The 72,089-nt window shown below is 39.7% G+C and overlaps 4 protein-coding genes across 11 annotated transcripts; 1 reads left to right on the forward strand and 3 right to left on the reverse strand.

Moving 5' to 3' along the window:
- Positions 1-9,369: 9,369 nt before the first annotated feature.
- Positions 9,370-12,496, reverse strand: LOC105053518 (benzyl alcohol O-benzoyltransferase). Its single transcript, XM_073246063.1, has 2 exons — positions 11,928-12,496; positions 9,370-10,524 (listed from the first exon to the last, which is right to left on the reverse strand). Exons 1-2 carry the CDS (start codon positions 12,363-12,365, stop codon positions 9,583-9,585), a joined length of 1,380 nt encoding a protein of 459 aa, XP_073102164.1. The 5' UTR covers positions 12,366-12,496; the 3' UTR covers positions 9,370-9,582.
- Positions 12,497-30,174: 17,678 nt separating this feature from the next.
- LOC105053519 (uncharacterized) lies at positions 30,175-45,893 on the reverse strand. 6 transcript variants are annotated; one of them, XR_002165706.3, is made up of 5 exons: positions 45,661-45,881; positions 32,492-32,612; positions 31,031-31,091; positions 30,611-30,886; positions 30,175-30,533 (listed from the first exon to the last, which is right to left on the reverse strand). XR_002165706.3 is itself a non-coding variant. In XM_010934718.4 (3 exons), the coding sequence occupies exons 1-3, from the start codon at positions 45,763-45,765 to the stop codon at positions 30,499-30,501; spliced, it is 252 nt and encodes an 83-aa protein (XP_010933020.1). In that variant the 5' UTR covers positions 45,766-45,889; the 3' UTR covers positions 30,175-30,498. The 6 variants fall into 6 exon arrangements, 4 of the variants coding, with proteins under 4 accessions (XP_010933020.1, XP_010933019.1, XP_073102113.1 ...); XR_012135480.1 differs by having other exon boundaries at positions 30,611-31,091; XM_010934718.4 differs by lacking the exons at positions 30,611-30,886; positions 31,031-31,091 and having other exon boundaries at positions 45,670-45,889.
- On the reverse strand, positions 32,621-44,944 carry LOC140852596 (uncharacterized). The gene is made up of 2 exons (XM_073246011.1): positions 33,034-44,944; positions 32,621-32,933 (listed from the first exon to the last, which is right to left on the reverse strand). The coding sequence occupies exon 1, from the start codon at positions 41,665-41,667 to the stop codon at positions 40,993-40,995; it is 675 nt and encodes a 224-aa protein (XP_073102112.1). The 5' UTR covers positions 41,668-44,944; the 3' UTR covers positions 32,621-32,933; positions 33,034-40,992.
- Positions 45,894-58,869: 12,976 nt separating the features above from the next.
- LOC105053520 (rop guanine nucleotide exchange factor 14) lies at positions 58,870-65,909 on the forward strand. Of its 3 annotated transcripts, XM_010934721.4 has the most exons (8): positions 58,870-59,211; positions 59,829-59,942; positions 62,696-63,112; positions 63,794-63,948; positions 64,043-64,117; positions 64,285-64,560; positions 64,718-65,065; positions 65,381-65,909. In XM_010934721.4, exons 2-8 carry the CDS (start codon positions 59,876-59,878, stop codon positions 65,708-65,710), a joined length of 1,668 nt encoding a protein of 555 aa, XP_010933023.1. In that variant the 5' UTR covers positions 58,870-59,211; positions 59,829-59,875; the 3' UTR covers positions 65,711-65,909. The 3 variants fall into 3 exon arrangements, with proteins under 3 accessions (XP_010933023.1, XP_073102224.1, XP_073102223.1); XM_073246123.1 differs by lacking the exon at positions 58,870-59,211 and having other exon boundaries at positions 62,660-63,112; XM_073246122.1 differs by lacking the exons at positions 58,870-59,211; positions 59,829-59,942 and adding an exon at positions 59,968-61,949.
- The last annotated feature ends 6,180 nt before the right edge of the window (positions 65,910-72,089 follow it).

A 72,089-nucleotide genomic window follows, 5' to 3' on the forward strand; every position in this document is an offset into this window, starting at 1 on the left:
GATTGAAACTTCACCCTGAATGCCAAAATTATGTGGTTGGATGGTACAATGATTGTAAAGACTGTTATAATCAGATAAATTCCTTGATTATGGGGACCAAAATAACATCTACCATGAGGGGATATGCACGTAGAACAACTGCTTACAGAAAAGAAGTATTTGCCAAGCAATTTTTTCACATAGATCTCAGGCTTGCTTTCCACACCCCTATCGTTAAGGTTCCCTGTACGTTTCTGTTTTATTATTCTCTCTCTTTGCATTTTGTTCTGCATGCCTTTGTATGTGCTTCTTAAAGGAAATCAGGAACTAGTTTAAAGCGAAGCATCCAAAGCTGAAGCACAAACCCATAACTTTGATACCTTGTTAGTCACACAGATCAGGCTCTCCCCATTTCGTCGTTGGAGTAGTAGTTGTTGTGGGCCTCCACCCCGGCCTTGATTGCTCTGATCCTTGGTTATAGTTGAGTTGAGATGAGCAAGGGCCGAATACGGCCGATCTAACGAAATCCAAGAAGTATGGTTTCAGTTCAATAGGTCGTCTCAATTTGACTAGTGCGACCGTGCGTATTTTCCATAAACGGCCAATACCCCGATGAATGTGACTCTTATTCGTCCTCTGTAAATAAATGGAAAGGGGATCCCTGATAAGTTTTCAAGAGCCATAAGAAGCTCCACCGGTTCTCTCTCTTTCTCACTGTTCTTCAATTTTCTGCTAATTTGAGCATTAGAAGATCTCTATTAGAACACCCTCCGATCAGGAATCTTTTGCAGATTCAGCTCCAATAATCAGGACAAATCTTCTCCGGCATCTCATATCCAGCCAAGGATCCTTCCACGGCGTCTTGGTCCAAGGACTCTTTCACCTCGTTTCCTTCCCGAAAGATCAAGTCCAACCTGATCGGCATGGAATTTGACAGCAGCAACTGTCACGCCCCCGACTCGAGATTGTGAATCGAGGGTCATGGCAACCGCCGCATACTCATAGAAAACTCTTCCCATAAGCATGCAAGGCATCTTATCATGCTATCCTAAAACAACAGCGGAATAATTAGATAATAATTTAAATCCAAAATATAACGACCTAAATTTTTTTTCTTTAATGTCTCAATAAATTCAACAATGATTCATAGTCCTTACATCAAATTCAATAAGACTTTCAACCGAAAATAAATATATAGAGATTCTGCTTCTGATCACTCTTCCATTCATATCTTGTATCATCTTAATTCCTCAATATCTGTAAAAATAGTAAAATAGGAGGTAATGAGCTAGACAGCCCAGTAAGCAATGATCACTTCTCAACAGATTTCATCAGGCATTTAAGTAAATAATCATTTATAGAAAATAAGCATATAGAGTTTATCAATTCGAAATCAATTTCAATTATGCAACATAATTCATGCTAAATTCATTTCTTTTTCGAAAATTCAAGTTTCTTTCGAGATTTCAATTTCTTTCATTCTTAAATTCTTTTCGTCAACCATGAGCTATGACCACATTTTTCCTGTGGCAGGGTCATAACACCGCGTATCTTCTTACGGTGAGCTGCGAATCATCTGGCAGCAAAGTCCTTCGGAACCGCTGGTCTCTCTGGGGGTTTGTCGCTGGTCTCTCTGGCGACATGAATCCTCAAGACAAATCAATTGCCAACGTATATGCCCCCATTGGCGGGGTCCTTTACATAGTCAGGTTGTCAATTCATAATGTTTCTTATATCATAATTCTTCATAAATCATATTTCATATTTTAATTTCGATAATGAAACATATAATCATGTAGTATCGAAATCAATCAATATAATGCATCATGAAATCAATATGTTCAATCATGCTTCATCATAACATTTCAAATAAGATATTTTCATAACAAAATACCATTCATCCAATTCATGCATCGTTTCACAAATCATGTCAGAAAAATATATTATAATTTACCGATAAATCTAGAAAAAGTAAAATATTACTTACCTCGAACGTATTCCAATAAATCCACATAATTCTATAAATTTTCTTTCAAAAATTCTGTTCGTAGATCATATCGCGATATCCCATGATGAAACATCCACAATCCTATATAGAATCAATTTTAATAATTAGAAAGAATACGAATACCATATTTCAACGGTTTAGATTGGGTCCGATCATCTAATTTCATCTAATCAAAATCTAATTAGAACCTAAACGATCCAAAGTTTGACTATCAGATCAAATCAGATAAGAAGTGATAGGACCGAGGTTTCTTCATCGATTTCATAAAATCAAGTGGAGAGAGAAAATCAGAGGAGAGAATTCATGAGGTACAATTCAAATTGATCAGGTGACACAATCCAACATTACGATTGGTCCAATATCTCGATTGGTGAAATCAACATGATCAAATCAAGTCATGGTTAGGTCGAAATCATGGATGATCAAATCTAAAGATTCATGGTCTGATTAAGGTGGGTGCCAGTACGCTGTCTGACAACCATGGATCAGGATTCTTCATTAGAATCAGATCAGGACTATTAAAAGAAATTTCTTCATTCACTAACCTTTTTAGAGAGAGAATCAATCAAGAGAGAGAATATTTTAGAGAGAGAAAATTCATCTTGAATTCTTCAAACAATATGATTCAACAAATCCGATCGATCAGATCAAATCATGCTGAAATTATCATGTAGATAATTCAATAAAATCATGAGAAATAAAATCTAAAAATACCTGATCTGATCAAAGTAGATGTCGGTGTACCATCCGACGATCACAGATCAAAAATTCATCACGAGAATCATTTAAATTCATCATCATTCTTCTCAAAATTTTAAAAATCTTAGGAGAGAGAAATAATCTAGAGATAAAATTTTAGAGAAGAAAGTAGAGAGAGAAAGTTCAATTCTAGAGAGAGAAAATACTAGTTCAGGCTGAAAAAAGAGAGGGAAGAAAGAGAAACTCTCTTTCTCATATTTTATTATTTATATCATTATTTATTAATTTATTTTATTTTTCTTTCTTCTTTTCTTTCTTTTTTTTTCTCTTTTTCTTCACGGAAGAGAGAGGAGAGAAAATCCTATTTATTATTATTATATTATTATTATTTTTTTTTTTCTTTTTTTTTTTTTTTTCTTTTCTTTTTCTTCTTTTTTTCTTTTCTTTTCTTTTCTTTTCCTTCTTTTTCTTTTCTTTTTCTTTTCTTTTCCTTCTTCTTCTTTTCTTTTTCTTTTTCTTTTCCTTCTTCTTCTTCTTCTTTTCTTCTTCTCGTGGGTTCCTTTGGGCCGAAACAGGGGACCGTGAGGTCCCCTCGTTGGAGTTCCGACCGATGGCACGGCCGGCATGGGGCGGCCGTCGGCAGGAGGAAGGCCAAACCGGTGGTCGGCGGTGACCACCGACGTCGAAAAAATCAAAGAAAAATGGGCAAAAACAGAGGTTCTTCCGCAACAAAATCCAACGACTCCGGTCGCCGGCGATCGTGCACACCGGCACGGGAAGGAAAGGGGAGAAGAGAGGAAGGGGAGGAGGCTTACCTCCGACGCCGACGAGGTTTTTCTGACGAGCAATTGGACGGACACAGTGATGGGTCTCTGTGAGGATTTTTCGACGATTGCCGCCGTTTTGCCCCGGGATTTCTCGATGAGAGGGAGAGAGGAGGGTTCTCCTCCTTAAATAGGGCCGGAAGGAGCTCTTTCCGACTCCGATTGGGAGCCGGCGAGAGGAGGAAGAAGACTCCCTTTGGGAGTCTTTCCCCTGTTTTTCTTTCTTCTTCTTTTTTTTTTTTTTTGGACTTTGGTGGGCTGGGATTCTCACTTGGGTTGGGCCATCACATTCTTCCCCTCTAAAAGAATTTCATCCTCAAAATTTTTCTTGCTTGAGTCTTCATAGTTTCTTACTTGAATCTCATCCATAAATATTTCAATATTCTAATTCTTGATATAAATTTATTCTTAAATTATTTCATAAGAAAAAGTCGGTACATCAATATCTATCTGAAACGGATCCATTCATTTTCTTATTTATCAAGACCAACATCTCAAAGATTTTTAATGTTTCAAGATTTCAAAATTATGATCTCATTTTCTGTAAAAATTAATGTTCAATATCTCATGACTCAAATTAAAATCAAATCTATCTCTTGTGAATAGAAAAAGATCAATGTCTCTATTCTTGCATAAGAACTTCATTCATCATCATCATTCATTTTTTTTTTCAAAATATTATCCACTCTTAATTTCAACCCATCATAAGATAGGAAAACATACTTCTATGAATCATTTGATGACATCCTAATCAATCAAAATTCAAAAATATTTTTCTTATTCATACTTTCAAAGGTTGAAGATTTATCATTTCAATCTCATTCTCGAACTTTTGATATTTTAATTCTTGATACAACTTCATCATTAAGTCATTTCATAAAGATCAATATCACCATTGTTGATTGAATCAATATCACTATTTCTAGTCATCGAAATTTTCTTACTCAAACCCTCAAACTCTTATATATTCTATTTTCTTGAAACAAATTTTATCATTAAGTCATTTCATAATAAAAATCAATAACTCAAAAATTGATCTAAATCAAAACTATATTTTTCTTATAATCAAAATCAATGTCTCTATTCTAAGTAAGTATATCAATTTTCTTTATCTAAACATTAACAACTCTTAATTAATCGATTCATTTTCAACTTAAATTATAAATAACTCCAATCCATCTTTTGTAGAATAATTGTCAATATCAATAGATAAACCTCAATCTTTTCTATTCAGTGAGAGAAATAATAATGATCAAAAGAGTCCAAACTTAAATTTTATTATACTTTGGAGATAAATATTTGAGTATAATAATCTAAGATCGAAATTATTATTCGATAAATAATCTCAAATTCTTTCTAATAAATAGAGAATTATAAAATTCAATTTTAGGATATTCTAAATCTAAAATCAAAAATCAAAGGTCACTCATCCTAGAATTAGGATGCTAAATATTTTTATAGCATAGTAGGTGGAAGCACTACTTTAAAAAATACATTAGAATATCTAAAATAATTCAAATTTTAAAATATTATTCTTTCTAATATCAATAAATTTTTTTATATCAAACTATATCATCTATCATAATTCTTTAACTCAAAGGATCAACATTCCTGACTTACTCAAAGTAATCCAGATTACCATGCTTCCGCTGCGCACTCTGATCTAACAATCAAAATTTCTTAGGTTCACCAAAAAATTTTGATCAAATTATTTTTTTATCTTATCAATAGAAAAAAATTTAAATTTTAAATTTTAATTAAAGTCAAATATTAACTTTCGATTCTCATTCATACCTTTACTGGTGTACAATAATCTTGATTAACCCTTGAGTCCAATATCATATTTAAACCATCATATAGATTTACTATAATCAATATGAATCAAATCTTAATTCTCATATTAATTCAATTCGATAATTTTCAAATCAAAAATCCTTATAAGTCAAATCAATAAAAAATCCTTCGATGCTCCACCAAATTTGAACATAATCAGAATATATAAAAATTTTAAATCATTATTTTTTTTTTTTAAAATTTCTATCATCAGAATTTCAATATCTATCAAATATCCTTTCATAACAATCATACAAGCTTCAAAAAAAAATCAAATCTCTATTTAATAGTAGATTCAATTAGGGATCTCATTAACAAAAGCAAAGGAACTCCATATTAATTCCTAAATTCTAAATTTCTAAATTATAAATTCACATGGATCCCTTAATCTGAAATAAATATAAATCAGATTTTTATCTTAATCTAAAGATATCAATTTTTCATTAACAACCTCAACAATGATATCAGAAAATTTCTTGATCAACTTAGATACGAAATCTTTAAATTGAAATTTCATACACATCATGTAGTCTCCAAGAGACATAATAAGATCCATTATCTAGATCTAAGGATGATGATTAAAGATTCCAGTACGATGAATATTCTACAACCTCATAATCGATTTCATCAATAAGAAATAGGTTTCTTTGCAATATCCTCAAATATGCATTCATCCTATTATGCCACTTTATATATAATCCACATACCAAATTCAATTTCGATAAATATTCCAATCAAGCATCATAAAAATTTTTCTTAGTCCATCCTGGAACAATATTTTATCGTCAAATCTTTATCTTGCCAATAATAGTCAACTTCTCAACTAGAAGTAATATCATAGTATTATTCTCACATCGAATTTGAACTTACGATTCACTTGAATAATCAATGATCAAATTAATAACCATAACGCATAATAAAATTTTATGTCAATCCTTTTGTGATTACTTTCGATCAAGATCTAACTAATCATATCATGATCAATAGATCATCCATCATATTTCAAATTCTATATGTCATAATCTCTTGTGATCCTTTATACATAATCCCAATGTTTAATCAAAATTTATAAATATTTCCCCACTACAATCATCAAAGATCTACACCATAATGTCCTTAGTGTCTATCCACTAACACTCCTTCTATACACATCTTAGTTCATCTACTAACACTCTGATACCACTTTAATTGTCACGCCCCCGACCCGAGATTGTGAATCGAGGGTCATGGCAACCGCCGCATACTCATAGAAAACTCTTTCCATAAGCATGCAAGGCATCTTATCATACTATCCTAAAACAACAGCAAATAATTAGACAATAATTTAAATCAAAATATAATGACCTAAATTTTTTTTCTTTAATGTCTCAATAAATTCAACAATGATTCATAGTCCTTACATCAAATTCAATAAGACTTTCAACCGAAAATAAAAGTATAGAGATTCTGCTTCTGATCACTCTTCCATTCATATCTTGTATCATCTTAATTCCTCAACATCTGTAAAAATAGTAAAATAGGAGGTAATGAGCTAGACAGCCCAGTAAGCAATGATCACTTCTCAACAGATTTCATCAGGCATTTAAGTAAATAATCATTTATAGAAAATAAGCATATAGAGTTTATCAATTCGAAATCAATTTCAATTATGCAACATAATTCATGCCAAATTCATTTCTTTTTCGAAAATTAAGTTTCTTTCGAAATTTTAATTTCTTTCATTCTTAAATTCTTTTCGTCAATCATGAGCTATGACCATATTTTTCCTGTGGCAGGGTCATAACACCGCGTATCTTCTTACGGTGAGCTGCAAATCATCTGGCAGCAAAGTCCTTCGGAACCGCTGGTCTCTCTGGGGGTTTGTCGCTGGTCTCTCTGGCGACATGAATCCTCAGGACAAATCAATTGCCAACGTATATGCCCCCATTGGCGGGTCCTTTACATAGTCAGGTTTCAATTCATAATGTTTCTTATATCATAATTCTTCATAAATCATATTTCATATTTTAATTTCGATAATGAAATATATAATCATGCAGTATCGAAATCAATCAATATAATGCATCATGAATCAATATGTTCAATCATGCTTCATCATAACATTTCAAATAAGATATTTTCATAACAAAATACGATTCATCCAATTCATGCATCGTTTCACAAATCATGTCAGAAAAATATATTATAATTTATCGATAAATCTAAAAAAAATAAAATATTACTTACCTCGAACGTATTCCAATAAATCCACATAATTCTATAAATTTTCTTTCAAAAATTCTGTTCGTAGATCATATCGCGATATCCCATGATCAAACATCCACAATCCTATACAGAATCAATTTTAATAATTAGAAAGAATACGAATATCATATTTCAACGGTTTAGATTGGGTCTGATCATCTAATTTCATCTAATCAAAATCTAATTAGGACCTAAACGATCCAAAGTTTGACTATCAGATTAAATCGGATAAGAAGTGATAGGACCGAAGTTTCTTCATCAATTTCATAAAATCAAGTGGAGAGAGAAAATCAAAGAAGAGAGAATTCATGAGGTACAATTCAAATTGATCAGATGACACAATCCAACATTACGATTGGTCCAATATCTCGATTGGTGAAATTAACATGATCAAATCAAGTCATGGCTAGGTTGAAATCATGGATGATCAAATCTAAAGATTCATAGTCTGATTAAGGTAGATGCCAGTACGCTGTCTGACAACCATGGATCAGGGTTCTTCATTAGAATCAGATCAGGACTATTAAAAGAAATTTCTTCATTCACTAACCTTTTTAGAGAGAGAATCAATCAAGAGAGAGAAAATTTTAGAGAGAGAAAATTCTAGAGAGAGAAAACTCATCTTGAATTCTTCAGACAATATGATTCAACAAATCCGATCGATCAGATCAAATCATGCTGAAATTATCATGTGGACAATTCAATAAAATCATGAGAAATAAAATCTAAAAATACCTGATCTGATCAAAGTGGATGTCGGTGTACCATCCGACGATCACAGATCAAAAATCCATCACGAGAATCATTTAAATTCATCATCATTCTTCTCAAAATTTTAGAAATCTTAGGAGAGAGAAATAATCTAGAGAGAAGATTTTAGAGAGAGAAAGTAGAGAGAGAAAGTCTAATTCTAGAGAGAGAAAATACTAGTTCAGGCTAAAGAAAGAGAAACTCTCTTTCTCATATTTTATTATTTATATCATTATTTATTAATTTATTTTATTTTTTTTCTTCTTTTCTTTCTTTTTTTTCTCTTTTTCTTCACGAAAGAGAGAGGAGAAAAAATCCTATTTATTATTATTATTTTATTATTATTTTATTTTCTTCTTTTTTTTTCCTTTTCTTTTTCTTTTTTTTTCCTTCTTCTTCTTTTCTTTTTCTTTTTCTTTTCCTTCTTCTTCTTCTTTTCTTCTTCCCATGGGTTCCTTTGGGCCGAAACAGGGACCGTGAGGTCCCCTCGTTGGAGTTCCGACTGACGGCGCAGCCGGCGTGGGGCGGCCGTCGGCAGGAGGAGGGCCAAACCGGTGGTCGGCGGTGACCACCGGCGTCGGAAAAATTGAAGAAAAACGGACAAAAATAGAGGTTCTTCCGCAATAAAATCCGGCGACTCCGGTCGCCGGCGAGCGTGCACACCGGCACGGGAAGGAAAGGGGAGAAGAGAGGAAGGGGAGGAGGCTTACCTCCGACGCCGGCGAGGCTTTTCCGGCGAGCAATTGGACGGACATAGTGACGGATCTCCGTGAGGATTTTCCGGCGATTGCCGCCGTTTTGCCCCGGGATTTCTCGATGAGAGGGAGAGAGGAGGGTTCTCCTCCTTAAATAGGGCCGGAAGGAGCTCTTTCCGACTCCGATTGGGAGCCGCGAGAGGAGGAAGAAGACTCTGTTTTTCTTTTTTTTTTTTTTTTTTTTTTTTTTTTTTTTTGAGCTTTGGTGGGTTGGGATTCTCACTCGGGTTGGGCCATCGCAGCAACCATAGTAGTTGCCAAGAAATCCTCCACTATATGAGATTCTATAAGAAATCGAGCACCATAAATTCACATTGCTAGTTACAACATTGGCATGAACCATGGAGAAGTCCATGACTGGAACTAAATTAACAAAAACGATACATGTATCCAAGATAGACAAGCAAACAAGAACATGGATGGGTGCAATCCAGCAACCGGGAGGAGGATGCTGTTGCTACTCTTGGTCCCATGCAAACCAATGTGTTTCTCAGAGTGCAGACATAATGTGGGGTGAGGTGGTTCTTTCCATGTTCTCCTCTGCGGCAGGCTCCTTCATCAGCCCCTCGATCTCGGCCACAAACCTCTCCATGGCCGGAGCAGGCAGGCAAATGGGAACCACGATCCCATCCTCCCCCTTGGCGTTCTTGAAAGGGATGTAGAAGCTGGCCACCCCTGGGATGGCCCCCACCCCTCCCTTGGCTGGCCCACCGTACACCGCCTTCCCCCACCCGAAGTCCACGTCTCCGAACCCGGCCTTGGTCACGTCCGACACCAAATACGACCGCACCACCGTGAAGTGCGGACGCCCTCTCAGCACCATCAGGTCCGCCACCGACTTCACGTACTCCTCGTTCACCTCGCCTTTCGCCTTCTTCACCCGCTCCAGCGCGTACCCCAGCGGATTCCCGCATAGTTTCCCCGCCGCGGACACCGCCACGGGAAACGCGAACGCGTTCCCGTAGTAGCCCTTCGGGATCTGGCTCGCGTGCTTGCCGCGGGCGTTCACGATGCAGATTATGCGGACCTCCTCTTCGGGATCGGGGGAGAGAGCCACGGTGCGGCACTTCCAGAGGCACGCCGTGAGGACCTCGAAGGTGGAGCTCCTGCGGAGATGAGGGGGGACGCGTTCCCGGAGGGCAGCTATCTCGGCGGGGCCGAAGAAGAACGATCTGTGAGCCATGTCGTCCAACGGGATGATCGTGCCCTTGGTGTCCGGGACCTCGTCGTACTCGCGGTGGGCAAAGGTGGGCTGCGGTGGGAAACGTGCATCCAGGATCTCACGTTTCCAGACGGGGGAAACGGTGGGGGCAGGCAGGCCGCGGGCGAACTCGGCCACCGTGTTCATGAACTGGACCAGACCCTGCGCATCGGACATGGTGTGGTTGAGCCGGATGGCAAAGATGAACCCACCGCACTGCAACCGAGTCACCTGCAAAAAAAAAATAATTAATTGCAACCTTGTTAGGGATCCGAGAGTTTTGATCATGTGAGAAGATATCTTTAATCATGTGTGATGGAGTTAAGAAATTTATTACGGCCTAAGATATTCTAACTCTTTTATTTATTTAAAAAAATAAATATAAAATCTATTATTTATTTTACTATATCTTTCATCCATTTTTTGTATCAAAAATATAGTAATATGGCATGACATTTATTTTTTCATCTTGGATTATCTCCAATTAAATGGGTCCTAAGATATTTTATAACCCAAAGACCTTATAGCAAGGGTAAGAATAATTTGCTTTCTGCACCAAAAAATTGTGATATGATGATAAGAGAATATATAATTTATTGGTCCTACGTACGATGTGCAAAGACGATGAAAGCTGCCACCTGCCAGACTTACGATCATTCATGTGTGGTTGTAGATTTTGTGCCTCACGCGAAACGTTTTCCATGCTTATGCAAAATAGCTTGGCTTTTGGCAGAGAGTTATTCCATTCAGATCTGTGCGCCCATCAATAGGGAAATTACATGCTGAACTGTGCACCATGTGATGGTTGTGACCCCTATGTGTATCATGCACTCCTATCGGATTGCCATCTTGTTCTTCCTATTTTGGTTTATTCATACCACTGCTGTGATGCATGTAGTGTAAAGTATATTTTTTTAAAAAAAATTAAATTTTTTATCATATATTAATTATATTATCAAAAATTAAAGATATATCTCCGATGACATCATATTAACCGACAATTATCAATCAAGATGGATATTATGTATCATATATTTTATCAGTTATACATCATATTTTGTTGGTAATTAACTATCCATCTCTACAATCCGATGATACGATGACCATCTAAAAATCACACAGATCTTATGCTATACATCGCACTATGCGATGCACGACGCATTCTGTCCATCGCACGATAAACAGCCGCACACAACAGACGTATATCCATATGTGATTGTCCATCGCATGATGAACGATGCATTGTGCACTGCATCATGTGGTGCACAGTAGAGAACCGGAACGTATTTAAAAATATATAACTCCTGCAGTATGCATCGTAAACGATGCAGGAATACATGCACAGGGAATTTTTTTTCCTTTTCCGAAGAGAGAGAGAGAGAGAGAGAGCTTCTTCACTCGGTTACGTAGATTCCAAAGGTTTTCTTGGAACAATTTAGCCAAATCAAGCAACAGAATTTTCCTTGCAACTCTTCTAGACTTTTAATCTAAATTTTCACTTTAGTTTAAATTATTGGTAATCTACAAGGCTTTTGCTATTACTGTTAAGAATATATATAGCAGAGCTAATCACCTGTAACCTTTTTCTGTCACCAAAAAAAAAATAAATGAGGAATCATTTGTAGAATAATTACCTGAATCAACAAGAGGGGGGCGTTAAGCACCTCTCCGGAGCCCTCAACGTTGTAGAGGAGCTCCTCGAGGCACGGGAACGGCGGCTGCAGAGCATCGCCAAACTGCTCGAGACGGACGTCGGCATCCGCCTCGATGAACAGCACCCCCTCGCCGGTGCACTCCACCACGAGCTTCCGGCGGGCCCCCTCCCTGAGCCGGCCGGCGAAGGGGTAGTAGTGGACGAGGGTCTTGGCGAGGGCCTCGCGGATGACCCTCGCAGGGTCTCGCCCTGCCATGGAGGGATCGTTGCGGTAGAATTGGATCACTGGGATTTGGAAGCGGAGGCCTTCTTGGTCGTCGATGTCGGAGAGCCGCTTGAACTCGTGTGGGGTGGGCTCCGCCGGAGCAACGAGCACGGGCTCGTGCCGGCGAACCTTGAAGGTTAGCGACGACGCCATTACTACCGGAGTCCAAGAAGGAGGGAGGGAATTACAGTAGAAAGGGAAGGAAGGAGGCGGAGAGGACTTGAGCTCTGCGTGGGTGGCGGGCTCAGAGATGGAGGAGCTCCAATTTATAGATGGGTGACCGAGTGGAAGGTCGTTGGCTGCAGTGGTTTACTAATACGTTGTTGGAAGCTCATTGTAAATTGCCAAGAACGCCTATGGGAACTACTGGGCTGTTCGGTCAAGGTCTCTGGTGTTCACATCCTTATGCTTGGACGGTTGATGACTCGTTTTTGTGCTGGAAGGAATAAAAAGATGGTTTTCTCTTTTAATTTTTTTTTTATATTTAAATTATCTATATTGGATTATGAAGATCCCGTATCGGCGTTTCGAATGTTGGATGTGATCTATCATTTTTAAATTATTTATATATCAAAAATTATTTGATTTGAAGATTTTTAACTGTTACATCAAATGATCAAATAAATATTTACAATTTAATATTATTTAAATTATTTATTTTTGAACCCTTAATGCAAGAGATAGACAGAGCCGGCTTAAGGGTAAGGCCATTAAAGTGCTTGCTTTAGGCCTCTACTTATTTTAGGCCCCCAGACTCCTCTGCCATCTATCTCCACCGCATCAGCCATCCAATCACGAGAAGATAAATGGTGCCGGAGATGGGAGACAATGAGATGAGAATCGCAAGATGGAGAGATGGGAGCTGGGAGACGCAAGACGGGAGCCGCCACTCCTAATATCTATCAGGGCCATCTTCTCGCTGGAGACGGCGAGACGGGAGTCACGGCCTCACGGGATTTGGGAGTGGTTCTTGGTGAGGAGGCGGAGGGCGGCGGCGGCAGAGAAGAATGGGTGCCCGTCGGAGCTGTGGGTGAAGAAGTCGGCAATTCGAGCAGTGAGATTGCCGAAGAGCTTGCAGAGAGAGGCTTCAAGGTGGCGAGAGTGACACTAATGAGGAGGCCATCGGAGGCACTGATAACACTACCGTCTAATCCATTATTGGACCATCGACTAGGACCAATCTCAGCCACAATAAATGTCGAAAGAGCTTCCTATTCGCTCGCCAAACAAGGTCGTTCACGAGATTAAGAGTGGCCGGAGAAAACTGAGCCACTCATCTTTTATTCTCAAATTCTAGTACATTGGACCATAACCTAACAGACATTTTAATTAATTTTGCTGCATAGTAACCCTAGATGATACCTAATTTAAAAGGTTTTAGGTTAGGAGTGAAAGTGGTATGGATCTAGATCTATTTTTGTATTCGAATTAATTTAGATATAGATATAAATTTGAAGATTAAACTAATATCTGTATCCGTATCCGTATCCATATTCGTCAGAGAACAATGAACATGGATATAGATAGACAACTATTCAATCCGTATCCGAATATCCAAATTTATATATAATCCTATATGATTTTATATAGTATTTATTAAATTATAATAAAAATATATAATCATGTAAACATATTATTAACTTGATTTATCATTTATTCAGTAATATCTTTGATTCTGTAATTATGTAAGTTATACTTCTTATTGTATCTATATTTTTAGTATCTGAATTGTTTCCATATCTGTTTAAAATAAATATGCATACGAATTTTTGCATCCGAATAATATCCATATCCGTATTTGTATTCGTCAGATAAAATAAATATGAATATGGATATGCTGGTATCTGATCTGTATCCAGTTCGGTTTCAGTCCTAATTTAGGTTGCAAAATACTATTCTTCTTGTGCTACGTGACAAGCCAACACTGGAGAGAATTTAGGTAACAGATTAGGACTCCTTGGCATTTTTCATCTAGCAAACAGCTCTAAAAGGACATGTCAAATATAATTTGGATCTGGTCTAATACATACAAAAATGATTAGGGCTCTGGTTACACAAAAAATTCCTCAAACCTACACCGGTGCTAAATCTCCATGTATTGCACCAATTCTTTTAACAAGTCACACTGATCCACTGTACCACCCATAAGAGAAATTTGTTGTATGACTGCCTGGATGCCCCTAGCATCATTCATTTCATGTAACCTCTCTAACTTGCTCCAATTGCCAAATTAGAACACTATATGGCTACTCACATGAACATCGTGCCTGAGGAAGATGATTGTCTGCTGATTGGTATGCCAATATGGGTAATGGATTATCGTCCCATGATCCGATCAATCATAAAGACCTTCTGTCGCGATATTACATGTGCAAAATTAAACGGATATAGATTTTAACTATTGAAATTATTATAAAATTAGTATAGCTAGTAAGTAGAAATCCTATAGTCAAGCATCCAATTAACCCGCACTTCAACATAAAACCATGTGGGTTACATTTAAATGGTTCAAATTGAGGCTCCAACTTCTTCTCTCTTTTTTTTTTTTTTTCTTCCTTCTTTTTCTCTTTTTTTTCCTTTCTTCTTTTTTTCTTTTTCTTTCTTTTTCTTTTCATTTTTTTTCTCTCCCTTCTTCTTCGTTCGATTAGAGAGAACAGGGGATCATGGATCCTCTGTCTTCTTCTTCCCCCGACTCTAGGATTTTTGTCTAGAGTAGATGATTGGAGTTGTGGCCCACGGTGGCGCAGCCGTGGCAACATCCAACCACATGTAACATATTTTTATTTTTATTTTTATTTTTTTAAATTGAGTGTGAACTTAAGTAGCATACATGGTCTTGCATGGGATGTAACCTATATTTTGGTTTTCATAGTTTAAAACAGGTGCAGAGACAAGGATGTTTCTAGCCAATTTCAGGCAAGATGCGCATTGTGCCATGACTTGGAGGAATAGCAGGTGAGCAGTCAAGAATGTGATTCTAAACACCTTCGTGAATTAAATGGTACCAAGAACCATGCTTCCTTCTGGTTGGCTGAACTTGAATCAGTTGTGACCCATGTGGTATGGTAATACGTGGTCCCCGCTTTAGAATTCAAGTTTGCTTCTTTCCAATGAATCTAACATTCAGAGCAAACGTGTTCCACACAACCTTGGGTCAACATTTCCCTCTCTCTCTCTCTCTCATTCTTTATCTAGATTTTTGAATTAAGACCACCACGCCATGTGTTTGTGTTCCATGAAATTTCCAGCAGAGAACCCCAACCACCTCTCATTGGAAAATTAAATTATGGTGCTTTCTTTTTTCCATGTCTCCCATCACAACCGTCTGATTGGATCTCAATCCAACCTATATTTGTATCAAAACAGATTGCAGACCGTCAAATTATATTTTTCTATTTCTTTATATTTTTTCCAATTTTTATCTCAGTGAAGAAGGTGCACGCTCTGTGGATCAATGTAGGAAGGTCTTTACTGTAAAATTTCATATTTTTTATGATCGTTTTGATTTATTTTTGTTGCTATTTTGCTGAAAGTATCTGCTGCAAAACCCTGCGGTTGCTGGCTGAGACTTTTTTATACAGTCTTCATCTTATAAAATAAAATGGTAATCGAAATAGACTTAAGTGGTCAAAGTCTTCTCAAGTCAAGTAGCCAGGCGTTCTGCTCCAAGTGCCGTGCTTTCCCATATGTTCTCTCACGGACACCCGGTCATGGTCCAACTCGCACCAACCCATGAAGCTGACTCGTGGAGCCATGGACTTGTATATCCTTTAGTTATTTGGAAAAGATGATGAGTGTTCCTTTTCTTGATATGCTGGTGAACGCCCCACTTGCTCTCCTACTTTGCACAATTTTTTTTTATGGTTATCTCACGTACATCTCGAAGCTCAGAATGGAAGACCATCTGCTTTGCAGCCAGGGTGCTTCACAAAGGAGAGTCAAAAATATTTAATTGGATCACTTTCCACCAAGAAAGTGGCCTAGTCTGGTTTAGTTTACTGTGGGATCCACTGTGGACGGTCCAAATAAAGAAGACTTTGAAAAGTAGTCTCTGGTCATTTTCTGAGGACAGCTTCGATGATACGATCTGAACTCCCAAATTATTTGATTTCTGAAAAAAAATTTTATGCACCGCAGATGCAAAAAAAATCTAACATGGAGCGCACTGTCTTGTTCGATTAATCTACATAGTCATTATTTTTTAATACATATTTAATATCGACTGATCGTTTTTTTGTTTAAAAATTTTATATGATGAAAATACTTCTGATTTTTTATTATGACACTCCTTTACAAAAATTATGATATTTTTTTAAAAAAATTATGATACTTTTATTTTTTGAAAAAAATTATGACATCTCTTCTTAAAAATTATGACATCCTTCACAAAACTTATGACATCCGGTACTAAACGAAAAACTGAAGACATGTGTTATAATTTTTTTGAAGGAATATCATAATTTTTAAGAAGAAATATTATAATTTTTTTTCAAATGACAGAGGTATCATAATTTTTTGAAGGATGTCATAATTTTTAGAAAAGATACTGTCATAGCTAAAGGATAAGAATATTTTCATCATACAAAATTTGTAAATGAAAAATACGATCTGCAGGTATTAAATATACATTAGAAAGTGATGACTATGTAAACTAATCGGACAAGACGGTGTGCTCTACGTTGAATTTTTTATACCACCCATGATGCGCTCCACGTGAATTTTCTATGCCACTCATGGTGCACAAAAATTTTCTGTTGTTTCCTGATCAATGACTGGCTTTTAAAATCCTACACGTCTCTTTTGATCCAAATACTTACACTTCATGTCCAGTATTTTGCAACAGAAACTAACAATAAGGCCACTTTCCACTTATAAGAATCGCCAATGACTGAAACATCAAAACTTTTCCCTACCTCATTTACCTAGTCTTAATACAATTTTCCTCGTTCAACACTAGCATAGATTTTTTTTTTTTTTCTATTGTTGGTGTGTGTGGGGGGGGGGGGCGGGAGGATTGAGTGAGGATGTGGCAATTTAATCAACAACCTTGGCAAATCAAGCAATTTAACAAAAAGATTTGATAAATCATCTCAGACTTGGAAATCATATTGATGGATCAATGCCTTTTGCGTTTTAGTATCACATGATCACATGTAATTTTTTAATTTACTAACATAGCATCTTAAGGATTAAATGATTTTTAAATTTACCTTTAAAGAGGTTTAATTTATTTTAAATGATGTCATATCACTGAACTTACTTTTATTCTTAAGTTGTATCACCCAATACCTTTCAAGATAGAGATGGAAAGCAGCTCTCAAAGCAGATGATAGAGCCGTGGTAACCACCATCGCATCCGTCATCATCCTCCTTCCTATGGGGAATGGTGGGTGGTGGAGCACAGAGCCCTGTGAGCCGATGCTCTAATGAAGAGGGTGGTTTATGGCAACGATGTGATCCTTCATCAGGTTGGCCGATATTGATGTCAATCGGATGTCTGATAAAAAGCTCGTGTCAGTGGAGCACCTCCTTCGTGGAGACCAAACACCCGATGCGGCAGATCTCTTCCTTGATGGCCTCATCATACACAGACCCACTGTACCACTTGCGCACCCACATGATGTATGCTAACATGCACTCCATCAATCCACAGCACTCGTACTTTATGAACTCCTCGATCTAACCCCTCATCTTTACCCTTCGATGCTGCTATGATCACCATCACATCACCACCGCTCCGTACCATTTCTAGCATGTCCTCGAATTCAAAAGAAACCTGAAGGCCCCAAATTAAAACTAATTCTTATCTAACAGCCCATAAATCCCAATTCATCTAAGAAATGGATATTGACACCAACGAAATGGCTATTTAGTATCCTAAATATCGAGGATTCGAGTAACTCATGATTGGACTATCACTCTTCCCCCCAAAAGATGAAAAAAAAAAAAAATCAATCACAACCACTATCACCATTTAAAATTCAAAATTATTTAAATTTAAATAGATTTAAAAATTATATAATTTTTAGGATAAATTACACAAACACCCCCTCAAATTTAGCTCAATTACACTTACACCCTTAGTACTTTAAAAAATATCAAATAGGTCCCTGAAGTTTTTGAAACATTTCGACGAGGCCTCAACGGTTACTTAACCACCGACGGCGTCCATTTGCCATAGCAATAGACAAAAATACCCCTCTATTATGGAGACTGTTTGAAATAGATTTCGACCACACCCCTCCCAATTTCAAGAGTTTTGCAGTTAAGCTTCCGTCCTCCTATCGTCCTTTCTTCGATGACTGTTAGGTGACCGAGTCATGCAAACCCATCCTTCCATCATCCTTTCGTCATCCTTTCATCGTCCTCTCTCTGATGAGGTTTCCAATCACTCATCCATTCTCTTTTTCATAGATCAGTAATTATTTTTCTTTCTTTCTTAATTTTTGAGTTGATGAATGATGATTTAGTCTACAATGATACCTTTTTTTTCATGCAAAGAGGCTTTTTAAAATGCTGTTGATGGTTGGCCATGAAATCCAAATTTGGTATGCCTTTGATTGTTGGCTTTATTCCAATTGTTAAATGGGTATAGAATAGAGATTGCGGCCTTATGCAATTGTGATCCCATTTGTGTTGTTTTAAAACCTCTTTGGACTATTATTGTGGTCCCTTGTAACTATATTTTTTATTTTCTGAACATCTGCCTCTTTATCATAATCCTACTATGGATTTTCTAAACATGTAGCCTTTTATCATGAGCATCTCTGTTTTAGTTTAATGTGCCATTTTTGTGAAAGCATTTAAAAATTTTTGACTCCACTCATATCAATGTTCAATTGAATATGGATATTTCTTTAAGACTTCTTAAATATATGCTACATAGTGAAGCTAATTTTTTTAGTTTATTATGTCGGTGTTTGGATTTTTTTAGTTTATTATGTGAAGCCAATGTATGCTCCATTCTTGGGTCCACTCATACTGAAAACCTTTTAAATATGGCCATAGGGATTTAAATATGGCATATGTTTAGATTTTCATGTATCACTTCCTTCTTATTATTGGGATAAAGAAAGATTTTTTCGCAGTACAAATTCACTATGGTCGGTCCATCAAGTAACATCCTAATTATCACTATAGTGGAGCTACTCTAGATTTTTTGATAACTATGATCCAGATAAATTTAGCATCGTAGAGCTACAAGACATGCTGGATCAATTAGGATATACCGATATAACTGGGATCCACTTTTACTACCTTATGCTAGGTCATACTTTTGAAAATGGCTTGAAGAAACTTAAAGCCGATGTTGATATTTTGGATATGCTTGCTTACACGAGAGGAACTGACATAGTCCAAGTATACGTGGATCATCTACAGATTCAAGCTAGTACTGTTGCCACTCAGAAAGAAATTTAACAGATATCCCATTCTATGATCACAATGCCTACTTAAGAAGCAACTGCTTCCACTCGAAAAATCAAAATTAAAAGACTAGCTGTAAAAAATATTGACCGAAGAAGACCACCAACATTTGAGAAGTCTAAAGTTGATGATAAACAAAAAGAGGTTGTAGATATATAGGAAAAGGTTGCCCCTTTGAAAAAGTCTTCACTTGGTAGTTTCAGTAATACTAGTGGATCACTCAATCAGTTAAGTAATTCAAAGGATGATCTATTTGATGAGTATGTAGACAGAAATGTTATTGATGAAGAATTGAGATCGTGGACACAGCACTCTTCTCTACATGAAGATGTAGATTTATATGGAAACAAGCAACCTACTGGGGTGAAAATAGAGAGTAGTGATAGCTCTTATCTCTACAATTTGGGTAGTGACACAGATTCAGATGATGGGATCTCTAGTCCACACTATACCGAGTTTAATGATCCTATAGATATGAAACGGACCATCAAACTTGAAGTTTGAATGAAATTTAACAATACCGCACAATTTAGGAAGGTACTGCGGCATTATAGTATACAGCAGGGCTTTGATTTTATCTATAAAAAGAATGAGACAAATCGGGTTATGACTGTTTGCAAGTAAGGTCGTAGGTGGAGGATTCATACTTTATCGATATAGAGGGAGGATACCTTTCAAATCAAGATCTTCCAATCAAAACATCAATGTGGAAGGTAATTCGAAAATCACAACATCACATCCAAGTTTCTAATGGAGAAGTATCTTGAGGAGATCAGATCATATGCAAAATAGAGTATCAAGGCTTCAGAGAGCACGTAAAGAGAGATATGAAGGTCTCTATTTCGAAGTTATAATGCTACAGAGCCAAGAAGAAAGCACTAGAGATAGTACAGAAGAGCCACAGGATCCAGTATACCCATCTATGGGAGTATTGCCAGATAATTAGGCAAACTAATCCTGGAAGCATAATGTTGATGGAGGTCTGTAGATCAGATGAGTCCAATCAGTCTATCTTCAGGAGACTATATTGTTGTCTTGTGGCATGCAAGCATGGCTATGTCAATGGTTATAATAGACATATCATTGGACTGGATGGATGCCATTTGAAAGGCTCATTTGGGGGACTACTTTTAGCTGTAGTCGAAAAAGATGGTAATAACAATATATTCTCTATCGCATGGGTCATGGTCGAGGCAGAGATAAAGGATAGTTGGACCTGATTTTTGACATATTTATTGGGTGACATTGGACCCTTAGAAGAGCATGGTTGGACATTTATATCAGATTGACAGAAGGTCAGTTTTTATTCAAAAATACTTAACTTCAGTTCGAATTATTTTAGTATTGTACTTGGGTAATCTTAATGATATTCACTTTTTAAACAATTGTGTAGGTTCTTGTTGAGATATTTCAAACCATGCTTCCTATCATCGATTCTGTATGCAGCATTTGCATGCTAATTTTAAAAGTACTGGATTTAAGAATAAGAATTATAGAGATGCTCCTTGAAAATATGCCATGGGTGACTATACATTATGACTTTCAGTCTGCCATGGATGACTGCATCAGTTGGATAAAATGACATGACAGTGGCTGACACAGCATCTACCTGAGTTGTGATCAAGACACACATTCTCTTCAAGAAGCAAATCTAGTATATTGTTGAACAATATTTGCGAGTCATTTAATAAGTACATAGGTGATGCTCGAGATAAATCTATTATCACTTTGTTTAAGACTATTAGAAGGCTCTTGATGCAGCGATTTCAAGCAAAAAGAGAAGAATTGGACAAAATTATAGGTTCTATTTGTCCAAAGATTGAGAAGAAGTTGGAGAGAAATAAGTTAGAAACTTTGGGTTGCAATTGCATATGAAGAGGTGGATATAGATTTGAAGTGGAATATCATAGTGACAGAGTTATTGTCAACTTGGAGGAGAGTATATGTGGCTGTAAGATGTGGGATTTAACTGGCATCATATGCTATCATGCTGTGGCAGCTATTATGTATGCTAGAAAGGATGTACATCATTTTTTCAAAGCATGGTACATCAAAGAAGCATTTTTTAAGGCTTATGAGAAGATCATTGAGCCGGTCCCTAGCATGAAATCCTGGCCAAGGATAGAGTACCCCACTGTGTATCCCTCTCTTCTAAGGATCCCTCCAAATAGACCCAAAAAGATAAGAAGAAAAGAAGGGATGAGCCAAAAGATTCTTCTAGAATTAGAAGAAGGGGTGGTTCTCTAAGATGCAAAAATTACAAAAAATAGGGTCATAATTCAAAGACTTGCAGGAGACCTAGAAAGGTAAAGTCAAGGCAGAAAGATCAGAGTATTGGTTGCTCATTTATAAGGCAAAAAGGCAGAATTAGTAGGAAAAGAGATAGATCATAGGTTTTAAATGTTCATTTATAAGTCTTAATATATATTTAACTAGGTTTTTATTATGTTTCAATGTTTACTAACCATACTTATTTTTATGAAGATGATTACTCCATCATAAATATTAGCAGGCTCCTAGGCTACATCCTCCCACCTAACTGCTACCCTACCTATCTCCTCCCAGCTAGCACAAGCCTTCCAGCCATCCTCCCAGCTAGCACAAGCCTCCCAACCAGTAGCTTCCTCTTCCTCCCAACCAATAGCTTCCTCTAAGCCAGCCTCCCAGCCGACACAAACCTTCCAGCCACCCTCCCAGCCACCACAAGCCTCCTAGCCAGTAGCTTCCTTCCAGCTAGCCTCTCAGCTAGCAGCTTCCTCCCAGCCAGTCTCCCAACCAGCCTCCTAATGGCAACTTCCTCCTAGTTGCGATGTGATTTGTTTTGGAGGGCAGTTGGAAATTCTATGTTTTGAATTTACATGTATGGAAATGATTTTTGGGCAATGTAGCACTTTCTATTTATCTCATTTTATGGCAATGTATCATATTACATATTGTGAAACAGGATAGATTGTAATTGGTTTGTGATTCTTTTGGCATTTAGATAAATTTTGGATGACTATCTGGATTTCATTTGGTTTGTTAAGATGAATTTTGGATGAATTTATAGATGCATGAAAAATATTTGATTTGGATGAACTTTCTGTGATTTTTTGGGTTTGTGATATAGAATCTATAGACATATAGATAAATTTATAGATGTATGAAAAATATCTTGTACCAATTCTACAACCCCATCAAAAATGGGGTGTCTATGCCATATGATAATAATATAGGGGGTGTAACTGTCAGATATATAAACTACAGGGGGTGTATGTGTTATGCTTCTAAACTACATGGGGTGTAAATGTTGCAATTGAAAAGTTTAAGGAATATCTGTGCAATGTCATAATTTTTGGCAAAAAAATGGCTGCATGCTATTCTTGTTTCAGGAAACGACTCATAGCAACCTTTTACAAGCCTTCCATCCTGTTCTTACTTCAACAAATGCATTCCTCATAAAAAATTTATGCTATTACTTAGTCGACAACATGCATTCCACTTTGATCATTTTACAGTGACACCATTTTGGTCATCTCATTATTTTATAATGACATCATAATTAACAGTTTAAAATTATAAAGAATGCATATCTATTTCAAATGGAATAGGTTCTCATGATATAACATTCTTAAACATTACAACTTCACCTTGAAATACCCCACAGGATAACATTAATTTATGGGATGAAGCTCAAACATGAAAATCTATAAAAAACCAGCTTTGTATTTTTAAAACATAGATACGTTAACATACAAACACACATAAACAAAGCATGCTAGCATCAAGAAAATGGCCCATTTTGTCTTTCTTCTATAACTTGAAATTTCGATCTCAAGCTTCTTGTTCCGCTACAACAAGCGATTAATAACATTTTTATTTCTTAGATTTGAAGGCGGATCATGCCAATGAAAGTAACCATAGCCCCCATTTTTCTGGAACATAAAAGGTAGTTTAGAAATTAAAGCTACAAACAGAATAAGCCATCAAAAATAAGCAAATATGAACATACTGTTAGGATTTGATGTCTGAGATTCAGTCCACATTGAGCCCACAGCGAGGTTCGCGGTGAAAAATGGAGTCCAACGAGACCAAGATCACCTGAAACGGAGCTCGGATGGAGGAGATACGAGCTTTTGAAGTCGGAACGAGATTCGAGGTGGCGGAGGACCGCCGATGGCCGCAGGCGGCGGCGTGCGGGACGCGCGACCCACGCGGGTGGGTGGCCCAGTCGGGCGCACGGCCCAGGCGGGTGTGCGGCCCAGCCAGGCGCGCGGCCCAGTCTGCACGCAGGCCCGAGCGCGGGCGCGGCCCAGGCCCAGCGGCCTGCTGGCCCTTTGCCCCGATCCACCATGGACTGGGTGGTCCACGGCTGGGCCTGTGGATGGCGCGGGCATTTTCCACGCGTTTCGCGTGGTCCACGGTACTATTTCATGGACCGGTCGCGATCGGAGGGCATGGGTTGATCTGTTTTTTGATCCGACGGTTCAGAACCTGATTTGGGTTGATTAAAGACTCTTAAACCTAATCTAATTGGGTTTTAACCCTTTAAAAGGACCTGTGCGTGAAACAGAGAGGAGGTGGTTCGGGTTTTCTCGCCGTACAGAGCCGTACGAACCCGAGAGGAGAGAGAGAGGTGAAAGCACTGAGAGAGAAGGAGTAGGAGGCTTCTGGACAGCGGTCGTCAGGCACTTCAGGGGTTCAGGGGGTCTTCCAAGAGAGAGAGAGCTTTTGTGAGGAAAACTTCTAGTGAGAGAGAATTAGGTGTACAAGGGTTGAGGGTGAGGTCTCCTCTTGTAAATTTTTTTTTTCATAGTGAAGTTTGCATGCCCCATGGAGGCGAGTCCTTTTATGGCTGATCCACGTATTTTGATTATTTTTCTTTTATTCTGTTTCTTCTTTCTTCCTGCTGCATCGCGTGGTACTGAAAGGATCTTGGGAGGTGGTGTTCTGGCCAGACATCCACCCAACACATACCGTATACATCCCGCATCCAAAGAAATGTCAGTCAAGGTTTGCAGTGGTCCACGAGATCTTCAACGGTGATCTGTTTCCACAATAGCAAAAATCAACTGCATCGAAGGACATATTACTTGAAGAACATGATTCGAAAGTCTCCATGATGTCTTTCTCCCTACACACCACCCCCTTTCCTCTCCATTCGAATGGGATTTCTTCTTTCCTCTCCGCTCGAATGGGATTCTTCTCTTCCTCCTCTGCTTGATTAGGGTTATTTTGATGCAAGTGATGGACTTTAAAAATAAGAAGTCACGTATTTAACTCACGTGATTTGAGATTATTGGTGCCAAAAGTTACATCCCATCGATAACTGATCTTAAGAGCACTTTTATCATTTGCTCATAGTAAGGTATCGTATAATAGTCACGTGATATCTTTCCGTTAACGGAGATGGACGATAAGACCTCGTCGGAATATTTTGAAAATTTTAAGGACCTGTTTAATAGTTTTTAAAGTACAATTGGTGTAAGTGCAACTAGCCTAAACTTGAGGGGATATTTGTATAATTTATCCTAATTTTTAAGATACCGTGTCAATAATTTTGAAAATCATATCCAGTCATATGATGCTAAAGTGCAAATGATTTTGAACTCTATCAATATAATTTTTTTGATTTGACATGATTTATCAAACTTATTGACTAAATTGTATAATTTATTAACTAAATTGTATAATTTATTAAGGTTGTTGACTTAATTGCTACATCATGAAGTTCACTAACTCGATTGCTAGTAGCATAAAACTTGATGCTATAAAAATATTTTTTTATTTTTTTTTAATCATGACAGCATCATTTAAGCCTCCCAAATGATTAGGGCTGGAACTGGGATGGGTTGGATCGGGTCATACCCCTGCCCGAGCCCGATCGAAAAATATTTTTTAGGCTTCGGGCAAACTTAGGCTCGATTTTTTAAAAAAAATACCGGCCCGAGCCCAATTGGGCTTAGGCCCGATTTCTCTCCCGCTAGCCCGCTCAGCTCCCCCATCTTCCTCGACTTCCCAACCATCCCCAGCACCAAGTTGCCCCACCTCCAGGAAAGCAGCCCTCCGTTCAAATTCTTCTCCCACCCCGACGCCCCTCTCCGCCTCTAATGTCAATGCCTTCGTTGCCCATCATCGGGTTCGAAATATCCTCCCGATCATTCCTGTTGTGCCCCCCACCGTCGGAAGTCGACGATAGTGCCAGCGATGGAGGCTGCTGCTGCTGCTGTGCAGCCGTCGTTGCCATGTGGTGGTACGGGTGCCCTAATTCTAACCTTAGAAATTCCTTGTAGAGACAGAATAGGTTAAAGATGCTACTCGCCTATAACTACTGGTATAAGAAAAAAAAAATCGCTGAAAGATTGGTGCTCCGCCTCCGCTTCCCTCGAGACTGGTGATCCTTGTGAACCCTGACAGCATCTCTACCCTCACAATGATCGCGGTGGCAACGGCGGCGATCACGGATGGAAGAGGAGTTGGATGAGTAGGAGGAGGAATACGAAGAATCCAAAGACGAGGAGGAAGCGACCATGGTGGAGGGGTGAAGAGCCTCTTACTCGACCCTGCCGTTGCCCCGACTGAATTTTGGCTGATACCATCCCCCCTTCCCCTTATCCACCTTCAGTGTTTCGGTTTATTTATATTTGGGCTCGGGCCCGAGCCAGACCAAAGGTCTGCCCGAGCCCAACTCGAAAGCAAAACGGATGCTATTTTTCGACCCAAACTCGGTCTAAATGATTTCAGACCGAGCCCAAAGCCCGACTTGAAGCCAACCCGACCCGATCCGGCCCGATGGGCCTTGGGTGGCTGAGCTCATCGAGCCCACTTCCAGCCCTACAAATGATGACCACCAAGGTAGGATGCAGCTAGCAAATATTCAAGTTTATTGCTAGTTAGACCTTACAGGTAATTGTGACACACTGAAATCTGGTAAGCAGGCAGTCTGAACATGTAAACAGAAGGGAAGAATTGCTCATGCCTGTAAAGCTATGATTTTATTTATTTTTTTAAAAAATAACTTTGCTACAACAGTCGGTCAAAAAAAACTCCATGTTTTCAGCTTGTCAATCCCATAGCATCAGCGGTTGATGGGAGCATGCATCCGTCGATAATCCTATTAACAGCATCTCAGGTCATCATAAGAGTATCATGCTGCAGGATGCTGTAAACATTAGACCCTGCAAGAACAAAATTGATATCAATACTAGTGGATCACTTAGTCAATTAAATAATTCAAAGGATGATAATGATGATGATGATCTATTTGATGAGTATGTGGACAGGAATATTATTGATGAAGAATTAAGATCATGGACACAGCACTCTTCTCTACATGAAGATGTAGATTTATGTGAAAACAAGCAACCTACTGGGGTGGAAATAGAGAGTAGTGATAGCTCTCATCTCTATAGTTTGGATAGTGATACAGATTCAGATGATGGGATCTCTAGTCCACACTATACCGAGTTTAATGATCTTACAGATATGAAACGGACCATCAAACTTGAAGTTGGAATGAGTTTAGCAATGTCACACAGTTGAGGAAGGTACTGCAGTTTTATAGTATACAACAAGACTTTGATTTTATCTATAAAAAGAATGAGACAAGTCGGATTATAACTGTTTGCAAGCAAGGTTGTGGGTGGAAGATTCATACTTTGTCGATATAGAGGGAGGACATCTTTCAAATCAAGATCTTCCAATCAGAGCATCAATGTGGGAGGTAGTTCGAAAATCACAACATCACATCCAAGTTTCTAACGAAGAAGTATCTTAAGGAGATCAGATGCAAAATGAAGTATCAAGGGCTTCAGAGAGCACGTAAGGAGAGATGTTAAGATTTCTATTTCGAAGTCACAATGCTACAGGGCCAAGAAGAAAGCACTAGAGATAGTGCAGGGGAGCCACAGGATCCAGTATGCCCATCAATGGGAGTATTGCCAGATAATTAGGCAAACTAATCCTGGAAGCATAATGTTGCTGGAGGTCTGTAGACAAGATGAGTCCAGTCAGTCTATCTTCAGGAGACTATATTGTTGTCTTACGGCATGCAAACATGGCTTGGTCAATAGTTATAATAGACCTATCATTGGACTGGATGGATGCTATTTGAAAAGCTCATTTGGGGGATAGCTTTTAGCTGCAGTCGGAAAAGATGGTAATGACAATATGTTATCTATTGCATGGGTCGTGGTCGAGGCAGAGATAAAGGATAGCTGGATCTAATTTTTGACATGTTTATTGGGTGACATTGGACCCTTAGATAAGCATGGTTGGACATTTATGTTGGATAGACAGAAGATCAATTTTTATTCAAAAATACTTAACTTCAGTTCAAATTATTTTAGTATTGTACTTGGATAATCTTAACGATATTCACTTTTTAAACAATTGTGTAGGGTCTTGTTGAGATATTTCAAACCATGCTTCCTACCACCGATCATCGATTCTGTGTGCGGCATTTGCATGCTAATTTTAAAAGTTCTGGATTTAAGGATAAGAATTATAGCGATGCTCTTTGAAAACATGCCAGGGGCGACCACACATTATGACTTTCAGTCTGCCATGATGAGCTGCATCAGTTGGATGAAACAGTATGACAGTGACTGACACAGCATCCACCTGAGTTATCATCAAGGCACACATTCTCTTCAAGAAGCAAATCTAGTATATTATTGAATAATATTTGCGAGTCATTCAATAAGTACATAGGTGAAGCTCGATACAAACCTATTATCACTTTGTTTGAGACTAGTAGAAGGCTCTTGATGCAGTGATTTCAAGCAAAAAGAGAATGATTGGACAAAATTATAGGTCCTATTTATCCAAAGATTGAGAAGAAGTTGGAGAGAAATAAGTTGGAAACTATGGGTTGCAATTGCATATGAAGAGATGGGTATAAATTTGAAGTGGAATATCGTAGTGACAGAGTTATTGTCAACTTGGAGGAGAGTATATGTGGCTGTAAGATGTAGGATTTAACTGGCATCCCATGCTATCATGTTGTAATAGCTATTATGTATGCTAGAAAGGATGTACACCACTTTGTCAATGCATGATACATCAAAAGAGTATTTTTTGAAGCTTATGAGAAGATCATTGAGCCGGTCCCTAGCATGAAACTCTGGCCAAGGATAGAATACTCCACTGTATATCTCTCTCTTCTAAGGACCCCTCTAGGTAGACCCAAAAAGACAAGAAGAAAAGAAGCGGATGAGCCAAAGGATTCTTTTAGAACTAGAAAAAGGGATGGTTCTCTGAGATGCAAAAATTACAAAAAATAGGATCATAATTCAAAGACTTGCATGAGACCTGGAAAGGCAAAGTCAGGCAGAAAGAACAGGGTATTGGTTGCTCATTTATAAAGCAGAAAGACAGAATTAGTAGGAAAAGGGATAGATCACAGGTTTTAAATGCTCATTTATAAGTCTTAATATATATTTAACTAGATTTTTATTATATTTCAATGCTTACTAACCATACTTATTTTCATGAAGATGTTTACTCCATCATAAACATTAGCAAGCTCCTAGGCTACATCCTCCCACCTAATTGCTGCCCTACCTGTCTCCTCCTAGCCAACACAAGCCTTCGAGCAACCCTCCCAGCTAGCACAAGCCTCCCAGCCAGCACAAGCCTCCCAGCCAGCAATTTTCTTCCAGCCAGTCTCCCAGCCAGCAGCTTCCTCCCAACCAGTAGCTTCCTCTTAGCCAACCTCTCGACCGGCACAAACCTCCCAACCACCCTCCCAACCGCCACAAGCCTCCTAGCCAGTAGTTTTCTCCTAGCTAGCCTCTCAGCCAGCAGCTTCCTCCCAGTTGCGATGTGATTTGTTTTGGATGGCAGTTGAAAATTCTATGTTTTGAATTTACATGTATAGAAATGATTTTTGGGTGATGTATCACTTTCTATTTATCTCATTTTATGGCAATGTATCATATTACATATTGTGAAATAGGATAGATTGTAATTGGTCTGTGATTCTTTTGGCATTTAGATAAATTTTGGATGGCTATTTGGATTTCATTTGGTTTGTTAAGATGAATTTTAGATGAATTTATAGATGCATAAAAAATATTTGATTTGGATGAACTTTTGGTCTGTGATTTTTTTGGTTTGTGATACAGAATCTATAGGCGTATAGATAAATTTATAGATCTATGAAAAATATCTTGTACCAAATTCCACAACCCCATCAAATAGGGGGTGTCTATGCCACATGATAATAGTATAGGGGGTGTAACTGTCAGATATATAAACTACAAGGGGTGTATGTATTATGCTTCTAAACTACGGTGGGTGTAAATATTGCAATTCAAAAGTTTAGGGGATATCTATGCAATGTCATAATTTTTGGCAAAAAAATGATTGCGTGCTATTCTTGTTTCAGGAAATGACCCATAGAGACCCTTTTACAAGCCTCCCATCCTGTTCTTACTTCAACAAATGCATTCCTCGCCAAAAGTTTATGCTATTACTTAGTCAACAACATGTGTTCCACTTTGATCATTTTATAATGACACCATTTTGGTCATCCTATTATTTTATAATAACATCATAATTAACAGTGCATATCTATTTCAAATGGAATAGGTTCTCATGATATAATATTCTTAAACATTACAACTTCGCCTTAAAATACCCCACGGGATAACATTAATTTATGGGACGAAGCTCAAACATGAAAATCTATAAAAAACCAGCTTAGTACATTTAAAACATAGATCCGTTAACATACAAATACACATAAACAAAGCATGCTAGCATTAAGAAAACGGCCCATTTTATCTTTCTTCTATAACTTCAAATTTGGATCTCAAGCTTCTTGTTTTGTTGCAACAGTCGATTAATAATATCTTTATCCCTTGGATTTGAAGACAGATCATGCTAACGAAAGTAACCACAGCCCCCATTTATCTGAAACATAAAAGGCAGTTTAGAAATTAAAGCGACAAATAGAATAAGCCACCAAAAATGAGCAAATATGAACATACCGCATACATCCTGCATCCAAAGAAATGTCAATCAGGGTTTGCAGTGGTCCACGAGATCCTCAACGGTGATCAGTTTCCACAATAGCAAAAATCAACCGCACCGGAGGACATATTACTTGAAGAACTTGATTTGGAAGTCTCCAGGATGTCTTTCTCCCTACACACCACCCCCTTTCCTCTCCATTCGAATGGGATTTCTTCTTTCCTCTCTGCTCGAATGGGATTTCTTCTCTTCCTCCTTTGCTTGATTAGGGTTATTTTGACGCAGGTGATGGACTTTAAAAATAAGAAGTCATGTATTTAACTTATGTGATTCGAGATTATTGGTGCCAAAAGTTACATCCCATCGGTAACTGATCTTAAGGGCATTTTTATCATTTGTTAATTAGTAAGGTATCGTGTAATAGTCACATGATATACCTTTCCGTTAACGAAGATGGATGGTAAGACCTCGTCGGAATATTTTGAAAACTTCAGAGACCTGTTTAATATTTTTTAAAATATAATTGATGTAAGTATAACTGGCCTAAACTTGAGAGGATATTTGTATAATTTATCTTAATTTTTAAGATGCCATGTCAACAATTTTGAAAATCATGTCCAGTCATATGATGCTAAAGAGCAAATGACTTTGAACACTATCAATATAATTTTCTGATTTGACATGATTTATCAAGCTTATTGACTAAATTGTATAATTTATTAACTAAATTATATAATTTATTAAGATTGTTGACTTAATTGCTACATCATGAAGTTCACTAACTCGATTGCTAGTAGCATAAAACTTGATGCTATAAATATATATATATATATATTAATCATGACAGCATCATTTAAGCCTCCCAAATGATTAGCGCTGGAACTGGGATGGGCCGGGCCAAGTCATACCCTTGCCCGAGCCCGGACAAAACATATTTTTCGGACTTTGGACGAGGTTTAGGCCCTATTTTTTTAGAAAAATACAGGCTCAAGCCCGACCCGAGCCTAATTGAGCTTAGGCCCGATTTCTCTCCCGCTAGCCGGCTCAGCTCCCCCATCTTCCTCGACTTCCTGACCGTCCCTAGCACCAAGTTGCCCCACATCCAGGAAAGCAGCCCTCTGTTCAAATTCTTCTCCCACCCCGACACCCCCCTCTGTCGTTGATTATTGTTTGTAAGTCCATATTGATTAATGCTAACAGCCTGCCCTAGGCAAGCAATAAGGTAATGGAGTGATGTTATAGGAAAATGACCTCCAAAGATGTAATGGTGAGCGATAACTTTAGAAACTCAATAATGATGCATATTAAATACTTAAATGAAGTTTAAATGCATGAGTAGATAGTTGGCTCTATTTATGGCCAAAGGAGGCAAGAAAAAGAAAAGCACAAAGAACACGACCATAAGTATTTAAGAATGCAGTCACCTTTCAGACCTAGACAATAGGAAGTTCTTTAGAAAAAAAAAAATCTCTTTATACATCAAACCAAAAACAAAGGTGCACCAATAAATAATAATGAAAGTCTGAGTGAGTCTTCCTTAACTGTGTTGATGGACATAAGGTGGTGAGTTCAGAGTCAACAAGTAAAATTTGTAGATATTATGGTTCATTCATACATGAGAGATTTGCACATACAGTGAGAAAACTTAATGGTATTGTCTAAGAAAAGACAAAACTACATCATGCTCTTGATCATGTTTTTTTACTAAATTAGGCACACTATCATATGCATCAAATATTGTTGTGACAGTGGTGATGTCTGAACAAGTATGGCATTGATATTTGAAACTATAACTGCAATGAACAAAAGAATATTTGATTTAGACTCCATGCAAAAGGGACAATATTAAAATTACTACAATTCCATCAATAAACTATAATGAAAAAAAATGAAAATACCTATAACACGGTCCGGCATTAACACAGTTCGACTAGTTAACAACTCTGGTGGAATTAGACCTTCATTTGCTTGAGACTCGAGAGTGGAAAACCTCTTGTAATTGATAAAAGGAAAACCATGCTGCAAATACACAGTTTCAGATCCATTAATATAAAACGAACTGTGAAAAAAAAACAGACCAAAAGCCTAAAGGGTATATATACTGTGCTTATATCATTCTGTATTTACTCTCTTTTTTTTTTTTGAATAAAGATTAGGCAAGGGTCATCACTTTCATCAAGTAAACGAAAGGAGAAGTACAAAAGATAGAGGGAGATAGAAGAGAATAGGGGGATAGAGAAGGTAAAGAAAAGAAAATAGAGACACAACACAAGGAGTGAAGAAAAGATAGAAGATGGGAAATTCTCCTCAGCCCAGACACCGAACGCATCCTAGTCCATTCTGTCACAAGAAACAGAGGCTTATCAATGATATCTGTGACAGCGCAAAGCACATTATCAAAGAGTTTTCTGTTTCTGTTCAGCCAGACCGTCCAACTAACCATGCCACCATGGTGAACCAACTCATTACATATTCTTGTTTGATAAACTTCGATGGTCATTCAAACCAGATGCAGCAATTGTCTGAAGGAAATGGGGAATCCCTGCTTTAGAACAGAAGTATTCCCAGATTGATTGAACATAGAGACATTTTATATGCAATTGCTAGACCATTAGAAATGAAAAGGCATCATTAGTCCACATGATCTTCTATCCCATGTGACATGATATAGGTGTCAACTTCAAGAAGAAAAATTTCTCAATCTTTTTTTGTAATGTTAAAGGTTGGAACACTCCCAAAAGGGTAACTTATCAAAACCCCCAAGCATTAAAATTACAATAGAACATGGCAATAAACTGAATAAATTTCAAAACTACCAAAGTAAACTACTAAAGTAAACACCTCCAGCAACAATGTCTTAATTGACTGGAGGATAAAACATGTCTGGCAAAAGAAAACTACAGATATCTACAATTTTGCTTCTTTTTCACATCAATCAGGGCCCCTAAAAGAAGGAAATTCAGAAAAGTTAAGATTCACTTGACAAAGTAGGTTGGCTGACCACAGAAGAAGCTAACCTACAATAAGAATATTAATATCTTGCAACCCAACATTTGAATTTCAGTAATAGAGAAAAGATCTATAAATATGTTGAATGTAATTAAGATATCATATACAAATTTCATTCCTAAAAGCAGCTGTAGTAACACCAAGACAGAACCATAGTGCATAAGCTTCAGAACTTCTTTGGAAAGAAAAAAAAGCTACCTGTTGGGATATACCGATCGATCCCTTTCATGCCGACTCACCCTCAGGCCTGCCTGACCGGCGTCCGACTCTACCGACCGCACCAACCGACGACTGTCGACACTGTCTGACCGAAAGTATGTCGGTCGGACGGACCCATTCTGTTCCCGACTAGCCGAACGGCGGAGTCCGACTCTACCGACTCACTGTCAGGCGGGGGTGGTGGCCGATGTCCGATTCCTGCAATGCACCAGACCAGCCGACGATGTTTCTGGGTCTTCACCCGACGTCCTGCAACCAAATGCCGACGTATGGTCGGTCGGTTCCCCCAAACGCCGTACGACTGCTGTAGGCCGCCATCCTGACAAGGACGTGCGGCATAGCCGTCTTGGGGCATTGTCCTACCAAGGACATAGATTAATCCCAGCGATTTGACAACCCACAGCGACTTGACAGTCCGCGGTGACTCTGACAGCCTCCGGCGATTTGACAACTCTCCCAGTTGTCTGCGCCATTAATGGCGGCACCACGTCGCACTCTACTATAAAACAGAGAAGGCAATAGTGCTGCGGAGAGGTTCTTTCGAAGCCCCTGGACTCTCTTCTCTCTCCTCTCTCCCGCTAAGTCCCCTTGATTCTTTTCTACTGTTGCCTAGTCTCCTCTCTAACTTGACCATCGGAGGGTCCCCGCCGGAGGCGACTTCGGTCAGTGTGGACTTCTCTTGCAGGTGCTCGTTTCCGACGACCAGGCGACGAGAGGATTGGCCGCAACAGGTTTGGCGCGCCAGGTAGGGTTGGATCACGACCTCCACAGAGCTTGAAAAATTTCTTTCAAAATGACAAGAACTAGGGCTCAGCGATCGAGGGCCACCGGATCGGCGAGGCACTCTTCCTGCTAGGAAGAAGCCTCTCCTCCACCCTCCATGACGGAGCCCAGCTCTCCGCATCCTGTGGTGACCATGGAGGTGCAAATCGCGGCGATTGTGCGGCAGATGACTGTGCTGACGGATGCAGTCAAGAGTCTTCAACAGCAACCAACCCGGTTGCCGCACTCGCCGGGGGACAACCGGCGGCACACCCGATGCCCTCTAGGAGTAGCCGCCGACGCCCGCGTCGGTCTCCGTCTCCCCCTCAGGAGCAGCCGTCACAGCACTCCCACCGAGAGGAGGAGAGGCAGCCATGGCATGATACCCATCGGTCCCGACGACCCTCTCCTTCCCAACTGGAACGAGCGAGGAAGGAGAAGCGGCTGCGAACACCGTCCGCCTCCCCCTCAGATTCATCGGGAGACTCGACCCCCGGGGTCTCCCAGCACCGACGGGCCGACGACTACGAACACAGGTTCAAAGAAATCGACCGTCGGCTTGCCCAGCTTCAGGTGGACGGACAGAAGTCCTCGAACGATGTTGACTTCCAAATCACCCAACCTCTCTCCCGACTCATCTTCGACGAGCCGATTTCTAGTCGGTTCAAGATGCCTCATGTGGAGCCCTACGACGGCTCCACTGACCCGGTTAACCATCTGGAGAGCTACAAGGCTCTCATGACGATCCAAGGGGCAATCGATGTCCTTCTCTGCATCGGCTTCCCCGCCACGCTTCGCAAGGCCGCCAGGGCCTGTACTCCGACCTCCGCTCAGGAAGCATCCACTTCTTCAGACAGCTCGAACATGCTTTCATGGCCCATTTCAGCACCAGTCGGAAGCCCCCACGAACCTCGGACAGTCTTTTTTTCTCAAGCAGGGAGAAAACGAGACGCTCCGACACTTCGTGATGCGATTCAATGCGGCCACGCTTGAGGTTCGGAACCTCAACGAAGACATGACTATCTCAGCAATGAAGAGGGGGCTAAGGGGGTCCCGATTTACATACTCCTTGGACAAGATCCTCCCCTGAACATACGTCGAACTGCTGGAGCGCACGTACAAATACATGCGCACAGACGAAGGAGCTTCCGACCGGCACCTGACTGAGGCCAAGGGCCCGAAGAGAAGCGAAGGAAAGGTCGGGCCCTTGCCGAGCCTAGCAGGCCCCCGACCGACAAACAGGTCTCATCCCAGCGATGGAGCCCGAGATCGCCTCGACGGTGGAGTCCGAGGCCGATGCGTCCCAGGTATGACTCCTATACTCCTCTCTCTACTCCTCGTGCACAGATTTTGATAAAGATCGAAGGGAAAAAATATCTGCGATGGCCTCCGCCTTTGAAGGTAAAGGGCCTCGACCGACGAAAGTACTGTCGATTTCATCGGAGTCATGACCATAACACCGAACAGTGTATCCAACTTAAGGATGAAATTGAGGCCCTCATACGCTGAGGGTACCTCGAAAAATTTCGAAGAAAATCACCGACTCGACCCATCCCAGACCGACGACCCCAACCGACTGAGGAGACAGCGAACAATCAGCCCACGGTCGGAGTCATCAACATGATCTCCAAACGACTGGACCGGGGGACGACTGCTGGAGGGGAGTCAACGAAGAAGCTACGCCAAGACGATGTAATTACTTTTACAGATAAAGATGCTCGGAGAATCCAAACTCCCTATGACGATGCTGTTGTTATCTCGGCAACAATAGCAAATTATGATGTAAGAAGGATCTTTGTTGATAATGGAAGTCCGGCTAATGTTTTGTTTTACTCGATCTTCTCCTGAATGCGACTGTCGGCTGATCGGCTCGAGAGAGTCTCCACGCCCCTGGTAGGTTTCGTCGGGGAAGCCGTCACGATGGAAGGAGAAGTTACTCTTTTCGTGACAACTGGAACCGAACCACGACAAAGCACCGTCCACCTAACCTTTGCAGTCATCCAAGTACCTTCGGCCTACAACGTCATACTTGGAAGATCCGGACTAAACACCCTCAGAGCTATAGTCTCGACCTACCACCTGCTGGTTCGGTTTCCGACCAAAAATGGAGTCGGAGAGATGTGCGGGGATCAACAGCTCGCCCGACGGTGCTTCCAAATCTCTGCTTGAAGTAACAAAGTGAAGGACTCCCTGACGGCCGACAAATTGGACCAGCAGGGAGAGGAAGAACGGGGCGAACCGACCGAACAGCTGGTTTCCATCCCGATAGCGAAGAATCCCAAATGAGTGGTTTGGGTCGGATCCCAATTATCCGACCCTGAGCAACGGTAGCTAGTAGAGCTATTGAAGGCCAATGCCGACGTATTCGCCTGGTCGGCAGTGGATATGTCCGGCATCCCCCCAGAGACGATGACTCACCGACTCAACATCGACCCTGGAATGAGGTCGATGAGGCAGAAGAAGCGATCTTTCGCTCCTGAAAGACAGAAGGCCATCGACGAGGAAGTGGACAAGCTATTCGAGGCGAGCTTCATCAGAGAAACCACATACCCCGATTGGCTCGCCAATGTTGTCATGGTGAAAAAAGCCAATGGGAGGTGGAGAATATGCATCGACTATACCGACCTAAATCGTGCCTGTCCGAAGGATAGCTTTCCACTTTCAAAAATCGACCAGCTGGTAGACGCGACGTCCGGCCATCGACTGCTCAGCTTCATGGATGCCTTTGCCGGATACAATCAGATCCAGATGGCACCCAAAGATGAGGAGCACACAGCCTTCATGACCGCCAAGGACCTTTACTGCTACAAGGTAATGCCCTTCGGACTGAAAAATACCGGGGCCACCTATCAGCGACTCGTCAATAAGGTCTTAAAAGATCAAATCGGATGCAACATGGAGGTGTACGTGGATGACATGCTGGTGAATGCGCAGACTTCAGATCATGTCCAAGACCTCGAAGAAACTTTTCGCACTCTTCGACGACATCGGATGAGGTTAAATCCGACTAAGTGCGCCTTCGGGGTGACTTCGAAGAAGTTTTTGGGTTCCTCATTTCTCAATGAGAAATTGAGGCTAACCCTGAGAAGATAAAGGCGATCATCGACATGCGGTATCCGAACACCAAAAAGGAGGTACAGCAGCTTAATGGAAGGATCATCGTGCTCAGCCGATTCATTTCTCGATCGGCTGAGAGATGCCTCCCGTTCTTCAAGACTCTGAGGCAGACGAAGGACTTCTCTTGGCCGGACGAGTGCCGGCAGGCCTTCGAAGATCTGAAAAGATACCTGGCCTCCCCGTCGCTACTTGTAAAGTCAGAAGTCGGAGAAATGCTGTACCTCTACTTGGCAACCTCCCCAGAGGCGATTAGCTCGGTGCTCGTCCGGGAGAACGAGAGCCGAATTTACCAACCCATATACTACACCAGCAAAGTGCTCCATGGAGCTGAAGCTCGGTACTCAAAGATGGAGAAAATGATATTCGCCTTGATCGTGTCTGCACAACGACTCCGTCCGTATTTCCAAGGCACGCTATCGTGATCCTCATCGATCAGCCCCTGAGGGCGATTTTGCATCGCCCCAATACATCGGGACGACTGATGAAATGGGCGGTGAGGCTGAGTGAGTTCGACATTCAGTATCGACCGCGACCTGCCTTGAAAGTCCAGGTCTTGGCCGACTTTATTGTGGAGTGCCCGACAACCGATCAAGGATCGAAAGGTGGGAGCCCCAAAGAGGTTGCAATCTCCGAACCTGACCCCGGGTCTACCTAGGTGTTGCACATCGACGGAGCTTCCAACGCTCGAGGGAGCGGGGCCGGATTCCTGCTCACCAACTCAGAGGGAGTGGTTACCGAGTACGCCCTCCGGTTCGACTTCTAAGCTTCCAATAATCAAACCGAGTATGAAGCACTCCTCGCTGGTTTGAGAGTAGTGAAGGAGCTCAGGATCGACAGCCTCAGAGTCTTCTCCGACTCCCAACTGATCGTGGGACAAGTCAAAGGCGAATTTGAGGTGCGAGACCCGACCATGGTAAAATATTTTCGGAAGGTGAGAGACCTCGTGGCACACCTTAAGTATTTCGAGATCTCCCACATTCCCAGGTCGGAGAATGCTCGGGCCGATGCACTCTCCAGGCTTGCGACATCAACCTACGATGTCTTGGGTCGGACATTTGTGGAGAGTCTCGAGCAGCCGAGCATCGACAGGGCCGAGGAGGTGCTACAACTGGCAGCCGAGCCGAACTGGATGGATCCGATTGTTCCATATCTGACCGACAGAACCAGCCCTGAAGACCCCGCGGAAGCCAAACAACTCCGATGGGTGACCTCCCAATACGTAATGATGGATGGCCGGCTCTACAAAAATCGTTCTTCCTTCCCTTGCTGAGGTGCCTGAGACTGACTAACGCGAACTACGCGCTCAGAGAAGTACATGAAGGGATCTGCGGAAATTATTTGGGGGGCAAATCCTTGGCCTACAAAGTCCTACGATAGGGTTACTACTGGCCCACCATGAGAAAGAATGCGGTCGAGTTGGTTCACAGGTGTGAACCATGTCAGAGGTACGCTAACATACAACACCGACCAGCCAACCAAATCACTCCCATTGTCACTCTATGGCCCTTCGCCCAGTGGGGAATCGACATACTCGGTCCTTTCCCTCTGACGTCTGGCCAAAGAATGTTTATAGTCATCGCAATCGACTACTTCACTAAGTGGATAGAAGTCGAACCTCTGGTGCAGATCATCGAGCGAAAGATGCAACATTTCATCCAGAAGTCCATCATCTTCAGGTTCGGACTACCACACACCATTATCACCGACAATGGACGATAATTCGACAACCGAGACTTTCGAAAGTTCTGTGCGAGATTTCATATCACGCATAGACTGACCTCGATCGGGCACCCACAATCCAACGACGAGGTCGAGGTGACCAACCGAACCATTCTGCATGGACTGAAAATCCGACTGAACGAAGCCAAGGGCCTCTGGGTCGAGGAGTTGAATTTCGTCCTGTGGGCGTATCGAACGACACCCCGTGTCCCGACCGGAGAATCTCTTTTCAGTTTGGCCTATGAAACGGAGGTGATGATCCCGCTTGAGATCGGGCTACCATCGACTAAAGTCGAGTAGTACTGCGAGCCGGGCAACTCCGAGTGTCGGAGAGCCGACTTAGACCTCCTGCCCGAACTCCAATGGGAGGCTCAACTCCGCATGGCTTCCTACCGACAAAGAGTGGCCCAATACTACAATGCTAAGGTTAAGCCGAAGTTTTTCAGGTCGGGGGACCTGGTCTTAAGAAAGGCGGAAGTTTCGAAGCCTCTAGACCAAGAAAAATTGGCTCCGAACTGGGAAGGACCCTACAAGATAGCGGACACCTACAGGCCAGAAGCCTACCGATTGGAGACTCTAGAAGGAAGCGTCATTCTCCGGACTTGGAATGCCGACAATCTAAGGTTGTACTACCAGTAAACTCTGTGTGCCCTTATTCGGAATACAAACTCAGCTTCAAAACTTCGGAGTCTAGCATTTCAGCTCTCCAACTGTACGTCGGTGCTCGCTAGTAGTACGAGCCCCGACGCCACGACTTGGGTCCAACATTCTATTAGGAATCTGCGGCCCAATCGCCGATGGTGCGTCGGACTCTTACGATGACCGATATATCTACGTTGGTGGAAGGCCGGCGATGGCGATGAAACCCCCCTAACTTGAAGCCACGCCCCTTCCGCAGTCAGCTCTCGAGCAAGGCGACTGGCTGACTTGCCGACTTGGCTCCGACCAAGAAAGGCAAAATGCCAACGCGACTAACGTCGCGTTCGCAACACACCGACCAGGTCATGACCGGTCGATGGATACTCGGCTTACCACTGTTTATCACACACCACGACGCATACACCCGACAAAGAATCGGGCAATGGATGACCGACTTGTCATCAACCAAACGCGTCAGGCATTATTCGACTATCGGACTCTACGGGACAATCGGGTCAAAGAGCTACGCCCGAAGGTCGGTCAACACCCGACTTGGCATACATGCCCGACTCAAGTTTGGGCAACAGGCGCTCGACTTAAACTCTCGACTGTCGGGTCATACGACAGTCGGGAGGCCGATCTAAAATCGGAGCTCGCTCTGTCTTTACCATGGTGCGCACTACCGACTGTCCCGGCTAGCTACCTAGAATCTTACTGAACGTCCTGCTAGGTATGTCGGGCCTAAGACTTATACGCTCGAGGGCATTTCGGCGAAACATACATTCCAGGACACATTTCAGGAAATGTAAAGAAAGAAAGAAAGTTAAAAAATTTTCAATTTCATTCAAGTATGAACCGAATTTACAAAAGTAGGTCGAAGCACGACTACAAGTACACCAAGTAAGAATAAAAATAAAAACAAAGGATGCTCTGACTACTCATCGGAGTCAGCATCTTCGACCGGGAGAAGTTCAAGGGCGATTAGCGCTGTCGCTCGAGCCGGAGTAGCTTCGAGGTTCGGAGCCGCCTCACCTTTGGTGACTTGCTCCGGGATGGCTTCCTCCGCAGCAGTATGATCTCTCGACGACGGGTCGGCCAACTCTCCCGCGGCTTGGCCCTCCGACCCTGAGAGAACGATGCTGCTGAGATCGAGCTCCGGGTACAGGCTCTGGACCGCTTTTCGGGCATCCTCGTACCCCACTCGGTACGAGATGAAATCGCTCTCCAAGAGTTCCTCCCGATATTCGTCGGAGCCACGGAAGTCCTCCACGGCCCGACCTATAGCCTCTCTTGCCGACTCTGCCTCCACCCTCGCTATGTCTCCATCGGCTTGAGCGGAGGACAAATTCTCCTTGACCTTGGTGAGATTGCCCAAACTTACCTGGAGCTGCTCGCGTTCAGCTTTGAGTTCACCGACGTAGTCATCCCGCTCGTGGCGCAGCCGACGAACAGTGCGGGACTTCCGTTTGGCTTTCTCGCGAGCCGATTGCAGCTCGGCCCCCGAGGCGGCCAGGGCATCGGTAAGGTGAGAGACCTCCTCGGTAAGGCGAGAGATCTCCTCTTCGAGTCGGGCCTCATGGTCGACCGACTGTTTCAGCTGATCAACCATTATCGCCTTCTCAGCCTCGACGGCCGCGGCCCTATCCTTCCAAGCCACTCGGAGATCGCCGAACCTCCGATATCCGGCCTCCAGCTCGGAAATATTGTAAATTAGCTGCAAATAACAAGCTGACCGTCAGAAGATCGAACTGATAGAAAGCAACGACGAAAATGAAAAGTGAAGGAGAGAAGCTTATCCGAATCATGGTCGGGTAGAAGGAAGAAAGCATGTCGGACACTCGCTGATTCTTCATGATCTCATGGTCGACCGGATGGATAGTTGCCTGGCATAACCTCCTGGCCAAATCATGGTTGGCCAGGGCCGACGCTCCTTCGGGAAACTGGGTGTCAGACGACGCGCCGCAGCCGACCTTCTGTCGTCGTTTGACGCCATCGGGGCCTTCCCTCGTTCGGACACCCAGGCCCTGACGTCAGAAAGAGAGAGGAGGCTCGAGCCCGACTGGGTCCCTCCCGAGGCCGCGACGGCCGCCGACGCAGGTCGTTCGGGCTCGCGTGTCTCTACCCGAACCTCTTCAGCCGGCTGTGCAGCCGGTACATCTTCGGCTGCTTCCTCGGTCGCCCATTCCTCAGACGGGGCTGCTCCCTCGACCGTTCGTTCCTCGGATGGGGCTTCGGGAGGCACCGTCGGCACCGACAGCGCAATGATCGGCTCACGGTCCGATGCTCATTCGGAGCCGGGCTGCGCTCTCGTCGCCGCAGGCTCGCTCGACAGTGCTACCTGAGGCCTCTTGGGAGGCCGTGATGGTTCGGCTCCATGCGCCGGCCTCTTCCGCGCCGCATGTTGCCGAACGTCGGCTTCCGTCAGTCTCACCCTCGGTGGCATGCCTGCAATTTCAACAGAGGATCAGCACCAACCCAATGAAAAAAAAAAGAAAGAAAAATAGACCTAGACAAGGAACCGAGCTCAGACCGGCATCATACAGAGCTTGCTCGGTGACGAGCTCCCTCTGCTTCGGCACCGAGATGTCCTTCAAACGATGGAAATCCTCTCGGTCCCCGTCCTCCACCCGACTGTTCTCATTCGGTTGGGTCCGGGGGTCCCCCAGCGGGAAGGGAACCCCCAAGGAAGTAGAGAAGAAGCAAAGAAGAACTGGTTCTTCCATCCATGGATTGACGATGGAAGACCAGTGATGAAGGAAAGACCCTTCCGAGGGTTGAAAAACCACTACCCTTGGACTTTAGGGTGGGGTCGGAGAACAAAAAATGCTCAGAAAAAAAAATATGAGGATTGATCGGCAAAAACCGACACAATAAAATAAAACTGACTATCAGCCGGACTGAGTTCGGCGCCAGTTGCGCTGGACAAAGTCCATAATAGTCCAGTATATTCCGGACGAACTCCGAAACCGGAAAGGGAAGACCGGCCCGGAGGTCCTCGACGTAGAAAGCCACCTGGCCTGGAGATGGGTTGTTAACCCGACCATCGGCCCCAGGAGCGAACAGCCAAAACTGCTCCAGGATGCAGTACTGCTCCCTGAGCCGATCGACGTTCGGCCCCGAAAGTGAAGAAACTTCCACCTCTGGGGTCGATCGAAAATCGTCAGTCGGGTTCCCCGACCGACTTCCTTGTAGGGAAGTTCTGGCCATGATGCTAGAACCAAGGTCGAAGAATGAAGAAGAAGAAGAAGGAAGAAAATTTCAAGGAAGCAAAGAGAAAATGAGAAGACAAAGACGAAAGCTCCTGGAAAACTTTCTAAGGAGGGGGCGGGGACAACTACCTGAGACAAAGGGGACCACTCGACTAGAGTCTCGGCAACAAGGCTACGAAAAGTGAAGTTTTGGATACAGGTGGCCCTATATATATAGTGCCCCTCGACGGTCGGGATGAGAGCACGCCCAACGAGGGTCTCCCAGATCGTGACACGTGGCGGCATCTGGGCCTTCCCTCGGTCCGACGATTCGACGCACCTGCCTCAGATCAGACCACGTCACCTCCATCCGCCTGAACGGGTTCGGCCCAATGGCCTTCTGCCACGTGATGAAAAAACCGTGGTGGTTTGCGTTCCCGAGGAGACAGCGGAAACGGCAGTTTCTGTTTTCGATAGGACGTCTGACACCGATGGGACGCCTGACACCCATAAGACGTCTGGCGCCAGACCGATCATTAATACGGTCGCCAGAGTCGAAGCATGATGGGATGGATATCCACTCCTTTCGCCTGAAGCCGTCGCCCACACGAAAACGCTGGCCAGCACGACATTCGACTCAGGAGTGGGGGGGCAACTGTTGCGATATACCGATCGATCCCTTTCACGCCGACTCACCCTCGGACCTGCCTGATCGGTGTCCGACTCTACCGACCGCACCAACCGACGACTGTCGACACTGTCCGACCGAAGGTATGTCGGTCGGGCGGACCCATTCTATTCCCGACTAGCCGAACGGCGGAGCCCGACTCTACCGACTCACTGTCAGGCAGGGGTGGTGGCCGATGTCCGATTCCCACAATGCACTAGACCAGCCGACGATGTTTCTGGATCTTCATCCGACGTCCCGCAACCAAATGCCGACGTATGGTCGGTCGGTTCCCCAAACACCGTACGACTGCTGTAGGCCGCCGTCCTGACAAGGGCGTGCCGCATAGCCACCCTGAGGCATTGTCCTGCCAAGGATATAGATTAATCCCAGCGATTTGACAGCCCACGCAACTTGACAGTCCACGGCGACTCTGACATCCTCCGGTGATTTGACAACTCCCCCAGTTGTCTGCGCCATTAATGGCGGCACCACGCCGCGCTCTACTATAAAACGGAGAAGGCAACAGTACTGCGGAGAGGTTCTTTCGAAGCCCTTAGACTCTCTCTCTCTCTCCTCTCTTCCGCTGAGTCTCCTTGATTCTTTTCTACTGTTGCCTAGTCTCCTCTCTGACTTGACCGTCGGAGGGTCCCCGCCGGAGGCGACTTCTGTCAGTGTGGACTTCTCTTGCAGGTGCTCGTTTTCGACGATCAGGCGACGAGGGGATTGGCCGCAACACTACCAATGTAACTTCTTATAGCACTAGAAAAATTGGAGGACAGATAATTAAGAAAAAGGTCACGACTTTCTCTAGCATAGATTAATATCAAGGTCCGTTGCTTGCTATATTTCAGAAACACTGAAAGCCAAGAGATAATCATATGAATGCTTCATATACAGTTGTTGGTTTTGTGAGCCATGCAAGATATGTTCCAAAACCAACAACTGTATATGAAGTATTTAACATTGTTGGCACAAAAAAATAAAAATAAAAAATAAAACAGTCAAAGTTGAAGTTCAGTATGCTTTTATTCTTTCATTTTCATTCAAATTAAGTTCTAAGGCTTGAACAAGTTCAGCTTGATGTAGGAATGTTTCAAACTAGGAAACTTAAGTGCAAAGGCCAGATACAATTCTTCTTCTTTATTATTACTATTATTATTAAAGATATCCAAAAGAAATTATCATATGTTCCTAGGGCTGGCTCTACAAATCCTTCAGGACAAAATTTAAAATTACACCATCAGTGCAATCTTTCTACAGGAACTCCAGTCTTCCCACTATATCAACTTCACAATGATCGGTGCAATTTCAAATATTACTCAAATCTATATAGATGGGCACCACAGTACTTTCCACCAATCATTCATCATTCTCCTTCATAGAATCAAAAGTCATTACTGAACAACAAAATCACTGATTACTCACCCCTCTCCCAAATTTAATATGGAAAAAGAAGACAAACTGGGATGTTCCGAGGAACAAAAAACCATACATGTCTTTTATAAGGGACAAGAAATGGCCATGCTACACAACAATGCCCGTATGGGCTGGGTCCAAGTATCTCTGACTTACATGTCAAACTATGAGGCTCATGGTTAGGGCATCAATGCTCGATAGATTAGAAATCTAGTGGCGTTTACCAATCATTCAGTTTTGTTTCAAGAAAATAGCATAAATTTAAGAAAACTTCACTGAATCCAACAAAGATAGCACCTCAAAAACTCCAGAAAATTGAGAAACAAACCTTACTTACCAATGGATCACGGAATGATCCATTCTTCGGCGCACCGGCTATCGTCGTGGCGAGCCTCCACGCCTGATTCCACGCCGCCCGTGCGAGATTCGACATTCTTTCTATCTCAAGATGCTGGGAGGCGGCGGTGGAAAGCTCCCCGTTCTCGGTGCACCAACAATTAGGGGTGGCCACCGGCAACCATCAGGTCGGATCCTTAGGCACGATCCGGATTTGTTTCTGTGGAGCCTATAGCCCGATATGAACCGGTACCAATTGGATCTCGGGTTCGCACCGGAATCAAAATAAATTGGAGCACAATGAGAGTCGGAATAAAAATTTAATTTTTTTTTTAAAAAATAAGATCGAATTTAAAAAAAATAAATAATTTTTATTCTGCTCTGAAATCAAAATCATACACCTTTCTAATCAAATAGTTAGAATGAGAGTCATCCATTTTCATTCCACAATCTTTTTCCTAAGCAAATAGCTCCTCGAAATGTGATCAAGTTCTCCGGCCTGTCTCTTCTCCAAATGTTCATACCAACAATCACCATAGCATTCAACCAACTATAACAAGTGATTGGCCGGCCAAAAAATAATTTTATATTTTAATACTTGGAAATTTTCTGGTTGGCTACTTGTAACTCATGTAAGAGATTTTATGTTGGAAGGATTGAACCTAATTAGAAAAATTATCTAATAAGGATCCAAGGATATTATGCCTTAGCATATTCTTAGTATTCCTTGGTATTCCTTGGCATATTCTAGTTATTCTCTGACTATATTTGGGTCTACATATCTGTATTTGTAGTTGTATGCACTTTTAAAAGTATGAAAAAAATAAGAAAAATATTTCTCCTCTTCATTTTCATCATGGTATCAGAGCACTCAGGTTCTGATCCATTTCTCCTTCCTTCCCTATCATAGTTTTTTTTTTTGGAACCACCTCCCTCTTAATCCAAATCATTGTCGTCTCTTCCCTTCCGTTCTGTCCCCTTCCGTCACCCTCATCACCCAGTAGATCAGCCCCACCGCCGCCATCCAAACCATTCTTCATCTTCCCAACGAACCCCGCCGCATGCTCCGCTGCTCCGCTGCAATCCGACGTCGGGGTAACCTGTGCACTCCACGCACACCCCGATGCCACCTCTCTGCCTCCATTTTCGCCTCCGGCCTCCTCTGTCTCGTCCACGGCCGCCTCTCTACCTCACCTCGATGCCGCTCGACTACAATCCGACGACGCACATCTCGACGCAGCCTCCATCTGCGCTCCGATCGTCGGAACCGCCGCACGCCCCACCGCATGCACCAGATTCGCTGCCTCGCTATCGCACTCCGACGTTAGAACCCACAATCTGACGCCACCGCACTCAATTCACCAGAACCCGCCACACGAACCATGACATCGGCCGTTGTCTTCTCCCATCCTGTGGTTCATGGGTGATGGGTGTCGGTAAGGAAGGAAATTCCTTCCCTTAATTTTTATTTTTTTTCTCTTTACTTTTTTTTTCTAAAAAAAAAACAAGAAGAAGAAGAAGAAGAAGAAGAAGAAGAAAGGTAGATGCTCGGAAGCCTGTAGTTAAGAAATATCCGGTATTCGATAGTGTGACGGTGAGATTATCATACTTTGTCTTTGGAGATGGCCAATGCAATTACTATGCGAGATCTCGAAAGTTTACTGGATCGACTTGTTACAGCTGCCACTTAATCTGGTAGCTCGTCAAGAGATAGTGGATCCCTGAATACTCTTCAAGTGGCTGTAAAACTTGATGGACCAGCAACATATCTGCAATGGGAAAGGAGCACTCGTCTGCTTGTTCAAGGACGAGGTTTAGAAGGATATCTCACCGACACAAAGAAGAAACCTGCTAATAGTGAGCAGGATCTGGCCCAATGGAGAATGGAGAATTCTATTGTTCTGGCATTTCTTCTCAATACCATGACACAGAATGTGGCCAGAAGTGTGCAACTGCTGGAGACTGCACAGGAAGTCTGGGAGATAGTGGCCCAAATGTTCTTACAGAAACAGAATTTTGCTCAAGCATTTGAGATCAGGTCTCAATTGCGTCAGTTTCATCAAGAAAATTTATCTATTACTAAATATGCCACTGAGTTGAAGCGTCTCTGGTCCGAGGCTGATAGAACTTTTATTCCACAATGCTCTATTGATGTTGATGGGTTTCAGAAATACTTAGAAGAAGAATGGGTTTAGGATTTTCTATATAGTCTGAATCCGGAGTATGAGTCTGTCAGAGTTCAGCTTCTCGTCAGAGATATGATACCTAGTTTGGGTCAAGTCTTCTCTACTGTTTTGAGCGAGGAGACACGACGACGAGTAATCTCTGACTCTAGTAGTCCTGTAAGATCTGCTCTTACTGTGCAACCACAGCAAATAGTTGAGAAGGTATATTTTCATTGCAAGAAACCTGGGCACACTAAGGCATTTTGCTGGGATCTCCATGGTCACCCAAATCAGCTTGGGCATGGTAGTTGGGGTCGTGGTGGTCGTCGTAGTAATGGAAGAACTGAAGGACAGAATCATGGTCGTGGATCTGCTCAAGCCAATCTCTCTGAAGAGACTGAGGGTACTGTACACAGCTTATCTGCAGAGGAGTACCAGACCCTCCGATGAATGATGGAGAAGTATGAATCAACTTCTAGCACCACACCCTCTACTCAGGAACAGCCTAGCCACCAGGATGAGTATCTTGATTCCTCTCTTTTTGCACACTCAGGTACTCCATATAGATTATCACATGCATTTACTTGCGGCACATCCAACTCTTGGGTAATAGACTCAGGAGCATCTAGTCATATGACAGGGGCATCTAATAGTTTTATTTCATATTCAATATGTTCAGGATAGGGCAAGGTCCGAATAGCTGATGGATCCTTTGCCTCTGTCTCAGGAAAAGGATCCATTGATTGTACTCCTAGTTTAAGATTATCATCAGTATTGCATGTTCCATCCTTTCCCACAAATCTACTCTCCATTAGCTCTGTTACTAGAGATTTGAATTGCTCTGTCACATTTTGGCCTTCTCATTGTCAATTTCAGGAGCTGAAAATGGAAAAGATACTTGGGGGTGGTAGGTTGCACAATGGACTCTATTATCTATCAACTGATGAGAGAAATATGAACTCTTCATTGATGGGGTATACATTGTCTGCTGAAGGTGCCACTTTAGAACTTATGTTACACCATCGTAGGCTAGGTCACATTTTTTTTTCTATTCTTAGTCCCTTATTTTCTTTTTTATCAAATAATTGCAATAAAAATTTGTTAATTTGTGATCATTGTGAGTTGGCTAAACACACTAGAGAAGTATTTTCTATATCTGGAGTTAAAAGTTCTAAACCTTTTGTTATAATTCACTCTAACGTATGGGGACTATGTAGTACTACTACTCTCTTGGGCCATAGATGGTTTATTACTTTTATTGATTGTTTTAGTCGAGTAACGTGGGTCTATTTGTTGAAAGAAAAGACGGAAGTTTTAAACTGCCTTAAGAAATTTCATAAATTTGTGGGTACTCAGTTTGGTGCTCAAATTAAAATTTTACGTTCTAACAATGGTACCGAATATACTAGTCGGGAGTTTCGTGCATATCTTCACACTCACATAATTCTTCATTAGACCACTTGTGTTGATACTCCTGCTCAAAATGGAGTTGCTGAAAGAAAGAATAGGCATTTATTGGAAGCAGCCCGATCCTTACTCTTTACCATGAAAGTTTCTAAATTTTTGTGGGGGGAGGCTGTCTTGACCGCTGCATACTTGATTAATCGTATGCCTCTAAGGACACTCGAATTTAAGACCCTTATACAGTGCTTGAAGGATTCTACTGATTATGTTGTTATCCCTAGGATTTTTGGGTGTGTTTGTTTTGCTCGAGATCATAGACCCACAGTAGGAAAACTAGATCCACGAGCATTGAAATGTGTCTTTGTTGGTTATCTTGCTACTCAAAAGGGATACAAGTGCTATTACCTTCCTGAGCGATGAATGCTTGTCACTATGGATGTTACTTTTTGAGAAACTGAAGCTTATTATGAAAGTCGTCCATCTGATAATAGGACATCAGAATTACTTCTTCCGGATGACTCTCCATGCACGCCTGGATATTTTGGTGCTCAAGGGGAGTATCATAGTAATGATGTTCAGGGGAACCTGGTATTGGAATAGTTGAAGAGTCCAGTGTGCACTCACCAACTGTCCAGGTGCCTTTACCACTTGAAGCCTCTTCTCCAGAATCAAAATCTTCTAACGGTAACATTATTTTTGCTACTCCCTTTATTTCTGATCTTAATATTCCTATTGCAAAACGAAAGGGTACTCGCCCAATTGTTCCTCCTGCTCGTTACCGTTATGATATAGCTAACTATGTTTCATATAAGAATGTGTCTCTATCTTATCAAAGCTTTATAGCTGCATTAAACTCCATCTGTATTTCAAGTACCTGGCAAAAGGCTATGGCAGAACCTAAGTGGAAGGAAGCAATGTTAGAAGAGATGACCGCTTTATCCAAAAATCAAACGTGGGATCTAATCACTCTACCATCTGGTAAGCATCCCGTGGGGTGTAAGTGGGTGTACACTGTAAAGCAGACTCCAGAAGGCAAGGTAGAAAGATACAAAGCTCGGCTAGTAGCAAAGGGCTATACTCAAACATATGGGGTAGATTATGATGAAACCTTTGCTCCAGTAGTCAAGATGAACTCTATTCGAACACTGATATCATGTGCTGCTAACTTTGGCTGGAAATTACATCAGTTAGATGTAAAGAATGCATTTCTTCATGAAGATCTTCAGGAGAAAGTATACATGCAAATACCATCGGGATTTGAGACCAGAGCAACTATTGAAAAAATCTGCAGGCTAAAGCGCTCTCTCTATGGTCTTAAACAGTCTCCTCAGACCTGGTTTGATCAATTCAGTCGGACTGTGAAAGAAATGGGATATAACAGAGTAATGCAGATGATACTCTGTTCTATAGGCATTTCAAGGGAAAGAAAACTATACTCTTGATTTATGTTGATGATATTGTAATAATAGGAGATGACCATCATGAGATAAAGCAACTCAAAGAAAAACTGAAGCAAGTATTTGAAGTGAAAGACCTGGATCCACTAAGATATTTTCTGGACATAGAAGTTGCACGATCATCCAAAGAGAATTTTCTGTCACAACGAAAGTATGTACTAGATTTACTTTCTGAGACTGGGATGTTGGGGTGTAAGCCTGCTGCTATCCCGATAAATCAAAATCATCGGATAGTGACAGATGGTGGAGCCCCTGTTGATCGAGAAAGGTACCAGCGGTTGGTTGGAAAGTTGATATATCTTTCACATACAAGACCCGACATAGCTTATGCTGTCAGTGTCATCAGTCAGTACATGCATGATCCACGAGAATCGCACATGGAGGAAGTTTTCAGAGTATTCGCTACTTGAAAGGATGTCCTGGTCGTGGTTTGTTGTTCTCGCGACACAACACCTTTCAGGTAGAGGGATTTACTGATGCAGATTGGGCTGGATCACTGGATGATAGGCGATCTACCTCTGGATATTGCACATATATAAGGGGTAATCTAGTTACCTGGAGAAGCAAGAAACAGACAGTGGTGGCACGATCATCGGTAGAAGCTGAATATAGAGCAATGGCTCTAGGCATATGTGAACTTCTTTGGCTTCAGAAGTTGTTTCAAGAATTACCACTTCTGAATAAATTTTCTCTTCGGTTGTATTGTGACAGCAAGGCAGCAATTGAGATTATAAGCAATCCTGTACAGCATGATCGTACCAAACATATCGAGATTGACCGTCATTTTATCAAGGAGAAAATTAATCCGGGTCAGATCTGCATTACCTTCGTTCGGTCTTCTGATCAGGTGGCGGATATTCTGACCAAAGGACTTAGTTCATCATCTTTTTCTAGATTGATTGACAAGATGGGGCTTCGAGATATCTTCGCCTCATCTTGAGGGGGAGTGTTGAAAGGATTGAACCTAATTAGAAAAATTATCTAACAAGGATCTAGGGATATTATGCCTTAGCATATTCTTGGTATTCCTTGGTATTCCTTGGCATATTCTAGTTATTCCCTGACTATATTTGGGTCTACATATCTGTATTTATAGACCCCTTGTATGCATTCTTAAAAGTATGAAAAAAATAAGAAAAATATTTTTTCTCTTCATTTTCATTATTTTATTTTAGTTATTGATTGCTAGAATTAACTATTTAAAAGCAGTTATCATGATATTAGAGAATTCATGCAAAAAATCACCAAAGACACTGAGGTACCATGGTAAGAAATCATCAGCTCATTACCTACCAATGTGTATCATAAGAAGAGATAGAGGTTTCATTAAGGATGTCTCTCTCTCTCCACACATATATGGATAGTTGACTATCCCGATGTAAACAAAGCTCCTATATCTCTCCTATATACTTTGTCAAGTATAAGACAATTTGCATCTCAAGATTTAGTCCAAAGTTTTCCAATGTAAAATTTCATTTCACCTTAGAGGAGATCAATTGAGCAGCAAGATGATACCTGCATCCTTGACCCTATTGGCTTATCTAGTTCTCCAACCTGAAGTTTCATTCTACCTGAAGGATATCAACCATGGTATAATTAAATATTTCATTGTTTGTCTTCCAAATGGTTTAGCTTATTCAATTCGTTTGTTTTTATTATCATTGTGAGTTATTGTTTCACCTTATTTTCTTCGTTGTGTCTCATTTCATTGGAAAATTTATATATCACAAACTATCAATGCGCATGATTTTGACGATTGACATATGCTAATTGCTGGTGTGAATACTTCAGTAAAAGATGAGAGCACTTACACAATTTCAAAACATAATAAATCAATCTTATAGCAAAGTTGAGCATGTGTTTTTCACCCATTTAAAATGTATGCATCAGTATTATATATCTTTGCATTGCCTTCTAAAAAGTTTGCATTAAATTCTCATATGTCATCTACTTAATGTATCTACACCAATTTGAATTGTGCACGTAATTATCATATGATGTATGCATTATTTCCTAAAATGTATGTACTAGCGACCATCACCACAATTGATGATTGTGGGTGATGGGGGAGATCGGCAGCAATAGTTAGTGTGATGAAAATAATACGTAGGATTGTGTGGCAATAGAAATCATCACTTGTAGATAGTTGTATAAATTGCATGTACATATGAGGTGGATGATAATAGTAGAGATTTTTTTGTGATTGCTAGTTGTGATAAAGATAGTAGGTGATGGTGGAGGTTGTTAATATTGGTACAATCTGGATATTATAAAAGATGATGGATGGTATGAAAATTGTAGAAAGTGATAGGTGCTGGTAGATATTATCAACAATAGTGGATGACAATAGAGATCATTAATTATTGATGGATGATAATAGAGATTGTCGGTGATGGTGGTTAATAGTAGAGATCATCGATAATGATGGGTGATGGTAGAGATTATTGATAATTGTGAGTGATGATAGAGATCATCAGAGATAGTGGTTAGTGATAGAAATCATCAATGGTGGTGGGTAATGATGGAGATCACCAATGCCTGCAATGATGATGAAGATCGTAGTAAGGATAAGTGATGGAGATCATTGGAGGCGGTCAGCAGAGATTGAGACCCTTAACAATAATGGGCAATGTTGGCGATCATAGAAAATGGTGAGCGATGGCGGAAATCAATGACAGCGATTAGCTTGAAACTGCATCTTCAACAACCACGTGTTATTAAAAAAATTCGTGTGATAAAAATATTCTAAGAAACTATAGCAAGACATGCAGTCATTATAGTTTTTGTCACTATATAATTGGATTAGTACTGCAATAGCTAATATTTCCTCTTGGATGTCTGTCGGATTATGTCACTATTTGTTTCCTTCGACAGCATTAAAACTAAGCTGCTGCAAGTCAAAGAAGAGCAGTTGAACCATCTACAATGGAGAACATATGACAGCACTAACCACATGTCTGACAACTATTTGATCCTTCTGGTCATGTCATACATTGGTTGCCCTTGCTTGTTTGTAGGTCAGGTAAGTATTCATATCCGTCTCTTTTCTGAGCCAAATGTCCCATCCTTCTGTCACTAATCTCAGTTTAGCTTAAATTGTAATACTTAATACTTGCATTTGGGACTGATATAATTAGCAAGAAACCTTTGTTGACAGGTTTGGATGATACTTGTTCAAAGTTCAAAACAAGTTATTTGATTAACCTATCTCATGTCAACGAATGCTCTATGTATGCCAAATGTGGTTCTTTTCCTTAATGAGTGGAATGAAATTTCCATTAGATCACAATGTAAAATATTTTGAAAGTGTTATTCCACTAGTAAATTGATGCATTGATGTACTCTACAAGAGGAATGCCATCTTTTGGGTTCAAACATAGGAGAAATTGTTAGATGGATATGATCTACGGTGGATTTAGGATGAAATCACTCCATTTTTCTCCTTCTTTTTTTTTTTATTTACATGTAACAGCCGCACAATCTAGGATGATTTTTTTATCCTAGTTCCATGATAGAATTGGTCCATCAAATAATTTCTTCCAATGCTGGAGGCTCACCTTTTTTGTGCAAGAAAGACACTCCCTTATCTCCTCTCGGTTGTAGTGAGAATGAAACTTTGGAATTTTTGGATACACGCACGAACACATAAATGTAGCTCTTCAGTGCTTAAAGGTTCCTTCTACCAAGAAAGGTCCACCTGTAGCCAAACAAAAAACCAAGAAAGGTCCATCCAAGTTCCAACTGTCAAAAGGCCAAATTGCAAGGCAGCACGAAGAAGACAACAAAGGATGCAATAAAAAATGTTAATCTAAAGGGACTTTTAAGGGTTGGGACCGCATGTAGAGGAAGTGGAGGCCCAGATGAAACGAAGCGGCATCGAGAGGTGCAGCACCAGCACCTACGGAGAAGTACTGTGCCCGCTAAAATTCCACATTTTGCAAGCAAGCAGCCACCAGCGACACCACTACCACCGCCGAGGAGCGACCAAGTGTAGGCAACGCCGTTATCCCCGTGTATCTCATTATACCACAAGTGGCAGTGTTTTGAGTTGCACTTCATCCTATTCAACTTTGGACTGGATTTATTTTAAAAGGAGGAGGTAAGTAATGGCAAATTATATCAGCTCTTATTCGCAATTATAATAGAAAAATGGTTATAGTTTTTTTCCACTTATTGCTTAACAAAAAAAAGTATTCATTAAACTAAAATGATATTTTAATATATATATATATATATATATATATATATATATATGAAATTTGATGGGTGCCTTGCGGGCCGGCAATTCAACTACACCACAGGCTCCACATGGTGATTGGTTCTCTATGTATGCATGCATGCATGTATGTATATGTGTGTGTCCTGTCATCTAATCCTCACAATTTGTATGGATTTTTATGCAATAAAATAAAAATTAATGGTCATTTTTTCATTATTTGGGTTAAAATATATAAAAAAATCAAATCATTAATATAAATAAGATAAAAAAATATTTTTTTAAAATTTATTAATGCGGACCGATGGGGATGCAATTGAGTTTGTATTTATTTTGTAATCCTCTTATTCATCTTGCATAATTTATATTTATTTTTAAATATTTTTATTTAGTTTGAATTTTTTTATGCTTATTCTATGCATATTTGTGTTTATTCTTAATAGATTTACATTTATTTCATTTAAAATTTATATTTATCCTATATAGTTTGTATTTGTTGTGGGAGACAGAAAATAATATATTTCATCTATATTAATGGTTGGACCAGACACTTTCCATCTCCTACAATAAAAACAAATTGCATAGGATAAGCACAAATTTTAGATACACAAATCCTTTCAAGAATAAATATGAAATTATCTAAAATAATTATAAAAAATTTAAAATAAATATAAATAAAATAAATAAAAATATTTTAGAATAAATATAAATTTTATAAAATAAACACAAATACTTCATAATAAATACAAACTCAATCCCAACCTATTCCATCTATATTGACGATCTTTTTTTTATATTTTTCTATCCTATTTATATTAATAACTTAACTTTTTTATAGTTTTCATCCATTCACATTAGTGATCTAACTTTTTTATATTTTTCTATCCATCCGCATTAAAGATCTGACTTTTTTAAATTTTTTTACCCCATTTGTTTAACATTCTAATATTTTTCATATTATTTAAAAATTCAAATTGATGGGACAAAAAATCATAATTTTTTTCTCTGCATTAAGATCTATATAGATTGTGTTGAAATATAAATATAAAAATCTATAAGTTTTGAATTATCTTAAATTAAAAATAAAATAAAATTATTTTTTTCTGCAAATCGAATCACGATCAAACCACATAATTTTTGGATCAAAAGTATAATTACGAGATGAAATGTACTTAATTTTCATAGTCCAAATACCTTCAAAATGAGTGTTCTTATTTTTGAGAGAGTTTTTCAAATATTTTGATGGAGTATTTTTTTTTAAGAAACGTCAAAACTCTATATCTCTACCATTTCAAGGTGGTTTTCAGCATTTTCAATTATGAAAAGTTACCAAAGTAATTTTCAAAAACTACATTCGAAGTCGGATCGGATTTTGATCACAATAGATTGAATGATGAAGAAGTCAACTGGATTTGAGCTCAAATTCAATGGATCGGAGCCTAATCTCTCTCTCTATATATAAATATGTATGTATGAATGTATGTCTGTAATTTTTTTTGAGTTCAAATCTTTCATGATACATCTTTTGTAGTATTACCATGGATAATTGCCATATTATTCATTTTGAAATTTAGATAATTACTACTCATTACGAAAATTAGCATGACCATGATCGATGCCATACATGACGTATGCTTCCGATGAACGGTAGTAGTCGTCTATGTCCAAGATGGTCAATGTAATAGCTATCCATGATAATACAGCATCCTATCATGCTAAAGACATATGTAGAAGATCTTGGATCTATGTTTCACCCTCTTTTTTGTCATGCATCCCTTTATCCAGAGTTCCACCTCCCTTTACTTAATCTGGCTTGTGCTTTGCATATGGACATAAAAAAGAATGGATGGAAAAATAGACCAAAAAAAAAAAGGAACCAAGACGGATATTAAGAGTAGTCTTCAAATAAGAAGTTGGATAAAGTTCGACTGTTTTATACTGTACTAGCAGAGAAATATCTTTGCACGTGCGGGCCCCAACACGCTACAAAAATCACAACTATTCATGTATCTGATATGCGTACATCCTACCTATCTGTCCCTAGCGTAAATAATTCAGTGAGTGATAAAAACTACTGCTGAAGGTGCAGTAGTTTTTATTATTATTATTTTATAAGAAAGAATTTACTAAATCATTCTAGAGTAAATATAACCGTGGGAACAAAAAAAATAAAATATCTAATAATTGAGAAAAAAAATCACATATATAGAAAGCGTGATAATTTAAAATTTTAGATTTGATCTTGGAATTGCCATGGCAGCTCATGCAAGGAACTGCTATGTCCTGTGGTACATATTTATGTTGGCGCCACCAACACCACCGCCAATTTATACAGAGAGATGACTGAAGCCTTCACTCGCAAAATCGCTTATAATTAGGTCTGCCTCCGGTTGGGGGGCTCTCCGTCTTTTTCTCCCCCAACTTCCAGATCACACTCACTCCCCACCCAGTCACCCAAGTGTAGATGCGAATTTTGTGATCAAACGGAATATATTTATAAAATCCAAAAATAAAATATCGTGGTGAGGAGAATATGAACGGAAGCAAAACCAAGTCAATAATATGATCGGAGGAAATTCACCGCGTTCGTCTCAAGATATGCACAGTTGTTTCATGATCTGATATCTTCACGCTGCGCGAGCTAAATTAGAACCATCTCTCTCTCTCCGGCCGTCCAAGGGCCAAGCCCTGTTGGAAAAAGGACGACCAATAAATGCTCTGATTCTGTCTGAAATTAATGATGCATACTTGTGGGGATAATAAATAGGGTGGAGTGGGTGGGGGCGGTGCGTTGGACTGGACCAGCATTAGTCTCGTTCAACCTTTCAAAACCAAGAACATTGTAGATACCGTAGGGTGCCAAAGATGTGTTAGGTTTTGCTCCTACCTTCCAATATCTTATTCTCCTCGTGATAAGATAGCAAGATTGATCCTTACAAGGTTTTAATTTTCTCATTATTTCCATATACTAAACCTCTTTAAAACTGTTACGTTGATGACTGATGCATGCTTTCTTCCATTGTGGACCTAGTTTACCTGAGAATAAATAATAATTCCACAATACTTATTATTAATCATTATGAAAGATAATGTGATATGGCATAAGCTGAATTTGTTATTTCTAGCAGAAAATAAAATACAAATTAACTATAATATACGTTACAAGAGGTGAAGGACATAACCATTAAATATTAATTTATTGCTCCTGAAACAATAAAAAGATCAGATATAAATATGAAGATGTTAAAGAAATTGGTGATGTTTATCAAAAAAAAAAAATGGTGATGTCATTTGTTTTGTAGCTAACATGATAACGGGATAGCAGATTCCTTTTGAGATTTACACCTTATTATTCCATATGAATATAATGGAACCATCACAAGAGTCATTAATTTGAATATTGGAATAGATGGCAAAAATAATTATCTCCAAATTTTATCAACCATTAATTCTTATATACATATACACTCACGCTATACATATATTGTGATCTTGGGTCTATCTCTTTAAAAAATCATAATGAGTGATCACCATTCAAAATCTACATAATTGAATACGATCTATGATGCAAAATAAGCTGAGAGACTAAAATTGATATATTTTAAATATGATATTATATTTTACTTTAATCTAATTATCAAGATATTTATATTTAATACAATGCAATTGATGCAATCCATTTTGTACCTGCATAATGATTAACTTAGAACCACCAAAGTATACTAATTTTAATTTTTATGTTTTATGATATACATTGATTTTAATATATCTTGAATTTGGATCATTTATTTTTTAAAAAATATCGCTGATATTCCGTTAGCATGCACAAATATGAAACAAAGTTCTACCTTTTTTTTTTTTTATATACGGTGTCATTCTTTGAGATCTGTACCCAACGGCCTTGGATCAAGCACCGGTCGTTCTAAAAATGCAGTATATTTGGTAGATTTGTGGAGTAGTGGATTGAATTTTCTGGGACGGTTACACGGTAGCTGCTGCAGCTGCCGGCGGTGGTAGTCGGGCTCTATTTCTCCGACCGGCCGGCCTGGTCCGACCCCAACTCCATTCCCTTTGCCACTACTCGACGCTCCCCTCTCTTCGTACTCTCTCAGTCATCTCTCTCTCTCTCCTGGAAACTATCAGCTAACTTCAAAACGCCTTCTCTCTACCCCCTCTCTATCCTCTCTCTCAAATTTACTCCGCTTCTCATGCTCATTTCCTGGATTTCGCTTTGGAAGATCTTCTCGCCATTAGAGATCTCGCGAGCAGCATCGCACAAGTGCTTCCGGCCCCAAAATAAGGTCTCCTCTTTCTCTCTCTCTCTTGTGAGTAATTTAGAGTCTATTTTTAACTTTTTGATGAATTTTTTGTGACCAATCAATTGCCCCTGGAATCCCAAACTGTCTGAGAAATCCCACATTTCGGCTGTATATTTCTTTCCTTTTTTGTCTGGGTTGCGCGGGATTTAATCGAAAAGAAAGACGGAGCTCCGCATGGGTCCGCGATCTATTTTCTTTGCTTTCCTTTTTCTCTTTTTTAATCTGGAGCCTTTGAACTTTTTGATTTTTTCTGTTTTAGTAGTATTATTCTTTTTCTCGTTGTCCTTTAAGCTTTTTTCTGGATTCCCTTTTTAAAAGCTTCTCGCATCCATCCCCATCCCCTGGTTAAAAATTCAAAATCTCTTTTTTCTGTACCTTTTAATCCTTTCCACCTTACCCTCACCTCTCCATCTCTTTCTCACTAATTTATAAAAATTGATTAAAAAAAAAAGAGGAAATGCCCCTTTCAGACTTGAGATTGCTCCACTCCACTCAGTTGAGACTCGATTCAATTTTTTCCATGATTCAATTTTGAATATTTTTGTTTTACACACTACAAAAAACTGAGATTTTTACACATAAATTTGTTTCTGGAACAGACTGATTGGTTTCAGGTGAATTGAGACCGTAATCAAAACATTCAATTATGAGGAGATTAGTCTGCTGTCGCCGCCGATCTAAAGACTTCAGCCTGGATTTCGACGAGGAAGACCGTATGTCATCTACATCCTTGAGCTCCATCTATTTCTTTGAAAAATAAAATGGACATTATTTTTTTTGGTAAATAAAAAATGGACATTATTTAATGACCTCTAGCGTTAGTGCATCATTATTTAAGCGGGACACAGTGGGAGGATATTAACAACCGAACAGCGGGCAGCGATCTCCTCGAATGGGCACCTGCCACGTACCTCGAAATACATTACGTGGCAGCTGTTGAGCATGGTTGTCTGCTGTTCTGGAGAACCGAGCCGCTGTGTGTGGTTGGAGAAACGAAGGAGGGTTTTTTTTTTTTGGTAAGGGCAACGACGGGAGGGTTGATACGGCCGGTGAGGGCTCACACCAAACCCACGCTATTTAATGGCTTTGGGAGCTCGCACGGCTAACACCTGACGTAGCTTCAACTCCATGTATTTTTGTTCACGTCCATTATTATAAGCCGAGTCTTTAATTAAATATTTACTAGCTAGGAGAAGGACTGTTGACTAGAGATTTCATTAGAATATAAATTCTTGCGTTTTAGTCTACTACCAGCTGGCAATGTTCCCTTTTAAATTTTAATGGAAGAGTCATTTCGTATGGGAATGAGTTTGAGATTCTTCTCCTCACACCTTTTGGATGATGTGGTACTCACTGTAGCTGAGTGAAATATATAATAATGTCAGGAAGAATAATTCTTTATACACCACATCCGATGTAGAAAAAATGCACTGCTCCATCTGATTGGGCCACATAGCTACCGCTTTCCAATGTGCATTTAATGCGGCAAGTCTATTTTTTCGTTTGAAATTTTGAATGACGAAAATATCTCTCTTCTGCTGAAAAAATATGATATTTTATGGTCATATTATGACATCCTGTAGTTAACTTTCTGTACATAGGATATCATAAAAAAGGGAGGAATATTTTCATCATTTAAAAAATTCATAAATTTTCAATGGCGAAAATACCCTTATCTTTTTATGATTTCTAGAAGAAAAATTATGATATCGTGTGTGCAGGAAGTCATAATTTGACCACAGGATATTATAATACGATCACAGAATGTCATAATTTTTCAGAAGAGGAGGGGCATTTTCGTAATTCAAAATTTCAAACGAAAAAGTGGAACTGCAGGTATTTAATGTGCTATTGAACGCACATTGGAAAGTGATGACTATGTACTCCAATATGATTGGATAGTGCGTTCCATGTCAATTTTATTGCACCGTATGTGGTGCACAAAGACTTTCTCATGTTAGAAAAGAGTAGATAGTCTTTAGATCTGGTTGGTCCACATGGCAAGCCCATTAGTTCTACTTCTTAGCATCTAGTGAGCGGTGGCCAACAGAACATGTGATCATTCATTTTGGCCCACCAAAGTCCTCTTCAGTCCAGGCTTTAGAGCACAAACATTGGTGTGCTTTATGATGGGTCACATAAATGAAGACAATGATGACCTCATATTTCATTTATGTGACATATAATGTAATTATTTCTTTGGAAGCAGAGGTTTTTTCTTTTTTCGAGGAAAAGGTAAAGTCAAGAGGGCTAACTGGTTTTCATAAAGATAATTAAAGCAAAACACTGAACAAAACAAGCTCCAGGTGTAAAGCTATAGCAAAAGAAGAAAGAAAGGAGAAAAAGGAGAGGATATTGATATCTTTATTCACACCTGGCAGCCAGCAATTTTTAACCTAAGTTTCCCATGCATCAGTATGATGATTGCTGCACTTGGGCAACCTGTTGGGTGGATCATATTTATTGATACCACCGAATAGGTGATTCTATTTACATGTGTTGATAGTTATGCATTTTGTCAAAGTACTTGATAGTTATGCATTATTTGCAATACATCCTTTCTTTTACTTTGTAGATGCTCTATAGACTCTAAATTGCATAGTGGTCAAAGCGCTATACAAAATGATGTTAATCAAATGTAATCAAGGCTGAGGTTGCGATAATTTGGATGTTGAATGTGGCCAACCAACTGAACGCCAACAGCCCTAAATTACTGTCAGGTACAGGTCCTGTTAGATCTGTCTGTTTCAGTTTTGGAATTGGGTGCAGGACATGCACATAAATTTTCATCAGTATGCATGATTCATCTGAACCTGACCTGATCCACCCCTTCCATTATTATCCTTAACTCTGACCAACTCGATGATTGCGCAGTTGCAATATTGAAACTGATTGGGAACTAACAAGAAGCATTAGTATTAACTCTTGCAAAAGAATGTAACTAAAGAATTCAAAGACCATGCAATGTTAGAGATCTATTCAGTTGCTCCATCTCTGGAAAAATAAACTAGCAATTCTTTTAGAAATAATTACCTTTACTTAATTGGTAAAGATGCCGTTTTGTTAACTAGTAACTGGATAACCGGGCTTTTTCTGTTTGTCGGCACCCCTCTCCTCAGCACTTGCACTGGGTCCTGCGCTCAGACTTGAAATGGTGGTGCTTCCCCTGATATTCTTGAAAAATTAATAAAATGTCTCTGGGTTTTCTGGAACTTGTCAAAATAGCAATAATTAGCTTAATACAGGCTTTTCAAAAGAACATATATGCTGTGATTCCTTGACCTGGGCTCCGTGAGCCCATTTCCTGTAGCAGCCTGGCAAAATCAAGGTATGGCATTCTTGGTTAATAAGCAGCAGGTGAGGCCCAACAGTTCTTTCTTTGGCTGCTTTAAGGTTGTCTTGAGAGCTGATCCTTACCAACTTTCCCCAGAACAATGAAATAAGAAGAATGATCCCAATCATGCAGGGGTGATGACATACAGAGGCCTTGAGAGCTGCATCCTCAACAGTTGCTCCTATGATAATGAGAGTGGCAGCAGTGGCATGATTGGAGCTGATGGCTGTGCTATCACTGACTCCCTTGATGATGACGCCTCAAGCTGCTCTTCTAGTAAAGATGCCCTGGGTTCCTCCTTCTCCTCTCATTGCCTGATGTCAAGCAAGCAGGAGGAGGAGCAAGCACTTGATGAATGGGACACCTTCCATTGTCTCCACCATTTTGGTGTCAAAGGAAAGAAACCGGTTACTTACAGTATGAATGTCTCGGATGTTGTGGCTATGAAGGAGAGGTTCGCAAAGCTGTTGCTTGGTGAAGATATGTCAGGAGGGGCCCAAGGGATCAGCACTGCTCTCGCATTGTCTAATGCCATAACAAATCTCTCAGGTATTGAAATATCCTTTATATACTACTAAGTACTACCACATATTTTTGGAATTCTTGCCTCTTGAATTATAGACTTTTGGGAATGCTTCCAAATGAATGTAGATGATTTAGAGGTGAGTAAATTACAAGCGTGCACATTAAGATTAGCATATTAGGGTTCTACTATTTTTAAAAAATAATAATATTTGTGTAGATATTACCATTGTTATAAAATCAGCTATTTTGGGTTCGAATAGCATGAAAAGATAGGGCTTTGAACTTGCTGCAGATTAGTAGACAATTTTTGCACTGTTGTATTTTTGTAATTGCCATTGTGTAAGAATTCTAATGACATTTTTTCGATCATTTAAACATCCATCCAATTTGTGTGTAGTTACAAGATCAAGTTGATACAACTTCAGAATTTCGGTCACCCTATATTGTTCAGTTCACTTACTTTGCATAAAACCTTGTTCATTGATGGTATACCAAGAGTGGTCCTAGTCATATATTTCAAATAATATGGTAAATGATAACCTACAAGTTTCTATATACTAAAGATGTATCTTATTGGAAATTAAGTTATCTTGATAGTGTAGCTTCAACTTTATGTTCTTTGTACTTTGTATATGGCGTACATGCTACTTCGCTTGCTACACTTGAGCTAGTTCTGGTTTCACTATACATCCATCTCATTTTCAGCATCGGTTTTTGGGGAACTGTGGAAGTTGGAACCTTTATCTGAAGAAAGAAAAAGCAGGTGGCGTAGGGAAATGGACTGGTTGCTCTCTCCTACCAACTACATGGTCGAGCTGGTTCCTGCGACACAAAATGGAGCAAATGGCCGGATGTTAGAGGTATAGGATTGGGAAATATCCAGTATATCTATGGGAATTTTTGCATTCAAGATCAACCACCTCTCATCTCATTTTTTTTTTATTTTATGTGCAGATAATGACCCCTAAAGCCCGTTCAGATGTTTACATGAATCTTCCTGCCCTTCAAAAGCTAGATTCTATGCTTATTGTATGTTATCGACTTTATTTGTTGAAGTACAAAGTAATCAAAATATGATAAGAAATAATTGGATACTTTGCATGCAACTGATCCCTTTGTTAATTTTAAACATAATTTTCTTTTTGTTCTACTTTCACTAAGTCATATGGTGGCCAATGAAAAATGAATTTCTGCAGGATGTATTAGATTCGATGGTGGAAACAGAGTTTTGGTATGCAGAAGATGGTAGCAGAGCTGAAGGTCAGAGCCAAAGTGGTGGCATTAGGCCGAGCAAGAAATGGTGGCTCCCATTTCCACGTGTTCCTGACAGTGGACTCTCCCCTTCTCAAAGAAAAAGGCTTGGTTTCCATGGGAAGTTTGTTCACCAAGTCCTCAAGGCTGCCAAATCCATCAATGAAGAGGTGTTGCACCAAATGCCAATTCCAGATGCTATCAAGGATGCCCTTCCAAAGGCAAGCAACCACCTCCAACAATCTCTTCTTCCAATTTTTTTCATACTAGACTCTAGTCAATGCTTTCTGGCATGACAGACATTAATCTCATGGCAATATGGTTAAATTTGGGTTTAATTTCTGCCTTGCACAAGCCTGTAAAATTGTATTTTTGCAGTCAGGGATAGCTAGCTTGGGTGAAGATATCTACCAAGCTATAGCTGTGGAATCCATTTCAGTTGAGGAAATTCTTCTTTCTCTTAATTTGAAAAACGAACACAGAGTCCTTGAGACTGTGAACCGATTAGAGGGTGCAGTTTTTGCCTGGAATCAGAGAATGTCCGAAGAAACAAGCAAGCGATCACCAATGCGGTACCCGTGGTACTTCATGAGGGGTAAGGGGTCAGAACTTGAAAAGGTGGCAGTGTGTTTAAAAAGAGCTGAAGCACTACTGCAACTGCTGAAAATCAGATTTCCAAACCTTCCTCATTCCTTTATTGATGTCACCAAGGTCCAATCCAACAAGGTGAGATCATTTATGCAGATTGGTTCTCTTAGATGATATTTCCTGTTGGTATTTATCCAAATATATGACTTTCTGCCACAATGATAAAATGTTATGAATATAATAAAATGTTATGAATATAATGTTAAGCAGATGTGGCTGGTTGAGAGTACTAGTACATATTTTGCTTCGCCGAAAACTCTGCTCTGTATATAATTGCTGCTAAAAGATATATCCAATTATATGTAAAGCTTGTCAGCTTGCATTCGGGCTAATGCATCGATTCTTTTAAACCAGGATTTCTCAAATCCCTTCCCCCTCCTTTTCATTGTGTAGGATGTTGGACGTTCCATTATTGAAGCTTACTCCAGGGTCCTTGTGGGCCTGGCATTCAGTATACTGTTAAGAATAGGAGATATCCTGCAAGAGGATGACTTGAAGAAGCCCACTACTCCCATCGCCACTCTCAAATTTGACTTCTGTTCTGATGTATATCTTGCTGGGATCACTGAAACGCCGCCAGGTCATATTAACCGCTGTCTTATCGACCAGATGAACATGGTAGATGGGCGCTATAGCAAAGATGATGCAAGTAAGGCTGTGATGGAACCCTTCTTAGGTAACAAGGGAAACACAATAATGGTGGTCACAGCCATGTCCATTTAGAAGTAGAGCTTGGTGCTATGAAAGGGAACTTTGTGTAAGCACCCCTCCTTCAAGCTCTCCTTGAGTAGGGATATGGCTTTGCAGTTGGCTGAGTTTTTGAGGTGATCGCTGTGTCGGAGGATAATTTTAGTTATTGCACTCAATGTAGAATGATGACATTTCAACTTTAGAAAAATATGTGCTGCCGTCAATTTAAATCCATGCTATCTTCAAAAAAAAAAAAAAAAATCTCATCTGTACATTCTATATGATAAGACCCAATGGTTTGCTGATGTCTAAAATCCATGAGTCCAGAGTTTGTGTGTGGTATCTTGAAGGGAAAAAAAAAAAAAAAAAAAGCAATTCTTTGTGCACCGTGTGTGCGGTGCGGAAAGCCATGCACCACGTGCGATGATTCGCTCTTGCACGGTTCAGTAAAAAAAAAAAAAAATTATTTTTTCTACTGCTGTCTTTAGGCCCGTATATGAGTGAATCATCATGATGTATGGTTTCCTGCACCGTGCATGGTGCATAAAGAATTTTACAAAAAAAAAAAAAACTTCTCCAGGTATCTTTAAACAATGAAACAAACAAGAAGTTCCAAGAACGCATCAAAAGCAGCTGCATGAAAACCATGGACTGTCCCATGCTTCCATCCAGTAAACGAGTGTACTTGCACATACATAAAAACAAGAAGAAGTTGATTTCTGGTCCATGGACCTCTATTTAATGACTAAATTTTATTAGCTCTCTTTTTAACTTTTCGTCCCGTTACTTTAAATATTTAACTCTAAATTTCTCTTTTTGATATTTTGATCCTTTTCAAAATTATAGCAAAAATAAAATAGGGTGCCAACATCGATGCCCCTCCATCCAAAATTCTCGTTGGTGGTCACCGACACCTCTAATCGACGGTCTGATGCATCTTCTGACCAAAAGACATCAGTTCACAGACGATCAAGAGAGGAGAACCATTGGTAAATCTAAATTCAGTAGTTTTTTTTTTTGTTCGAAAATGAAAGGATTAGGGCCGGCATCCGGCACCACCATCCGTCAGGATAGTTGTTGCATGTTCGGATGGCACCGCCAGGCGGATGGCCACATGCGGTAACGGTATTGGTGACGGGGGAGGCCATGATGGCGAGAATCATTACCCTCCTACATTTTTTTTTCTTTAGATCTTTAGATCTGGATGCAAATCACTGGCCCTTCACTAGCGGCTAATCTCGGTCACCGTCGGAACTTCCTCTTCCATGCCGGCAACTGATCGATCATACGGACGGAAGAAGAGAAGAGGGGACGGCGTCTATCCCTCTTCTTAATTTTTTTTTAATTTTTTTGGGATCTGAATCGGAACCACCAGCCTCCCCCTCCCAGTTGGTTTAATTTGTTAATTATTTGGAATTTTTTTTAATTTATTAATATTTTAAATTAACTATATATGATATTAATTTAACTGTGTGTCGGATTAATTTAACTGTGTACCATATTTAGTTAACTACAAATCATATTAAATTAACTGTATACCATGTTAATTTAACTATGTACAATATTAATTTAACTATATACAGAATTCATTTAACTGTATATCATATTAAATTAATTATATATCATGTTAATTTAACCATATGCAGTATTAATTTAACTGTATATAGAGTTCATTTAACTATATGCAGTTTTAAATTAATTGTGTACAAAGTCAATTTAACTGTGTGCAGAATTAATTTAACTGTGTACCATATTTAGTTAACTACATTCTATGTTAAATTAATTATGTACTATTTTAATTTAACTATGTATAGTATTAATTTAACTATATGTAGAGTTCATTTAATTGTGTACATCATGTTAATTTAACTGTGTACAATATTAATTTAACTGTGTCCAGAGTTCATTTAACTGTGTGTAGTATTAAATTAACTATGTACGATATCAATTTAACTGTATGTAAGGTTAATTTAACTGTGTATCATGTTTAGTTAACTACGTATCATGTTAAATTAACTATGTACTATATTAATTTAATTATGTACAGTATTAATTTAACTATATGCAGAGTTTATTTAACTGTATACTATGTTAAATTAACTATATACCATATTAATATAACTATGTATAGTATTAATTTAATTATGTGCAGAGTTCATTTAACTGTATACCATATTTAGTTAACTGCATACCATATTAAATTAACTATGTACCATGTTAATTTAACTGTGCACAGTATTCATTTAACTGTGTGCAGAATTTATTTAACTGTGTGTAGTGTTAAATTAATTGTATACGATGTTAATTTAACTGAATATCATATTTAGTTAACTGTGTACCCTGTTAAATTAACTGTATACAATGTTAATTTAACTATGTACAGGATTAGTTTAACTATATACCATATTAATTTAATTATGTACCATATTTAGTTAAATATATACCATGTTAAATTAACTATATACCATATTAATTTAACTATATACAGTATTAGTTTAACTGTATGCAGAGTTTATTTAACTGTATACTATATTAGTTTAACTGTATATAGAATTTATTTAACTATGTATCATATTAATTTAACCATGTGCAGAGTTTATTTTTTTTGGTTGGATTGAAATCAACTTTTATATTTAACAGGGCTAAACTGTAAATTCTCATAAAAACTTCATTTAGCAAATTGGGTTCGAATTTTGGGTTGAAACCTAAAACCCGAAACCCATTAAGGGGTTTCTCCTCCTTCCTCACGATTGGGCAGCAGAGAATAGGGGGCCAACACCGGTGCTCCTTCCACCCAAAAATCTCGCCAGCGGTCGTCGGTACCTCCAATCGGCAGCCTGAAGTATCTTTCGGCCAGAAGACACCAGTTCGCCAGCGATCAAGAGAGAAGAACCATCGGCAAATTGAGATCCGATGGTTTCTTTTTTTTTTTTGTTTGAAAATGAAGGGGTTAGGGTTGAGGTCTGGCACCACCACCTATCGAGGTAGCCGCCGTATGCCCGGATGGCACCGCCTGCTGGATGGCCATAACAGCATGGGTGGAGGAGGAGGCCATGGCGGCAAGAACCGTTGCCCTTCTACTTTTTTTTTTTTGTTTCTTTGGATCCTTAGATTTGGATGCAAATCGCCGGCCCTTCACCGGTGGCCGATCTTGATCGCTGTCAGAACTTCCTCTTCCATGCCGGCAATTGATCGATCACATGGACAGAAGAAGAGAAGAGGGGATGGCCTCTGTCCCTCTTCTTCTTAATTTTTTTTTAAAATTTGTTTGGGATTTAGATTAGAACTACCGGCCCCTTACCGCTAGCTCATGCCGGTGGTCGTTGGAACACGGGGTTGGGGGTCTGGAAGCAGTGCACGGTGAGGGAGAGCGGCCTCCGCCATAGCCAATACCTCATGAAAAAGAATGAAAAAGAGGAATGAGCGAAGAAGAAAAAAAGATGAAGGCAATGGCAAGTTAAAGCCAAGTCGCATCAAAACTAATAGGTTATGTTAAATAGGGATCGGAAGTTACAATTTTGGTCAGCAAGAAGTTTTCATTAGAGTGGAATCAATCGAGGGATCGGTAATTAAATACCCGCAAAAATAATTTCAGGCATTTCTTGGTGCCTTTGGGGAAGTTGGCCTGCAACAAGCCTCTTTGCTTCCCTAACTAGTTTTCATGCAGGGCTACAGCTTTTCATATTATTTCTTCTCCACTATGCCCAAACGAAATGCATGGATCCATGCAATATCCAGATCACAGTTAATATCTCCCACCTTTTAATCTAATATATTTGTGTAGCAGCTAGTATGGTGCATTAGTGCTGAATATAAAGAAGTAATTGAAACTACAGCATCTGTTCAGTGATTTGTGAGCAAGATATCTGTGCAATAATAGAACCAAAATCACTATGTTATTTCATTCCAAGATACATCCTTTGAATGGAGAAAATAAGGTTGGTGATGTTCATAATATCATTAGAGAGTTTTATAATCAGCATGAAAGAAAGTTCTCCTTATTTCCTATTGGAGTAACTCATGATATTGGTTCATTGAGAGACTAGATATATCTTTGATGGATTTGATGAGATGGAAGGGAGAAAGAGAGAGTTCGCTCAATTTATGAAAGAGAATGCATAGCAATAAAATGTTAAAAATAGATTAGGATACATGCATGGAAGATCTTGCATTTCCATGGTTAAAAATGATGTCTTTGATGTATTAGTTTGGTGAAAATCTAATAGTCTAAATTATCCTATTCTAGCTCCAGTTGCACGATATGTTTTGACAATTCTAGTATTTGTAGTAGCATCAAAATCTATATGTAGTACAAGCGAGTGATAAATACATGCTAAAGTTCATTAGATCTTAAGATTATTAAATCTATGATTTATCTTTAAGATTGGCTAAGACCTAAGAAAAAAGATAATTTTATTATATTTTATATTATATCTATCAAATTTATATGACTTAAAATATCTACTGGTTATTCTTTATTTTGCTTTACGTTCTTTTGCATCGGTGTTTTTAATCATGATTCTCATTCTACGTTGGATAATTAGGCCCATGTTCCATATTGCTATAGGTGGTAGAGCTTTCATCTAGAGTGTTTGGCAATAAAGCTTTTGCTAATAGAGTTTTTAATAAAAAAATATTTGCTATTTGCTAACTATATTCTAAAGCATTATGAAACTTCGACATCTATTTCGTAACCAAATTAAGAAATTACTTTTACTATCGGGAGATGATATGAAAATAAAGGATGTTGGTGCTTTCAAGTGTCTAACAATTTTACTATCCAAAATTTTTACTAAATTATATATTTTGATATTTTGAATCTAAATAATATAACAAATAATAAATTTTAATATTTTTATAAAATATAGTAATATTTTTATAATATGATTATATTATGATAACATTATTATAATATAACATGATATTATTATGTTATAATTATTATAATATAATAATGATGATAATAATATAATATTTTTTTTATGTTATAATTTTATTATGCTGTACTATCAACAACCATCATTACAAAATATTGTTGATTTATAGCTTTTTATATTTTAGCCAAAATATATAATAAAAAACATAAATATTTTTTATGGGTGATTATCAAGTAGCAAAGAATATCATAACTATAAAATGGATAATTCTTGATTCTAATAGTAATATTAATGCTTGGTTTTATTTATCCAAATACAAAATAGCAATAATTATTCACATATGCACAATCATAATAGCAATATAATTGTTAACAAATATTTTTCAGTATCCATGTTACGAGAAAAAGAGTCACAAATAAATAAGTCAATGACTCATAAAAAGAGTCGCAATACAATTATGCAAAACATCTATCTTATGATTATATTTGATTTTGTTCTACACTCTTTTTTTCTATGGTTCATCAATCTCTAAACAAGCAAGGGGAAGTAGATTGTCCTTATCATCATAAAGTTAAACTCAAAATTTTCTTAATTGTATGATATAACAACAAAAAGATACCAACTTAAATGATTTTAATAATAAAAAAATTAAATTATTTTTTAAAAAAATTATTATCGAGACTTATACATAGATTTTCAGATGAGGCTTTGTCAAAAAAAAAGAAAAGAAAAAAAAAAAATAGTTTCTTGATGTGTCTTAAGTAGAGCATTTATCTAAAAGCCTGAAAAATATTTTGAATCATTCGGTTAAAGATTTATTATCGAGACTTTACCTAGAATTTTAGGTGAGGCTTTGTCAAAAAAAAAAAGAAAAGAAAAAAGAGCTTCCAGATGCATCTTAAATAGAGCTTTTTTCCTAAAGGCTTGAAATTGGATATTTCCTTGATAGATCCTTTTCAATTTTAGAGGAGCAAGAATGCTATTTCAAAATTTTTACCAAATATCTCAAAATCATTCGAAAGGGCTTCTGACCCTCCAAGAAATGCTTTTTGGTCCTTCAAAAGTAATTGCATTGAATCATTTAAAAGATGGGATCACTTCGATGACTCAAAATCAGGATTTTGGCAATCAAGCCTCCAAAGATTGACTTTCAGCTTCAAATAAGGGCACTAACAAGTCATTCTTTAGCACCTTCAAATTGTTCAGAGTTTCAAGCCTCAACCTTAGGTGCAACTTTAGATTTGGGTGGGAGATTATGCTTTATATTCTCCCATTGCTTACTCTAAGAGCTCTGCCTTCTCCTTGCTTGAAGCCCCTTCTAATGGTGCTAGTATGGAGCCCCAATCGCATAAGGCTATAGTGAACAATAAAAATGCTTCTCTTCACTTTCTTTCTCCTTTCTCATGAATATAATCTCGTGGAATCATCATAAGCCAATAAAGCCCTCATTCCTTAATAATTTTCATTCCTTGATTTTTTGTCTACTAGAAACAAGAACCTCTGATGATTCCATGAGCAAACTGCATCATAGGGTT

The sequence above is a fragment of the Elaeis guineensis genome, chromosome 11 (assembly GCF_000442705.2).
Source record: "Elaeis guineensis isolate ETL-2024a chromosome 11, EG11, whole genome shotgun sequence".
Taxonomy (NCBI): Eukaryota; Viridiplantae; Streptophyta; class Magnoliopsida; order Arecales; family Arecaceae; genus Elaeis; species Elaeis guineensis.

What these genes read in the sequence shown, in the direction of transcription:
- LOC105053519 (XM_010934714.4), bottom strand. Translation starts at nt 45,765, where the DNA reads ATGTCGAATCTCGCACGGGCGGCGTGGAATCAGGCGTGGAGGCTCGCC. An exon ending in GTGATCCATTGGTAAGTAAG is followed by an intron (nt 32,613 to 45,660) that starts GTTTGTTTCTCA and finishes GTGTATTTGCAG; the next exon opens with CATGGTTTTCCTTTTATCAA. An exon ending in AATGCCGGACCGTGTTATAG is followed by an intron (nt 32,387 to 32,491) that starts GTATTTTCATTT and finishes TGTTCATTGCAG; the next exon opens with TTATAGTTTCAAATATCAAT.
- LOC105053520 (XM_010934721.4), top strand. Translation starts at nt 59,876, where the DNA reads ATGAGGAGATTAGTCTGCTGTCGCCGCCGATCTAAAGACTTCAGCCTG. An exon ending in CAAATGGCCGGATGTTAGAG is followed by an intron (nt 63,949 to 64,042) that starts GTATAGGATTGG and finishes TTTTATGTGCAG; the next exon opens with ATAATGACCCCTAAAGCCCG. An exon ending in TCAAGGATGCCCTTCCAAAG is followed by an intron (nt 64,561 to 64,717) that starts GCAAGCAACCAC and finishes GTATTTTTGCAG; the next exon opens with TCAGGGATAGCTAGCTTGGG.
- LOC140852596 (XM_073246011.1), bottom strand. Translation starts at nt 41,667, where the DNA reads ATGGTTGATCAGCTGAAACAGTCGGTCGACCATGAGGCCCGACTCGAA.
- LOC105053518 (XM_073246063.1), bottom strand. Translation starts at nt 12,365, where the DNA reads ATGGCGTCGTCGCTAACCTTCAAGGTTCGCCGGCACGAGCCCGTGCTC. An exon ending in CCCCCCTCTTGTTGATTCAG is followed by an intron (nt 10,525 to 11,927) that starts GTAATTATTCTA and finishes TTTTTTTTGCAG; the next exon opens with GTGACTCGGTTGCAGTGCGG.